Raw genomic sequence first — 72,089 nt, 5'->3', positions numbered from 1 at the left:
CCTGATAATTATCAACTGCGACTGAACCCGAGTAATCGGGTAAGGTTGCAAATGATATTAGGACAGAGGGAAGCTGCTTGTGTGGGCAGGTAAGCTTCCCTATTCTCAGGAACTTCACTGGTAAACATAAGCTACGTCCGAATGATTTTGGAAACGAAATTAAAAGCTTTTAAAAGCTTGTGATGTATATTTATACTAGTATGAAAATGAACTTGTATACTTTCTCATATGGAAATCATTTTAATGAATATTTTAATATAACTGAATTCATATTGTCACACACTGTAAATAATTTATTCCGTCTTACTGAGATGTGTCTCGCCCAAATTATCTAAACTTTTCAGGGAACAGAGACAAACTAGGTGATAGGGCTCCAAGATAGTGTGGAGCAAATACCCTAATATACAGGGTAAGTGTTGGACTAGGGAGGTGTAATTTTCCTTGGGTTGTGTTGTTTTGGGTATGATAGAAATGTATATGTTTATGTATAATGATACTCTGGGTATTGTACTCTGAATAGTTTGTATTTTATGACTTCCACTGTTAGGTTAATATAAATGAAATGCCTGTTTACCCGGTGCCCAATGCGGGTCGGGTCATGTGATTGGTATCAGAGGTGTTGACGTGACCGATATGATGTGTATGATTTATTTTTTATTGATGATAAAAAAAATTGGTACGAAAATCGAGGCATCACAGTTTGGTATCAGAGCCTAGGTTGCTAGGTTCTGCAAACTTTAGTAGACAACGAAATACAATACCAGCGTATAGGAATGGATTTCGAGGAAAATAGGAGACTGGTATATTGAAATGTGAGTTAGTGATTGTTAGAGGATGAGGTGAGAATTTAGGATTCTTTCTTACAGCCTAGAGACAGGAGTATCGGGATTGTTTCAAAGTTTTTCCTAGGGTGACGATTTCAGGAAAATCATGTATACTACAGTTGGGTTTTGTTTCTGAGTGGTAGGACTGAATTTTAAATGGGAATTAAGGATGTGGAGATAAATGGTCGTAGAAGAGTAATTTATGAGTTATAACAGTGTATTGATTACGTGATAGTAAATGATTTCTAATACCGATTGTTCCCTTTGTAGGATGGATTCGAGGAATAGTAACACGAGTGTGGGAGGTGATGGAGCAGGACCTTCCAATATGGGTGGTGGAGACCTTGACGTAGTATTGCATAGCATCACCTAGCAGGTGATGGCTGAGATGGTTAAGAGCTCGGGGGAGCGGATGTAACGCCCCAACCTGGGTCTGCCAGGGAGCACTATGTCTCTCCTCCTTCACTTGGACCAGACAATAGGAGGTGGGCCTTATCGGACTAATGACTAGCCCTACAAATCAACACGTGTCCTTTTCAGTATGTTTTGTCCTCACTCACACACTTCCTGAGAAAACTTCCCAAGAGGTCACCCATCCCAATATTGCTCCAAGTCAAGTACGCTTAAACGTGGAGTTCTTATGGGAAAGCTCCCGAAAAGAAAGGTGCACCTTGTTGATATGGTAGTAAAATTTAATCTTTTAAGTCTTTTCATCTATAGGGTATCACATTAATGTAAAGACTCGAAAAATTAAAATGATTAAAATAATTAGAAAATAAATAAATAAAATAACAGATAAATAAATAAAAGGAATGGCGTGGGAAAAAGAAAAAAAAATTAAAATTAAAGAAATTAAATTAAATTAAGATGAATTAAATAATTAAATAATTAGTTATTAAATTAAATATTTTTACATTGGATTTAAAAAAAAAACTAATTAGAATGATATATATAAGTAAGTTATTATAATATATATATATATATATATATATATATATATTTAAGGGTTCGGGGTGTTACAGATGGTATTAGAGAAATATCCAGCCGGAAGTGTGATTAATTTCACATCGCCTGGATATGGAAATGTTAGAGCACTAGGTTAGAGATGATTTATACCAGAGTATAGGAAATAGTTAGGATAAGGATGCTAAATTGATGGGTTAGGTTAGGTGTTGAGAAGTAGGTATGGTGTAGGGAAGTATAAGATTTTGTCTTATAGCTTGGAGGCGGAAATCCCTTGGCGGACTTCTGTGATTTTTTGATTCATTCGAAAGTTTCTGAAAATCACGGTAAATCCATCGACGGTGATGTTTCTTAGCCGTGAGACTGATCCTTAAATGGGGAACTTGGATGTGTATTGGATTTAAAGTATATAATTGTGTTGTTGAGATTATGGTATGGGATATGGTAAATCGTAGAATTGTGGGAATGAAAGATCGGGAAACAAATTTCGAGGACGAAATTTCTTAAGGAGGGGAGAATGTAAAGACCCGAAAAATTAAAATGATTAAAATAATTAGAAAATAAATAAATAAAATAACAGATAAATAAATGAAAGGAATGGCGTGAGAAAAAAAATAAAAAAAAGAAAATTAAAGAAATTAAATTAAATCAAGATGAATTAAATAATTAAATAATTAGTTATTAAATTAAATATTTTTACATTGGATTTAAAAAAAAAAAAGTTAATTAGAATGATATATATAAGTAAGTTATTATAATATATATATATATATATATATATGTATGTATGTATGTATAAAGTAATTGAAAGAAGAAGAAGAAAGAAGAAGGAGGAGAAGAACAGGTGGCCAACCCCCCCTGAATATATTTTTCATGCATTCGTCTCCGTCTCTCTCCTTCTTTCAATTTCTCGACGAGTTTGCGGCGAATCGGGAAACGGAAGGTGTCGTTGGATTCCTGACTCCGCCACCGACATTTTTACTGAAGCAGATTTGTCGTGGGAACGGCTTAGGCACTGCTCCTGGGGAAAGGTAATTTTTTCTTATTTTCTCAATTTTGCTTTAAATCTACTGTTAAATAGGCGATTGGGCACCACCACGTGGTCCTAGTCGCTATTGTCATCATTTTGACGTAAATAAATTTTCAATTAGGATTTTCTAAACCCTACTCCAAAGCAAGAGTGAGATTTGAGAAATTTGACAATTTGGGTATATTTGTGGGTATTACTATTTATTTAGGAATTATGGCCCTAGGAAATATTTAAATAATATTTTATTCAGGAATAATTTATTGGAGTTAGGAATTTTTTATTCAGGATCCGGATGAGCGCCACAGGTATTTTTCGGAGTCCTTGTTGGCGTAGTTCAAGAAACCAGGTAAGGGAAAAAATATATATTAAATCAAAATTTTTATGAATTTAATGGAAAAATAAATTGTGTTATATGTATGTATATATGTTTCAGTATGAGTAAAATGTCAACTGTTTAAATTATATTTTTTTTCGAGTTTAGGGCTGTTTATTAGATATGTATATGTGAAAATGAACTGATGAAAGTGGAAAAATATTTTCAGAGTATTTATGTAATAAATGAAAGGTATTTTTAGTATATAAACATTAAATGTTAGTTAGCTTATTTTACAGCCAGTGTATGAATTTTATTACTAAATTGTGTGGCATGAGTGAATAGAATGTTGTGGGAAATATATGTTAAATGTATGAGATGCAGGTTAAGTAAGTAATGCATTGTGAATAAAACATGACATGGACTATATTGCTTGTGTGTGTTAATGCAATCATGTAAACAGCTGAAATATGCTGGGTAAAATAGTTAAAAGTGGCTAGGTAAATGTGTAATAGCTGAAAGTGGTTAGGTAAATGTGTAACAGCTGAAATATGTTGGGTAAAACAGTTGAAAGTGGCTGGGTAAATGTATGACAGCTGAAAAATGTTGGGTAAAACAATTGAAAGATGCTGGGTATGAAATGAAAAGGGAAATGAATGAAATGGAAATGAAATGTGAAATGTGAACAATGTAAAATAGTAAAGAGTCACTTAAAGTGAAATGCAATGCAATGTTAAGCCATGAATATGAACAGATGTGTATGATTGAATAATAATAGAAAGAATGATGTATTATGATATTAAAAGTATGTATGTACGTAGAACATGTTACGATTGGGCGAGGCGTAGCTTTCGCTTGAGGGCTTGCTGAGTAAGGTGAGTGCACTAGTAGCTACAGATGTGGTAGTAGCCGCATAACGTACTAGGGTAGAGGGAACCTACTTGTATGGGTAGGTAGATTTCCCTATCCTTAGGGCCTTCGCCGATAAACTTTTGTATGAACTGTGTGAGTACGAGATCAATTTATCATTTGAGAACTTACTGAGTAAGGTGGGTGCCCTAGTATGTTTTAGCTGCGACCTTTGGGTTGCCTAAATATCATAGCAGAGGGTGCTACTTGTATGGGCAGGTAATCACCCCTATCCTCGGGTAATCTCGCGGGTTAAACATTTGCATGTGTTTGAATAGGATCAGAGAATGATTTCAAAATTTGTGTTAACAATTTTTAAATGTTAAATATTGTGTTGATTATAAACTCATGTTGGTCACACACTGTTTTAATATATTGTTTCTTCCCTTACTGAGATGTGTCTCACCCGAATATGAATTTATTTTTTTTTTTTCAGGATTTCCTCGAGATCGAGCTTTGAGAGCTCGAGATTTTTATAGCATTATTAGGAAATAGAAAAAGAAAATGGTATATTTCTATGTTAATTTTGGGGAATATAAATATTTATGTTTTATGCCTTTATGTTTTAAGGCTATTGAGTAAGGAATGATTGTGAAAATACTGAATTGTTTTGGGAGTTACGTAGATTTATGGAAATGCAGGTGATGGATGATTTAATATGGATTATAGTTAGAATTAGTAAACTCTAGTGTTATGTTATATGGAGATTATGATTATGTTTTCTGCTATGTATGTTATGGATTATGATTTATCAGGATATGATCAGGTATAACGCACCAGACCGGAATTTAAGGGTTTGGGGTGTTACAAATGGTATCAGAGCCAACACCTAGCCGGAAGTGTGATGAGATTCACATCGTCTGGGTTTGGAAATGTGGATTCGCAATGAGGACGTTGCGTTCTATAAGTGGGGGAGAATGTGATACCCCATGGATGAAAGACTTAAAAGATTAGATGTTACTACCCATATCAACAAGGTGCACCTTTCTTTTCGGGAGCTTTCCCATAAGAACTCCACAGTTAACCGTGTTTGCCTTGGAGCAATATTGGGATGGGTGACCTCCTGGGAAGTTTTCTCAAGAAGTGTGTGAGTGAGGACAAAATACACTGAAAAGGAAATGTGTTGATCTGTGGGGTCAGTCATTAGTCCGATAAGGCCCGCCCCCCTGTTGTCTGGTCCAGGTGGAGGAGGAGAGACGCAGTGCTCCCTGGCAGACCCAGGTTGGGGCGTTACAAATGGTATCAGAGCCAACACCCAGCCGGAAGTGTGATGAGATTCACATCGCCTGGGTTTGGAAATGTGGGTTCGCAACAAGAATGTTGCATTCTATAAGTGGGGGAGAATGTGATACCTCATGGATGAAAAGACTTAAAAGATTAGGTGTTACTACCCATATCACTAAGGTGCACCTTTCTTTTTGGGAGCTTTCCCATAAGAACTCCACCGTTAAGCGTGCTTGGCTTGGAGCAATATTGGGATGGGTGACCTCTTGGGAAGTTTTCTCAGGAAGTGTGTGAGTAAGGACAAAACACATGGAAAAGGACACGTGTTGATCTGTGGGGTCAGTCATTAGTCCGATAAGGCCCACCCCCTATTGTCTGGTCCAGGTGAAGGAGGAGAGACACAGTGCTCCCTGGTAGACCTGGGTTGGGGCGTTACAGCGGAGCTGCACGATCGAGCAATTCACGCATATGCGACCCCCATCTTTTGTTGAAGGAGCGAACCCACTAATAGTTGAGAATTGGGTCCATGACATAGAGGACATACTGGCAGTCCTCTCATGTACAGACGAGTAGAGGGTGTTATTTGCCACATTTAAATTGACTAGGGAAGCAAAGCGCTAGTGGAGGTCGATGAGATTATTGGAGGAGCAAAGGCCTGACCTTATGGCGATGATGTGGAGTCGCTTCAGGAAGATCTTCTTCGAGTGGTACTTGTAATGACCTGAAAAATAATGGTATTTAAATAATAAAGAGAGAGGGAAATGAAATCAGTAACAGAAGGAGGCAGTCGACGACATCATACTTTGGGAAAATACCCTAATAAATTTATCAGGGCCTCGTCGACGAATACAGGGGATTCGTCGATGAGGGTACAACAGGACCTCTTCGACAAGGGCGAGCTTCGTCGATGAGAAAATACTAAGAGGGGTTTTAAGCCATCTGAAATTCGTTGACGAGGAAGTAAGGTTCGTCGACGAAATTACTGAAGGACTCGTCAACGAAATTACTGAAGGACTCGTCAACAAGATGACGTGGCTCATTAACGAAGATTGCAGTATAAATAGTGTGTAGCTCGGATTTTTATACAGAAATTTCAGTCAAAACTCTCTCTCTCTCCTTTTCGGCTCCTCCTCCTTCTCTCTTCGATTTCGGCCCCGTTAGTTGCCGGATCGACGATCTGCGGCCACCACAACGCTCCTAGCTGAGTTCTCTCCAAGTCTGCTAGAACGGATCGTCGGTGGAACAAAGTTGGGATTCATCCCAAATCTAGGGTAAGGTTTTTTATTCGGAATTTGAGTTTCCAGCAGTTGTAAGAAATGTAATAGACGTAGAAATAGTAATGTTTTGTTTTGGGATTTATGATTTTCAGGGTGTTGAGTGGAGAACCCTGCGGGTGTTGGACCTATTATAGTATGGGGTTTTTAGCAGGAAACATGTAAGGGAAATATGCTATGCTAGGTTATTTGAATATGTTTTCAGTATAAAATTATAAATGTTTCACTAGAGTATTACTTACAGCAAAGACTTATACATTTTATCAAGTATGATTAATATGTTTTAAAATTACTACGTGGCTTGAGAATATAGATGTAGTATAGAAACATGCTTTACAGTATTTTTCAGATATGTGTTTTACAGAATATACCGACAGTGAATGTATTTTACAGCAATTACAGAAATACCATGATTATACAGTTTTACAGTACCATGACATACATATTTACAGTTAATTACAGAAACATAATTGATATAGATACAGTTTTCTACAGCGTCATGGTTTATACAGTTATTATAAAATCATGGTAAAATAGATAGTTGTATATATAGAGATGTATTATATAGTATCAGACCCTGTTGGACCATACAGTTACAGAGCACGGTACCGTAGCTACATACAGTATATAGAATGCAACCACCTATTCAGATAATACGTGGTATAAAGGTTGATCGCATAAAGCCCACGAGTGGACAGACTCCCCATCAGATATGGGTTGAGGAGGGCTGATCAGACTAGGGAGTATAGTGATTTATTCCTAGTTGGCCAGCCAGGGTAAATCCCACCTACGGGCCGCACAACCCTATCATGAGGGGTTAAATCATGACACATAGTTATCCACAGGGAAGTTTACAGTTATTATTATGTTTATACAGGTTTGCAGAAACAGAAAATATATAAATTAGCAGTATTTTGAATAGAAACCTAAAGTACAAAAATGTTAAGCAACAGGTAAACGATGAAGATTATATTACTTGTATTGTACTTTACAGATTCGGTGATACATGATTATATAGTAATAGATTTTCACAGTATTGTAACTCATTTGCCACACACTAGTAATAGCATATTTCGTCTTACTGAGCGTTGGCTCATCCCAATTACTTTAACATTTTTCAGGTGATCCAGGTGGGCGAGCAGATCAGGCTCATAGATAGAGGGGCCTCAGTATTGCACTGGTGTTAGAGTGAGTATTTTTGGGAGTATTTTGTGTAGCCCCAGCCAGTTGAGGATATTTCTAGGGAACAGTTATATATGTATATTTTGGAAAACAATTTAGCACTCTAGTATTGTATATAATTATATATGGTTATGTTTATTTGATTTCTGTTTCTCGCTGCTTAGGTTGATGGATGGGTTTAATCCAGTATGGCGTCAAAGCATTTTAAATATTATAGTATGAAAAAAAACCCATTTAAATAGCAGGTCATTATAGTACTTCCCCGCTACAGTTAGGAGTGTGAAGGCATCAAAGTTTCTGCATCTGACATAAAGGCCTATGACGGTGCAGCAGTATGCAGCGAGATTCATTGACCTGTCCCGATTTGCCCCGTATCTGGTGCTGGATGAGGAGAGGAAGGTGAGGAAGTTTGAGGAGGGCCTAAGGCAGAACCTATATGAGCAGGTGGTAGGCTTCCGGGCTAAGACCTTCTCAAAGATAGTAGATAGAACTGTAGTGATTAAGAGTAGCTTGCAGAGAAGTGCAGCAACACAGAGTTAGGGAAAGAGGCTCGTGCCTCCCGATTTTCAGGCAGGGTCCAGTCGAGTGTCATGAAAAAGATATGATAGTAGAGGGGGATGACGGCAAGGAGGAGGAGAACAAGCAGTATAGGGTAGACAGATGCCCCCTCCTTGTCTCAGATGCTACAAGAGACACCCGGGAGAGTGCCGAGTGAGAAAGGTTGCCTGTTATCGATGCTATCAGCTTGGATATATTGCGAGAAACTATTAGGTACCGCTAAAGATAGCAGCTGCTCCTCGACCATATAGAGGCAGCTATCAGGCACCTCGAGGCGGACAATAGAGGAATACTGCTTCGGCGCGAGTTTATGTCAAGTTGTGTGAGTTTGAACCTCAGCAGTTAGATATTAGTCTATCCGTTGCTAAGCTGACTGGGATTGTAGGGATATGCAGAAAGGTACTTAGGGACTGTCCAATGGTATTCGGGGGAGGTCTTTGTCAGCAAATATGGTGGTTTTAGATATGCATGGATTTGAGGTAATATTTGGGATAGACTGACTAGCTACCCACTATGCCAACATTGACTGTCATCAGAGAGAGGTAGTGTTCAGATCTTTAGAGGGACAGGAGTAGAGATTCGTGGGATCATGTGTGCGCACCCCACCTCAGTTACTTTTGTAGTGATCCTATAAAAAAAATTAATTAAAAAAATTAAAATTTAAATTAAAAAAATTAAAAAAATAATCAAAATTAAAATTTAAAATAAAAAATTAATTAAATTACTTAAATAATATAATATAATAATAATAATAATAATAATAATAATAATAATAATAATATAATATTATAATAATATATAGGATATGTATAAGGAAACAATCTTGAGATTGAAATCTCAGGATTGCAGAAAGAAGAAGACACAGAGAGGCATCTGAATCTTCTCCGTCACTCTCTTCCACTTTCCTCCATCTCGTCTCCGTTTTTCGATCGATCAAAAATTCGAAAATACCGTTGGGCTCTGCTCGCCGCCACCAACATTTCTACTGGGGCAAATTTGTCGTTGGAGCTGCGTAGGCATATCTCCTAGGGTAAGGCCAAATCTCAAACTTATCTCAATTTTTCTTATACTATAAGCCCCATTAACGAACGAAAATTTCTAGGAGACTCGTGGGGGGATTCTCTACAATCTAACTGGAGCGGATTTTTGAATTGGAGCTCCGGGGTACCAATCTTAAATCAGGGGTAAGTTTGATAATTTAGGCTTTCATTAGCCTATTTAGGGTATTCAAAACCTAGGGGAATTTTAGGAAAAGTCACTCTAAGAATTGTGACGAATAATATGGTGAAATTTGAATTTCAGGGCTCAAGGGTTTTGAACGCCGTGGGGCGTAGGCCAGAGATTTTATTGGGCTTTTCAGGAATCAGGTATGGGGATTAAATTAAGTCAGTAATTTTATAAATTTGAATCAATTTAATTGTTATGTTTATATAAATATATTTTTTTATTTTTTGATTTTGGAATTTAAAGGCTATTTTGAAAACCAACCGTTCGAAATGGATTTTACAAACTTAGGATATATGTTATGGTATTTTTGAATAAAACGAACGGTGGGAAGCTGGTTTGTTTATATGGATATGTTAAAATGTGAAAAAAATCATGTAGTAGATGATTAAATTTGTATGGATTATTGTATATCTGGATTTAGGATTTTGAAATACTGAATTGTTTGAGAAATATTGGAAATGCTTGTGAAAATACTGGAGTTGTTTATGAAATGTAGGTGTTTGAACTAATGGCTAGTGACCAGGTATTGTTTGATTGGTCAAGGGCCAGGATTATTATTTGACGGTCAAGAGCTGAGTTTTAATTGATAGTTATATGTCGAATTGTATTTTGTGGCTGGGGACCAGGTTTTTGGAATAATAGGAAATATATGTGAATTAATGTTTTAAATGATGATTTCTATAATCTAAATTGCATGATATGCCTTAGGAACCCTGGGGACCAATGTAATGTGAGCACGGTACCGTTGCTAGTTAGACCATGTGGATTCCCTGATAATTCATGAGAATATGAAAGTCTGCCCGCCCATACAAGTGGATTCCCTATTCTCTAGTGCATTAACTAGGACACTCACCTTTCTCAGTAAGCCCTCGGGTTAAGTATCCAGGTAATGTCTCCGAGAATAGGGAAGGTCACCCGCTCATACAAGTGGCTTCCCTCTGCTCTAGTATCCATAGATAATTAGTAGAGCACTTGCCTTCCTCGGCAAGCCCTCAGGCGAAGTATTCTACTTTACCATAAATACTTAAGTAATTACGGTTACATGCAACCAATGCTAATCATTTCACAAAGTTCCACATGTACTTACATATCACAATCAATCCACACAGGATTTACACATTCCACATTCTCACCCATAAAGGGTTTATATCCACGCAAAATATAATGTCGTCATGTAGGAATCTAATCCATATAAAATACACGTCCACATAGGACTATCAACCACATAGGTTATTACATAATCTTCTTAACCACACAGGTTACAACACATGCTTCTCAATCACACCCACACACACACACCACCCTGTTAATGGTAAATAGGAAAAACAAACTCCTCATACTAGTGCCAATATTTTACCCCCTAATATGAACGCCCATATAATGACCTCTTCATACCACTGCCAACGCTATATCGCAATTTACATGAACCATAAAATAATACACATCCTGTAACAACATAAAAAAAATAAAAAAATAATTAATTAATTAAAAAATTATTATTATTAATTAATTAATTACCATTAAGAAAATTAATTAAATTAAGAAATTTGAGGATTTTGGGTATATATATATATATATATATATATATGTATATATATAAAAGTAAAGTATGGATAAAGTAAAAAAAAAAAAAAAGACTTAGTCGTTAAGTCTCTGAACCAAGTAGGAAAAAAAGCTTAGTGTTTAGCTTTCTTTGGAAGCACCTGGAACAAAACAGAAGCAGGAAGTGGAAAGAAAAAAAAGAAAAAAAGAAAACTCCTCACGCGCAAAACAGTAGGGAAAGAAAGAAAGAAGAAAAAAAAAAATTCTCTCAGCTCACATTCTCCACTCCTCTTCTTTCTACGGTTTCACAGTGGATTCTCGACCAATTGGAAATCCAAAAATACCACTAGACTCAATTCTCCGCCACCGACATATCTACTGAAGTGGATTTATCGTAGGAGTAACGTGGGCATATCTCCTGGAGTAAGGCAAATTCTCATTCTTACCTTAATTTTTCTTAAATTTTAAGCCAAATTGACGATCAAACACCACCACGAGAATCTAGGGATGATTCTCTACAAATCTAGCGGAGCGGATTTCTCGTGGGATCGTTGTAGAAATAGCCTCAAAACTAGGAAAAATGGGTAATTTAGAAATTAATTGTTATTTAATTATTGTAAATTAGGAAAGGTTAAAATAATATTTTATTGGGGTTGATTTGATTGAATTAGGGTTCAGGTGAGCGCTGCGAGTATAATTTTGGGAGCCCTGTAGGCGTGGTTCAGGGAATTAGGTAAGGGGGAATAAAATTATATCAGTATTTTACTAAAGTGAATCGGTTATTTACAAGCGTATGAAATTTATTATTTATCTATATGATTTTTAGAACCGTCTGAGTACTAGAAAATGATGATTTTGTTTAACGTTTATATTTGAAATAATTGCATATGATATTAAATTTGTGTGACATGAGAGTAATTTTTCCTAATAAATTGAATATGAATTATTATGATATTTGGGTTTGCATGTGGGGGTGTTTGGAATGATTATAACATGATGAATGAATTGTTATGTTTGACTCTTGTGTGGGAAATGAATTGATCTGTTGAATTCCTATGTGGAAATGCATTGATGCGGCTGTGTGAATTAATTGGTGTGGTTATTCGTAAGCATCTCAATATAACGTTGACATGAGGAGGTTGTTATATTGCCTAGATACAAATCATGATATGACGTTGGTAGATTGAGGAGTTCGTCATATTGTCGTTTATATGGGGTAGGACATTGACAGGTCGAGGAGCTTGTTCTACTGATGTACTATGGGTAGGTCGTAGGGATTGGATACTGGTGAATAGTGGTGCCTGTGTGGGTCATGTTATATCCTGTGTGGATAATAGCGCCTGTGTGGGCCATGTTATGTACCCTGTGTGGGTAATGGTGCTTGTGTGGGCCACGTACTGACATGTACGCAGTTGCTCTGTGTGGGCCACGTACTGAGGACATTGGAAGATGAAGTATAGTTGCATGATTTCTGTGTGGATGTGTTGTGCGCATGTGAATTTTATTATAGTATAATAATAATAATGATATAGCATATTGTGAATGCATTTGTGTGCATACGGCGAGGTAAACATATCACTGGGGGCTTGCTAAGAAAAGCGAGTGCTCTCCTAGGTAGTTTCTTGGTATCAGTGCAAAGGGATGCTACTTGTATGGGTGGGTAGACATCCCAATCCTCAGAAACCTTCGCCTTTAAAATAATAAAGATGTGTGTACTGGCGGCAAGATAATACTTCACCTGAGGGCTTACTGAGAAAGGCGAGTGCTCTGGTAGGTAGTTTTTAGTACCAGAGCATAGGGAAGCTACTTGTATGGGCAGGTAATCTTCCCTATCCTTGGGGACTTTCGCCTGCATAAAAATTATGTACTTGTGCATATTGGATGTGTGTATGATATTAGATGTTGGGGATGTTATTAATGGTGCATTTTTTTAGTTGTTAATGATCTTATGTGAGAAGCAGTTTATTTTGATATGTAAATATTAAAACTCATTTGTCACACACTGTTATAATTTATTCTACCCTTACTGAGAAGTGTCTCACCCTAGTAGATTAACAACTTTTCAGGTTCTTCTGGAGATCGGGTTTGAAGGCCTAGGCTAGGACTATTTTTGCTGGTTTCTTTTTGGGGTATTGTGAGATACTGATATATGTATAAATATATTTGTACGGGATTATGTTTTAAATGCTGGTTGTGGATATGGATATATGGATGTTGTAGTGTTCGTTTTTGGGTTGTTATATAGAACTCTGCTATTTATTTGAGGTTATTTATTTATATTCAGCTACGTGTAAGATAATTATGATATCAGATATATATATATGATTGGAACACGTGGCACCCGGGCCCCACTTGGCGGGTTTCGGGGCGTTACACATCCAGTACAGGTAAACACATCAACACATTTCCATTCACAATATTTAATCATCCAAACATCATCACAACCAAACAGAATTTGCAACCCAAAGAGTATTCACAATCACACAATAAATCATAATTCCGCAGTACTCGAAGCATTTAATTATCAAAGTTATTTTTATGCCACACGATTTTTCCCAATATAATATATAATCAAAAACAGTATTTTCAATACGTGCACTATTCATATAATTATACCTAAATATATAGAATTTTATACCCAAAATTTAGCCGATTTAAAAGTTATAAAGTATTTCCCCTCACCTATTCCTCAAGTTCCCGCCTAAACCGAACAGAAAATGAGACCCTGTAATCCCAAAATTTCTAACTCACGCAAATCTAAAAAAAAAAAAACTCATTTAATGCTTCGTAGGCTCCATATAATTATATTTAACAAGAAAACTCCAAAATATCTCACTTACCCTGATTTTGGGATGGTACCCCAAAACCCCAAATCAACGATCATCTCCCGCAGCTTTGCAGAGAATGATCCTACAAATCGTGTGATGGTTCCGGATCGTCAAATCGGGCTGAATCCAACCCAGAATCAAAGAGAGAAGGCAGAGGGGCCATTTTTCTAGAGAGAGAGAGAGGCTACATGCAATATATTCTCACTGAGAATGAAAGGAATCACTATTTATAGGCAGGGACTCGTCAATGAGGCATGTGGATTCGTCGACAATCCCATGAAGAACACTCGTCGATGAGACCGTGAGTTCGTTGACGAGTTTCAGAATATCTCAAACCCTTTTGGTAATTCCTCATCGATGAGACAATGCCCTCGTCAACGGGCCAAGGAAGAACACTTGTCGATGAGACCAGTTGGTTCCTCGACGAGTTCTCGCTAACACCCTTTTAAATATTCCTTTTTCTTCCCTTTTCTCTTTCCTTTCCTTTTCTTTTATTATTTTTATTAATTAAATTTTTCGGGTCGTTACATTGCTACTAGAAGGCTATCAGGGATTCTTGGCCTATGTGAAGGCAGTATTAGAAGGGGAGCTGACGGTAGAGGATATCCCAATTATTCCTCGAGGATTTGTCCGGACTACCTCCTGATCGTGAGGTAGAGTTTGTTATTGATTTGGTTTCGAGGACAAACCGATTTCAAAGGTGCCGCATAGAATGATATTGGCAGAGCTGAAAGAATTGAAGAAACAATTACAAGAACTATTAGATAAGGGGTTTATTTGGCCTAGTGTGTCGCCTTGAGGAGCGCCAATTTTATTTGTGAGGAAGAAGGATGGGTCGATGAGGTTGTGCATCAACTACAGGGAAATAAATAAAGTAACTATCAAGAATAAATACCCGCTCCCTCATATCGATGATTTGTTTGATCAGTTACAGGGGATGCAGATATTCTCAAAGATAGACTTATGCTCCGGGTGCCATCAGGTGAAAGTCAGGGTCGAAGATGTTCCAAAGACGACATTTAGAACACGATATAGCCACTATGAATTTCTAGTTATATTGTTTAGTTTGACAAATGCTCCTGCAGTGTTTATGGATTTGATGAATAGGGTCTTTTACTAGTATTTGGATCAGTTTATGGTAGTATTTATTGATGATATATTGGTGTATTTGAAGAGCCCAGTGGACCATGAGGAACATCTGAGAATAGTGCTTCAGGTGCTAAAAGAAAATAAGTTGTATGCGAAGCTCAAGAAGTGCGATTTCTGGCTGGAACGGGTTACATTCCTTGGACACGTTATATCCAAGGGTGGTATTTCTGTTGATCCGAGTAAGATTGAGGTTGTATTAGACTGGGTACGATCGAAGAATGAGCATAAGATTAGGAGTTTTTTTGGGATTGATTGGGTACTACTGCAGGTTTGTTGAGGGCTTCTCTAAACTATAGGGCCCATTGACCAGGAAGGGAATGAAGTTTGAGTGGTTTGACGAATGTGAACAGAGCTTCTAGGAGTTGAAGCAGTGACTCATCACTGCGCCTATGTTGACGATTCCTTTAGGACAAGAGAGATTCGTGTCTATGCGCCGAAGATTTGGAGACACTATCTTTATGGGGGTAGGTGTGAGATTTTCACGGACCATAAAAGTTTAAAATACTTTTTCACGCAGAAGGAGTTAAACATGAGGTAGAGGAGATGGCTGGAGCTGATAAAGGATTACGACTGCACTATCAACTACCATACGGGAAATGCTAATGTGGTCGTTGATGCTTTGAGCTAGAAATTAGTGGATTCATCTATATCTACAGTAGAGATCCAGTATCCGATCCATATGGATCTAGAGAGGCTCGGTGTGGAGCTGGTAAAGGGCCATCGCCAGACATTCATTGCTAACCTGGTTTTGCAGCCAACTCTACACGTGAGAATTAAAGTAACTTAGAGGAATGATGCAGAACTAGTAGAGCTTATGGAGAAGGTACATGATGGTCAGGAGACAGAGTTCAGCATCTCAGATGATGGAGCCTTGAGGTTTCGTACCAGACTGTGCATTCCTGCCGACCCCGAGATCAAGAGGGTTATTTTGGAGGAAGCACATCGGTCTTTGTATACTATACATCCATGTAGCACTAAAATGTATAGGGATCTTCGAGAGTCTTTCTGGTGGAGCAATATGAAGAGAGAGATAGCCCATTATGTGGATCAGTGTTTGACATGCCAATAGGTAAAAACTGAGCTTCAAAGACCAGTGGGATCATTGCAGCCACTCCGCATTCCTGAGTGGAAGTGGGAGCATATAGCGATGGATTTCATCACAGGGTTACCGCCGGCTTTGCATGGACAGAACACTATTTGGTTAGTGGTGGATCGACTAACGAAGACTGCCCACTTTTTGCCTATCAAAGTTAACTACTCAATGGACAGATTGGCTGAGTTATATGTCCATGAGATAGTATGCTCCATGGCATTATGCTCCATTGCGTCTTAGTGTCCATAGTTTCAGACAGAGACTCATGGTTCACATCTCTTTTTTGGAGGAGTTTGCAAGGGGTCATGGGTTCTCAGTTGTCGTTCAGCACAACTTTTCATCCTCAGACAGATGGGCAGACAGAGAGGATGATACAGATTCTGGAGGATATGCTGCGAGCATGTGTACTGGACTTTGGAGGTCGTTGGATGTAGTATTTGCCACTGGTTGAGTTAGCGTATAACAACAGCTACCAGGCCAGCACTGGGATGGCACCATATGAGGTATTATATGAGAGGAGGTGCCAATCCCCGTTATACTGGGAGGAGATTGGGGAAAGACTGATTTTGGGGTCAGAGCTGATACAACAGACTCCCGATAAAATCAGACTCATCAGAGACAGGATCAGAACAACATAGAGCTAGTAGAAGATTTATATAGATACTCGTTGGTGAAAATTGGAGTTTGACGCAGGAGATCACGTATTCCTAGAGGTGGCACCGTTGAAGGGAGTTATAAGGTTCAAGAGGAAGGGTAAGTTGAGCCCTAGGTATATTGGACCATTAGAGATTCCTGAAAGAGTGGGTCTGATTGCCTATAGGTTGGCATTGCCACCAGTCCTATCTAGGATCCATGAGGTATTCTATGTTTCTATGCTAAGGAAATACGTCTTAGATCCTTCCCATGTGATCAATTTTAAAGCACTGAAGCTGGGTGATACCTTAGCTTATAAGGAGGTGTTAGTGCAGATTTTAGACTGGAAGGAAAAAAGAGTTACGCACGAAGAAGATTCCACTGGTAAAAGTTTTATGGCACAATCATGTCATTGAGGAGACTTATTGGGAATTAGAGGATCAGATGTGCCAAAGATATCCATATTTATTCAGCGGAGTTCATAGTTGAGCTAGTTAGAGAAAAGGTAAATAATGATGTATGTATTTTGATTTGTGTAGTGTAGTGTGAGATGGATAGAATTTTTAGTTTTGGGATATGAATGGCTCTGAGAGAATTTTGAATAGTTGTAATCTCCCAGAACCCTCTTTGTAACCACGGTGTTCCTCCGCTATAAGTGAGGATAATTAATAAAATTGGGGTGTGTTTCTTTAAGGATGAAAATGCGATGAATAATAAATTTTGAGGACAAAATTTTATAAGGAGTGGATAATGTAATAACCACAAAAATTGGTTATACAAGATTAGTGGAGTGATTTCAAAAAAAATTAAATAAATAAATAAATAAATTATTATTAATTAAATAATAATATAATATACATTAGATATATATATATATATATATAAGTAAAAGTATATAATATTGTATTATTATAATATAATATATTTAACTTACGAAACTTCCTGAAGGAAATCCCTCAAGAAGCATCTAAGCTTCAGAATTACAGAGAATGAGGCAGAACGCCCCCCTAGTGATCTCTCCATCTCACTTTCGTTCTCTCCCCCACTCTCTTCAATTTCTCAACTGATATTCGCCCGATCGAAAATCAGAAAATGCTGCTGGACTCCATTCTCCGCCACCAACATTTCTATGGAGCGGATTTCTCGTAGGAGCAGCGTAAGCATATCTCCTGGGATAAGCTAAATTCTCATTCTTACCTCAACTTTTCGTAAATCTTAAGCCTAATTAACGATCAAACACCACCACGAGAATCTAGGAATGATTCTTTACAAGTCTAACGGAGCGGAGTTCTCGTGGAGTCGTCGTAGGCATAACCCCAAAATTAGGATAAGGGGGTTATTAATGGGCTAATTATTATTTAATTGATATATATTTAGAAATGTTAGAATATTAGGCATTTTGAGGTTGAAGTAAGGTTTTTGGAATTTAAGGTTCGGGTAAGCGCCGCGGGTGTAATTTCGAGACCCTGCAGGCATAATTTAGGAAACCAGATAAGGGTGTTTAATATTAGTTTAAATGTTAATTTGGAGTATATGGAGTCTAGAGAAGGTTATATGGGTATTATTTTGGGAAATGAGTTAATTAATCTAGGGAAAACGTGAATTTCAGGATTTGAGTTTCGGACGCCGAGGGCCTAGGATCAGGGTTTTAACAAAACTCTCAGTAAGCCAAGTAAGGAGAATAAATTATAACAATATTTTTTATATTATTGACTGAATAAATATGTGAAAAATGAAGTTATGATATTTTTCCCTATGAAATTAGTATATTATGAATATTAGATGAAAATTGTGTGGCTTATGATGTATATTGAAAAATGTGAAATTTGATGATGAGTATTTTCTAAGAAAATGATGAAATGAGAACTATTGATATGTTTGTAGGAAATGATGAAAATGATATATATATACATGTATAGAAATGATTTTTATGAAAATGGAAAAGTATGAATAATGATTTGAGTATGTTGAGAAGTATTGAAAAGCATGAAATAAGTTATATGCTAGCATGAGAATGAAATGAATGTGAAATGAGGTATATGTGTATTATTATGAAATAAATTTTGAAATGTGAACTCTGAGATATGTATATTAGAAAATGAATATGAAAATGGGAATAAAGCAATGTAAATTCTATAATATAAATATTGAAATGTGAACATTGCAAAGTGTGAAAGCTGCAATGGGATCATTAAATACTGGGAAATGTGAACATTGCAAAGTGCGAAAGTTGCAATGGGATCATTGAAATACGATTGATAAAATGCCGATACCACCTTAATGATTGTGGGTATGTGGTAATGATAACCTTGATGGATGGATATGGAAACCCTAATGATGGGTTGTGATATTGAGCACGGTACCGTTGCTAGTGGTTTTAGTGCAACCACAAGGACTCGTGAAGCGTGCGGTGTGACAATCGACTGAGCTGTATAGTAGAGTTGTTGTGCCCCTTGAGTTCGGATCAGAGCTATAGGGTGGCCAGTTGTATTACAGATACTGGATATGTGATATGATATTTTGATCTAATCGAGTGCCAACTACGATTAGATCCAGCCTTCAGGCCGCACAACCCTGACCATGGGGGGAAGCATGGCGTAGTGAATATCCTCAGGGCAACCTTGAGTTACAGACAGGAGTATATTGGTTATCAGGGACACTCATGAGCTATCTAGAAAATGGAAATGCAATGAAAATGGAAATGAAATGAAAGTGGAAATGCAATGAAAGAAAATGAGGGAAGAAATAGTGTGAGTTAATAATATAAATAAATGGGGCGAAGTAAAACTCTCTGCCTGAGGGCTTACTGACTAAGGTGAGTGCCCTAATAATTATCAGCTCTAGCTGAACCTGAGTAATCAGGTAAGGTTGCAAATGATATCAGGGCAGAGGGAAGCTATTTGTATGGGCGGGTAAGCTTCCCTATTCTCAGGAACTTCGCTGGTAAACATGAGTTGTGTACGAATGATTTTGGAAACAAAATTAAAAACTTTAAAAGCTTGTGATGTATATCTATACGAGTATGAAAATGAACTTATATACTTTCTCAAATGGAAATCATTTTAATGAGTATTTTGATATAACTGAACTTATATTGCCACACACTTTAAATAATTTATTCCGTCTTACTGAGGTGTGTCTCACCCAAATTATCTAAACTTTTTAGGGAACAGAGACAGATCGGGTGATAGGGCTCCGAGATAGTGTGTAGCGGATACCCTGATATACAGGGTGAGTGTTGGACTAGGGAGGTGTAATTTTCCTAGGGTTGTGTTGTTTTGGGTATGATAGAAATGTATATGTTTATGTATAATGATACTCTGGGTATTGTATTTTGAATAGTTTGTATTTTATGACTTCCGCTGTTAGGTTAATATAAAGGAAATTCCTGTTTACCGGTACCCAATGCGGGTCGGGTCATGTGGCTGGTATTAGAGGTGTTTACGTGGCCGATGTGATGTGTATGATTTAATTTTTATTGATGATAAAAAAAATTGGTACAAAAATCGTGGCATCACAGCTCTGATACCACTTGTTAGCACAGAAGGAGTCCATGGGTGGGCTTGAGTCACCTGGGTGAGCACCAATTTGACCCAAAAGCTTAAGCCTATTAGGTCTTGGGCCCAACCATATATATAAGTATCCCTCATCCACCTAATTTTTCCAATGTTAGACAAACTCACAAGTGGAATTGGCCTTTGCATCTCCATTGTCCATGACACCAACATCACTAAAATTTTCCCTCAACTACTTGATGGACTCCACATTATATTATGTTAAACTCCTATTTTCACAATATATGTACCCACATATAGGGGTGGCAAAACGGGTGAATGGTTAGGTTTGAGTAGGTTATAAATGGGTCGGGATTAAATGGGTTCGGGTTCGGATTGACCCATTTATTAACGAGTGATTAATATGTAAACTCAAACCCGCCTGTTTAACAAACGAGTTACCTTTTTAAAATATAATTTATTTTATTTTATTTTATTTTAAACATGACATATATATATATTTTTTTAAAAGCACTATAGTCAAGTCAAGTTAATAATTAACAATCCATCCCCTAGTGGCCTAGTTTGAAACTCAGGTACGGGTTGTGGGTTGTGGCCTTGCTGTATGTACAGAGGGTTTGTGGTGGCGAGCGTGGAGGGAGAGGGGAAATGCATCAAGCCGAAGGTGGTGGTGAGTGTGTACCATGTGAACTACATGGAGGACATAGTGGCGTTCATGGCGTTGGTGGCGGTGGCAGAATGTAATAAGCCCAAAAATGGTTATGCAAGATTAGTTGGGCGATTTTAAAGAAAAAATAATTAAATTTTTAATTACATAATTAAATAATTGATTAAATTAATTTAAATAAATAAATAAATAATATTAATTAAATAATATAATATATTAATATAATATAATATAATATAATATAAACTATAATATATATATATATAACAAAAGCAGCTGGAATAACTTACAGAGAAGCTGCACAGAGCCCCCCCCTTCTGAGTCTCTCTTGCTCACCTCCATCTCTCTCCCACTTCCTTCAATTTCTCGACTGATTTTCTCCCGATCGAAAATCAGAAAATCCCACTGGACTCCATTTTTCATCATCGTTATTTCTATCGGAGCGGATTGGTTGTAGGAGCGGCATAGGCATATCTCCTAGGGTAAGTTAAATTCCCACTCTTACCTCAATTTCTTGTAAATCTTAAGTATAATTGACGATCGAACACCACCACGAGAATTTAGAGATAATTCTTTACAAGTCTAGCAGAGCAGATTTCTCGTGGGATCGTTGTAGGCATAACCCTAAAATTGGGATAAGGGGGTTATTAAGGGGCTAATTATTATTTAATTAATGTAGATTTAGAGATGTTAGAATACTGGGCATTCAAAGATTAAATTTGGGTTATTGAATTTAGGGTCCGAGTGAGTGCCGCGGGTGTAATTTCGGGACCCTGCAGGCATAGTTTAGAAAATCAAGTAAGGGTTGTCGCGACGTCCCGACGCGCGTGTGCCCCGAAGTGGCGAAATAAAAATTGTTTTAGGTTTTCAAAAAAAAAATTGTGTAATGGAGTCGTCACTAACCTTTTAGTGTGGTTAGAACACTTAATTACTACCCCGTTATGGGTAGAATGGGTCTACGTTACCAGAGCTGGGGTCGGGAGTTTGGTTACGCGAGGGGAAGGTATGAGCACCCCCTACGTGCCTGTTCTTACAAACGGTACCTAATTAATTATGAAATCATCCCTAAGTAAATTTAAAAAGCCTTTTAGGTTACTCATTTTGTGAATTTACAAATATACATGCAAAATAAATAAATAAATAAATAAATCATACAAAAATATACATACTATATATATTCCCTCAGAACTAAAGGTACGTGAAACTCAAAAGCCTATACCCCCTTTTTGAAATCATAGGGACAAAATTGAAAATACTTAATAACAAAAATATAGTGATACTAAAATAATAACAAGCTAATACAAATACTAAAAATAACACAAACAAATATAAGTATACTTTAAAATAGAATAATGATAGTAATAGTGATAGTAATAATAATGACGGTGACAATTACAATGATATTCTAATAATATTAATAATGATATACAAATAATATACTTATGTTTCTAATAATTAATACATAAACCATGTAATACTATTACTGATAATAATGTACAAATAATATAATACTAATACTAATACCATCCATATAATAACCATATTTTAATATTTCCACAAATAATGTACTAACATTACCGGTAATTATGTACAAATAGTGTAATTTTAGTGCTAACACAATACCTATAATAATAATACCAATAATAACATGCAAGCAACTGAACATTAATACTAATAAGATCTATGTGACAAGGATACTAATATTATCAATATAATAATAATATTAATAATAATATCTCAGCAATATAATAATATTACGAATAAGGGTATACAATCAGCGTACTAATAATATGATTAATAATAACATACAAGCAATATGAAAATCCTAGGCTAAAACATAAATCAATTAATACCAGCACCAAAAATATGAACTTGGAGATGAATTTTTTTAAAACAAATATGACAATATTAAAAATTCTATAATGATACAATATTTGTGATTAATTTTACAAACATTATAAGAGCATCAGTTATATGCTAAGCAGGAAATGTAGGTTCTGAACAACTAATACGAAATTTTTGAATCATGTCATAATCAAAGGATAGTTATCTATTGATTCTTCTAAGGTTATGTCGGTATTGGATCTTTGGAAAATTGGAGATGAAAATAGAAGTTGTTGAGTGTTGGTGCTGAAGCAAGGTGTATTAAGACAAAATGTAGAATCCATCAATTTATGTTAGTTACCAGTTCTAATAGAGTTGTTTAAAAGATTAACTCAAAACTTGTTAGGTTAACGATGAATTTTACTTGGGGTTGTATTTAACAAATTTCGATGATGAAATTTTTATAAGGAGGGGAGAATGTAACGCCCCAAAAAATGATATGCTTTGGAGTGTAAAAAATATATATATATATATAATTTAATTAATTAATTATTAATTATATAATATAATATAATAATATATTATTATAATATAATATAGTATAATAATATAAAATTATATATATAAGAGTCACCTGAGGCTTCCTTAAGCCTTAAGATTCACAATTCCAGAGAGATCTCTCTCTCCTTAAGCATCTCTCTCTCTCTCTCCTTTCTCTCTCCTTCGTTCCTCCTTCCCTTTTTCCTCAATTTCTTCTCCAATACTCGGCTGATTGAAAAATGGAAGATACTTTTGAGTTCCATTCTCCTCCACTGACATTTTAACCGAAGTGGACTTGTCGTAGGAGTGTCGTAGGCACCATTCCTGGGGTAAGATAACATCTCTCTTTTTCATCAATTTTTCCTTAAATCTCTTGCCAAATCGACGATCAGACACCACCATGGGGTCCTAGCTCCGATCCTTATCATGTTGGCCAGAGCAGATTTTTAATTTGGGTTTCCTACGCACCACTCCAAGGCTAGGGTAGGATAGTGGAATTATATCTGTTAATTATTGTTAATGTTTAATTGGCTATTGGGAGTGTGTGGGTCTAGAAAATATTAAAATAATTATTATTCATGGAGTTGAGTTGATTAATCTGGGGAAAATGTGAATTTCAGGGTTTTGGGTGTTAAGCGCCGCAAGCGTAGAATTTGGATATTTTAGCGAGATTTCGGTAAGTTAGGTAAGGAGAATAAATTATTGTTGTTATTTTTAAAATTACTAGTTGAGGAAATATGTGAAAATGAAATTATGATATTTTGCCTGAAATTATTATGTTACGAATCTCAGATAAAATTGTGTAGCATATGATTTATATTGAGTTGCAATGTTTTGGGATTTGAAATTTGGGAAATGATGAAAAGTGATAAATATTTATGAGTATTTTCTAAGAAATAATGAAATGTGAAACATAGATATGTTAACTGGAAAATGATGGAATAGGGTGTACATATATATGGAAATGTTTTCTACGATAAATGAGGAAATATGAAATGATGGTATGTGTTATAGAAAAATGAAGAGAATATTGAAATGTGATATATACTATTATGAGATGAGATATGAATTCTGAAATGTGAATATTGAATTGTGAATATTGAAATATGGATATGAAAATGTGAATATTGCAATGTGAATACTGAAATGTGAACACTGAAATGTGAATATTGCAATGTGAATACTGAAACGTGAATACAAAATGTGAATAATGAAATGTGGAAATGAGAACCCTGATGGAAGGTTGTTAATATAGAGCACGATACCATTGCTAGCGAGGTGTTAGCGCAACCACACAGTCTCGTGGAGAGTGTGGCGTGACAGTCGATTAGCCCTTCGGAGAGATGTTGACTGCCTCTAGGTCCGGAATAGGTTGCAGTGGGCCAATCGTACTACAGACAGACAGGTAGAGTTCTTATTTTGATCTAACCGGTTAGGTCAACCGCAGTTTAGATCCAGCCTTCGAGTTGCACAACCTTGACCATGGGGGGAAGCATGGCGTGGAGAATATCCTCAGGGCAGCCATGAGTTACAGATGACACATGGATTGGTTACTAAGGACACTCATGAGTTAGAAGTGAAATGGAATTGAGAAATGAAAGAGCGTGTGTTTAATAACATAAATATTTTGGGCGAAATAAAACTCTTCGCCCAAGGGCTTACTGAGTAAGGTGAGTGCCCTGATAAGTATCAATTACAGCCTCACCCGAGTTAATCGGGTAAGGTTACAAACAATATCAGAGCAAAGGGGAGCTACATGTATGGGTGTGTAATCTCCCCTATCCTCGGGAACTTTCGCTGGTAACTATGGGTTGCGTGTGAATGAGTTTGAAAAATGGAATTAAAGCTTATAAAAGCTTATGTATTATATCTATATGATTATGAGTATAATTGGTATATTTTCTCAGATGGTATTATCACTAAAATGAGTATATTATGAAAGAAGGAAAATCATACTGCTACACACTGTAAATAATTTATTCCGTCTTACTAAGATTTGTCTCACCCAAGTATCTAAATATTTTAGAGAACCATGAAATACCAGGAGATAGAGCTCCGAGAAAGAGGGGAGCTGGTACCCTGATAGACAGGGTGAGTGTTTTGAGTTAGGGATGTATGATTTTCCTAAAGTTCTTGGTTGATTTTGGGAATGTGTTAGATATATATATATGGATGGTTAGAACTCTGGTTATTTGTATTCTGAATGGTTATAAATATTGACTTCCACTGTTAGGGCTGTTGTGTTGTATGATTGTTTACCCGGCACCCTCTTCAGGTAGGGTTATGTTTGAATGGTATCAGAGTTTTTGATGTGGCCGTTGTTTTATTAATATTTATTATTTATTGGAGAAAAAAAATGGTATGAAATTGGGGTGTCACATAAGCTTTAAAGATTTAAAACTTAATGGATATCACGATGAAATTACAAATGAAGGCAGTAAAGAATTCCTTTATATTACTTTTATTGTTTCTGGAATGAAACAAAGTTTAGATAAACTGTCAACTTTATCTTCTAGATTGTATTATACAAAGATTAAAACAATTAAATCATATAATGTCTTGCATCAAAACTGCAATGACTCAAAGTTATTTACACTCTGGCATGATCGTCCTGGACATCCTGGAGATGTAATGATGCAAAGAATCATTAAGAATTCACATGGTCATCAACTAAAGAACTAGAAGATTCTTTTATCAAATGATTTCATGTGTACTGCTTGCTCTTAAGGGAAACTAATTGTCAAACCATTTGTTTCAAAAGTAAGTCTTGAATCTTCCAATTTCTTATAGAGAATTCATGGTGATATATGTTGACCAATACATCCACCGTTTGGACCATTTAGATATTTCATGGTCTTAATTGATGCATCTACTAGAGAGTCACATATTTCTCTACTTTTAACTTGTAATATTACATTTGCTAGACTTCTTTTTCAACTGATTAGATTACAAGCTCATTTTCCCGATTATCCAATTAAATCAATTCGTTTGGATAATGTTGGTGAATTTACATCCCAAACTTTTGATGACTATTGCATGTCACTTGGAATAGATGTTGAACATCCCATTGCTCATACCTATACATAAAATGGTTTAGTTAATCTTTTATTAAGAGACTTCAACTCATTGCTAGACCTATGATTATAAGAACCAAATTGCCTTTATCTGTTTGGGGACATGCTATTCTTCATACTGCATATTTAGTTCGTATAAGGCCAACTGCTTACAATAATTTTTCACCCATGCAATTAGTTTTTGGGCAACAACCTGATATTTCTTATTTAAGAAAATTTGGTTGTGCAGTATATGTTCCTATTGCCCCTTCTCAAAGGACTAAAATGGGTCCTCAAGTAAGCTTGGTATCTATGTTGGTTTTGATTCCCTTTCTATTATTAGATATCTTGAACCTTTAACGTGTGATTTGTTTAAACCACAGTTTCAAGATTGTCATTTTGATGAAACAGTATTCCTTACATTAGGGGAAGCAAAATCAGTGCCTGAAGCACAACATGAAATCACATGGAATGTCATGAGTTTATCTCATTTAAATTCTCGCAAAAATCAAAGGGAACTTGAAGTTCAGAAAATTATATATTTGTAAGAGATTGCAAATTAATTACCATATTCTTTTGCAAATACCAATGACATATTAAAATCTTATATAGCTGCTACAAATATTCCAGCACGTATTGATGTCCCTGAAGGACAACAGCCGACTAATGAACCTAAACTGCAAGTTAAGCATGGAGGGTCTATTGGTGCAAACAATAAAACTCCCAAAAAGAGAAAATTGAAATCAGTAAACACTCTAGAAGAGGTTACAGTGGTGGATAATCCATTCAACATTCACAAACTCATTTCTCCTGAAAATGAAATCCCTATTATGGAACCTCTTAAAGAGGAACCTTCTAAAGAGGAATCTCCTGTAGAGAAAACTCCTGAAGAGACATACATTGACAAGAGACAGGTACTTGGAAATAATATAAAGATCTCAATTCATCACACAAGAGAAATATGAGATAAAAATAAAGTTGGTTGTCAACAACACATTTGTATATGTAGTAACTACTAACATTACCATAAGTAATGAGGATCGTGAACCTAAATCTATTAATGAATGTCGATATAGAAGTGATTGACCAAAATGGAAAGAGGCTATTACATCAGAATTAAACTCTCTATCAAAAAGATAAGTTTTTGGACCTATAGTCCAAACACCAGAAGATGTCCAACCCGTTGGATATAAATGGGTATTTGTGCGCAAGTGAAATGAAAATAATGAAATTAGTATAAATCAAGGCTTGTGGCACAAGGTTTCTGGCAGAAATCCAGAATTAATTATGAGGAGACATATTCTCCTGTAATGGATGAAATCACTTTCATATTCGTAATTGAGCTAGCAGTCGCTGAACGACTGAACATGTGTCTTATGGACGTAGTAACATCATACCTATATGGATCGTTGGATAATGAAATTTCAATGAAAATTCCTAAAGGATTTAAATTATCTGAAGCAAAACCTAGAAATTTATATTCAATTAAACTCCAACGTTCTTTATATGGATTAAAGCAATCTGGACGCATGTGGTACGATTGATTAAGTGAGTACCTTATGAAAGAATGATTCATAAATAATCCAATTTATCCATGCATTTTTATTAAAATATCAGAATCCAGATTTGCTATAATTGTTGTTTATGTTGATGATTTGAATTTAGTTTGAATTCCTTAAGAGCTCATTAAAACTGCTAATTATATATTGCGGAATTTGAGATGAAAGATTTAGGAAAGACAAAATATTGTCTTGGCCTACAGATTGAACATGTAAATGGTGGAATTCTTGTTCATCAATCTAAATATATCGAAAAAATATTAAGGCAATTTTATATGGACAAAGTTCAACCTTTGGGATCTCCAATGATGGTGTGATCACTTTATGTTAAGAAGGAACCATTTCGACATCATGATGAGGGGGAAGAATTACTTGGTCCTGAAGTACAATATTTAAGTTTTATCGGCTCTCTAATGTATCTAGCCAATTGTACAAGATCCGACATTACATTTGCTGTAAATCTACTAGTAAGATATAACTCTGCTCCTACTCGACGACACTAAAATGGAATTAAGCACATTCTATGCTATTTGAGAGGTACATATGATTTGGGTCTATTATACTCATTTGATTCCAAATCTCAACTAGTAGAATATGCATATGTTGGATATCTTTTTGATCCTCATTGTAGAGACCCGAAAATTATAATAGTTAAATAATAGAGAGAAAGGGAAAATTAAAAAAAAAAAAGGTCAAAGCAGGGTTCGTCGACGAATGCCCTGATTTCGTTGACGAACTCCTTGTAGGATTCATGGATGAGTCTCAGTGTTTCATCGATGAAGAAATACCAAGAGGGGGTAATTCAGACCTATTGGTTCATCAACGAGCCATTTACCTTCATCGACGAACTCCCTTCTTCGTTTCGTTGACGAGGCCACGTGTAATGACCCGGAATTTAAATAATTAGAAAATATAATGAATAAAGTGGAGTAAAAGAAAATAAGGGATAAAGGAAGAATTATTAAGGAAAAGCAGGCCTCGTCGACGAATGTCCTATATTCGCCAACGAGTGTCCTTCTAAGCTCGTCGACGAAGTCTGCTTCTCGTCAACGAAGAAATCTCGAGAGAGAGTTTTGGAAACCCTGAAATTTGTCGATGAAGTATCCTCATCAACGAAGACTCTATAGCACTTTGTTGACGAATCGACGTGTCTTGTCGACGAAGCCCTGCCTATAAATTGAAATTCTTTCATTTTTCAGTGTGAAAACTCAGCCAATTCTCCACTCTCTCTCTGGAAAACGACCTCCCAGCCTTCTCTTTTCGATTTCAGGCAGATTTGACCTGGTTTGACGATCCGGAGCAGCCACGAGGTTCATCGGATCATTCTCTTCAAGGCTGTAGGGGCTGATCGTTGGGTTGAGGGGTTTGGGAAACATCCCAAAATCAAGGTAAGTGAGTTATTTTGGGTTTTCCTTAACGAATAATGTTGTATGGAGCCTAGGAAGTAGTAAATAAGCATTTTTCTTAAGATTTGAGTTAATTGGAATTTATTTTAATTAAGTTAGGATTTTTGGATTCAGGGCCCAAGTGAACGCTGTGGGAATTAGCTCGGAGATCCTACAGGCGTAGTTGAAAGTCAGGTAAGGGGGAAATTTATGTATTAAATCAGGTTTTCATGAATTAAAATGGATTATGTGCTATTTATGTATATATGTTTATATGTGGGTTTAAAATGCCAGCCATGAAATTATGTTTTTTGAGCCTAAGAATGTTTATATAGTCATGTATATGTGAAAATGAATGTATGGAAGAGGAAAGGAATTTTTCTAAGAAATTAATTAAGAAATGAAATGTATTTTCAATATATCAATGTTAACTATGGGTTGGCTTATTTTGTGAGGTATGTATATGAATTTTACTGCTAAAACTGTGTGGCATGAGATTTTGTGCAAATATATGTTAGATATATGAGATGCAGGTTAAGTAAGTAAAGCTTATGAATAAAATGTGATATGGACGATGATGATTGTGTATGTTAAATGCAACCATGTAAATGTAAGACAGCTGAAAGACAGTCATATTAGCATATTGTAGCGCATTTCTATGTGGAAACTAACTGATGATGGCTAAAGACTAGCTGTACTACGAAGTAATGAAATAAAATGTTATGCAATGAAATGACAATGGAATGACAATGCAATGAAAAGAAATGTGAAACGTGAACAATACGAATGGGAAAGAGTCACTTAAAGTGAAACGAAATGCAAAGTTAAGTTATGAACAGGAATGAATGTGTATGAATGTATAATAACAGAAAAGAATGATGTATTACGATATTAGAAGTATGTATGTACGTAGAACATGTTACGATTGGGCAAGGCGAACTCTTCGCCTGAGGGCTTGCTAAGGAAGGCGAGTGCACTAGTAGCTTCAGATGTGGCAGTAGCTGTATAACGTACTAGGGCAGAGGGAACCTATTTGTATGGGCGGGTAGATTTCCCTATCCTTAGGGCCTTTGCCGGTAAACTATTGTTGAATGCGTGAGTACGAGATTAATCTAACACTTAAGGGCTTACTAAGGTAAGTGCCTTGGTATGCTTTAGCTGTGACCTTTGGGTTACTTACGTATTAGAGTAGAGGAGTGCTACTTGTATGGGTGGGTAATCACCCTTATTCTTGAGTAATCTCGTGGGTAAACTTTGCATGTGATTGTTTAGGTTCAGAAAACGATTTCAATGTTATATGATGATTTGCAAATGAAATAAAATATCTACACACCTCATGTTAGCCACACACTGTTTTAATATGTATGTTTCTTCCCTTACTGAGATGTGTCTCACCTGAATATGAATGTTTCTTTTCAGGTCATCCTCAAAGTCGGGCTTAGGAGCTCGAGTGTATTTTAGCATTTTGGGAACTTTATAAGAAAGGGTATACGTTAATCATATTTTAGGGATGTATATATTTTATTTTTGATGTCATTATGTTTTAAGGATGTTGTGAGAGAAATGGTTACAAACATACTGAAATGTTTCAGAGATGTTTATATAGACGGAAATGCAGGTGATGGTTAAATTTTATGGATTTCTAGTTAGGATATAGTAAACTATGGTATATTATGGTATTATGGAATGTCGGTGTTATGGTATATGTTATATGGAAATGATGTTTATATTTTTCCGCTATGTATGTATGTTAATGATTTATGATTTAATAGGGTAATATCAGGTATAATGCACCGGACCCGGGTTTAGGGGTTTGGGGCGTTACACCACGTGTCTCATCGACGCAGCCACGTGGCAACAAATTAGCTCAAAAATCATAATTTGATGAAATTTAGTTGCTTTTTTTTTTTTTTTCTCTCTCTTTATAAATTTCGGTGCCTCTGCCTTTTCTTAAGATTTCCGGCTCTGTCTCTCCCCAGTTTGACAATCAGAAGCTACCACGATGATTCTGGGGAGATTCTCTACTACTTAGCCGAAGCAGAATTTTGATTTGAGAAGTTTGGGTACCATCCCAAAATCAGGGTAAGTGGGTTATTTAAGGTATATTTGGTTAGTAGGCTTTTCTAAGCCTAGATTTTGTATTAAATATTGATATACTAGTGGTTGGGATGATTAAACTAGGGTGTTACGATTTCAGGGTTTTCAAACACTGCATGTATGGGTTAAGGATCCCAATAGGTGTTATCTCAAGAACCTAAGTAAAATGATAAATAGACTATATTTGAGGAAAATGTGAGTATGAAGATTATACTGGATGTTAGTTGGTTGACAGGGAAATATATATATATATATATATATATATATATATATATATATATATACAATTTCAGGATTTTGGAATTATAAACGCCGTGGGCGTGAGTTAGGAATTAGCAGATGAGCTTAGTTTGTCAGGTAAGAGAAATATGCTATGCTAGTAAATTCAAAAATTTTATCAGTAAATTATAGTATTTGATTATGAGATACAGAGTATAAATTATATAGTAATACAAATTTCAGTATATGAGTTCTATTTATTAATTGTGTGGCTTGAGTCAGTATTTGTTCAGTACAATTTTATATAGTTTTTAGAATATCATGATCTACAATATTTATGCACAGAAATATGTTTTACGAGATTTATAGAATCATGATTAACAGTATATATGCACAGACATATATTTTATAGTATTCATAGAATACTGTGATTTCCAGAATTACAAAACCATAACACTCAAATGTTATAGTTTATTCAGTACAGATATTACAGATCATACAGATAAGATATTACAAATATTTTAGCTCAGATAATTCAGTATATTCAGATCAGTTTTACAGTGTTATGGTTATTTTGGAATCGTGATGAAACAGTAAGATATATATAGAGAATAGTATTATACAGTATCAGACCCTAATGAATTAGTTCAGTCAGTAGAGCACGGTACCGTAGCTATTTCAGATCAGAGTGCAACCACATATCTCAGATAGTATGTGGATTTCAGTCAACTGTGCCTTTGAGGGATTACAGGCTCCCCAGAAGTTGGGTTGAGGTGGTCGGTTTGACGAGCGAGATGTCAGTTACCGTGCCTTTGAAGGGATTGTAGAGTGGCGGGTCTGATGATGATAGAGTTTCAGTTGACTTATCTTGGTAGGCCAACCAGTGTTAAGTCCTGCCTACGGGCTGCACAACCGTGTCATGAGAGGTTAAATCATGACATACAGTTTTCCAAGAAAGTTTCACAGTTTTATATATATATATATATATATATATATAGATTTACGGAAATCAACAGATTTACCTATAGATTATAAAAGTATGATTAAATAGTAAGTTCAGAAACAACTGTATTTTAAACCACATAAGTGTGAGTTGCACAGTATTATATTTTACCTGTTATCTTAGTTCAGTTATATGTTAGTTTATAGTTTATATAAACTCAGATGCCACACACTGGCAATAGCATATTTCTTCTTACTAAGAGTTGTCTCATCCCAGTAATTTAACATTTTTCAGGTGATCAAACTAGACGAGCAAATCAGGCTCGGAGATAGAGAGATCATTTACACTGCCCTGTCTGTAGGGTAAGTGTTTTTAGGGGGAACATATTTTTGGAGTAACATTAAGGGTTTTTGTTGGTAGATGTTGCTGGGAAGATGTGTAGCTATGTATATATGTTTTGGGGATAGTACTAAATTCTGGTATTGTAATAATGGTTGGATAGTTTTATGTTTTTCACTGCATAGGTATTTTCCAATAGTCATTACAGGGGTATGAGAGTAAAAGGATTATCAATCGATATAAACATATTTGGAAAAAAATGGTATGAATTTTGAGATCGTTACACTCATAATGTTAATTTTAAACTGGATATGTATTTCTTTACAGAAAAACTGATATATCTTGGAAATCAGTAAAGCAGATGATTATAACAACATCTTCTAATCATTCTGAAATACTAGCTATCCTTGAAATTAGTAGAAAATGCGCGTGGCTCAGATCAATGATTTCTCATATCCAAGCAAATTGTGGTCTTCAATCAATCAAGGATATTCCAACAATTGTATATGAAGACAACACTACATGTATAGTTCAACTAAGATGAAGATACATGAAGGGTGACAGAACAAAGCATATCTCTCCAAAATTCTTCTATACACATGAACTCGAGAAGAATGGTGATATAGATGTTCTACAGATCCGATCAAGTGATAATCTAGCAGATTTGTACACTAAAACTTTGCCTACTATAATGTTCAAGAAATTGGTTCATCTCATCCGAACGAGACATCGTAAAGATCTTAATAGAAAGAGTTAATATATGAGTTGTTGGCTTTGGTACAATCCCAAAAGGGGAGTGAATTGGAAATTTAAAAATCCTTCCTAGGTTTAGCTAATCCAGCAGACAGTATTTTACAAACCTAGGGTCTTTCTATGTATTCACAATTCCAGACAAATATTCAAATAATAAACATAAACATACAGGTGTAGAAAGTAAATTGCAGAAAATAAAATCAACACTAGATATGTTATCGGGGTTCAGCCAATGTTGCCTACGTCCCCACCTCTAGCTCACAAGCCCGATGATTCCACTAATGCTCACTTAACGGGTGGAGCGGCACCAGCTACAATTAGGTCAATTCACGGGGCTGACCTTAACCTACACCTTATCAGGATGGTGCACCTAACTTTCCTAATCGGTTCTAAGTCAATCTGGGACTATTCAATAGGGCTAGCCTCCCTCTTCAGGCTCATGCTTAGAATACAACAAATGTATAAAAATTTACATACACGAAATGCTTCTTACACTAAGCAGGTATGTACTACAATACGCATAGTATAATCAATGCACTATCGAAAGATAGGATATGATAAGTTCAGTGTAGTCTTAATGTCTACTATTAAAGATTAATGCAAATATGACAATCAGTTCGTAAGAGTGTATGTGAAAGGATCTTTGTGTCAAAATAATAGTTTCAATCACAATGCAGCAACAAAGATCACAAGCACACTTCAAATATCTCAACAAATATTTTTCTCAAAATAAACCATAAGAGATATTCAAAAAATGGTTTGTAAAATAGTATTTATCTTCAAGCACACTTCAAATACCTTCAACAAATATTTTTCTCAAAATAAACCACACAAGATATTTGAAATCGATTTGTAAAATAGTATTTCACAAACAAAACGCAATATGAACTCTTGAGTATTGCAATGAATATGCAAAACTCAAAAGCTCTAAAAAGTTTTCCTATGAAAGGCTTATTTACGAAGCCCCTTAGAAAAACTAGAAGCTTACTCTCAAAGAAAAATTAATCTTAATCAAAACGAGCAAGTGAAAGTTTAAGTTTGGTGAGATGAACACAAGAACACTCTTACAAAGAAGTATTTGCAATATGAATGAGTAAGAGGAGTAGTATATGGCTTGAATATGAGATTTTGGCTTTTTGAAAATCAGAGGATATTTGCTAATTATAATTGCTAATCCCATCCTAGTTTTTGCAAATGAGGGGGTATTATAGACTTCCCTAAAATTACAACCGTTTAGGATATATTGGTCATTTTAGAAAAAGTTTAAGTGAGGTTAATAAAAATAACAACGTTTTTAATCTCGATAAAATCCGCCAACCCGAGAGCACCGATCGACCGTACATAAGGTTCAGTTGACCGAGAGTCTGGGTTCGATCGATCGTGGACAAATTGAACTGAGAATATGGTCGACCATTTTGAAGGTTTGAAGGCGATTTTCCAAATTCGTGCGGTTCGGTCGACCAGGAGGTTGGGCTTCTCTAGAGGATATTTGGTCGACTAAAGTGTTGAAGTTCATTTTATGGTCGATCGACTGAGGGGTCAACTTTTGGCCCTAGGGAGGTTTGGTTGACCAAGCTATATAAGCTTGGCTAGGCTCGGTCGACTGTACGGTTGGGAGAACCCCACGTGTTAGTTCAGTCGACCATAACATTGCTTTACATTTCTGGTCGGTCAATCGAAGGGTCAACTTGTTGACCCTATGGGGGTTTGGTCGACCGAAAATCTTAGTGTTACTAAGTTTGGTCGACTGAACATGCCATCCTTGGGCATTTCTATAGTGACCTAGAGAATAATGGTACTTAAATAATAAAGGGGGAGGAAAATAGAAATAGAAATAGAAGGAGGCAGTAGACTTCGTAGACGAAAGCTTCGCGTTCGTCGACGACGTTGCACTTTGGTTGTAATAATCCAGGAATTTAATCAAGGACTCGTCGACGAATACATGAGATTCGTCGACGAGGATAACAAAGGGTCTCGTCGACGTGGGTATGTTTTGTCGACGAGAAGATATCGAGGGGATATTTTTGGGCCTTTGAATTTCATCGACGAAGGGGAGAGTTCGTCAACGAATTGTCTATTGACCTCGTTGACGAGGTGACATGGCTCGTCGACGAAGGCCGTAGTATAAATAGTGTTAAACTTAGTTTTACCGCAGAAATTTTACCCGGAATCTCTCTTTCTTCTCCCCTACGACTCCTTCTCTCTCTCTCATTGATTTCGGCCCCATCGACCTTCAGATTAACGATCTGAGGTCACCACGACGCTCTTGAGAAAGTTCTCCCTAAGTCTGCCAGAGCGGATCGTCGGTGGGATGAAGTTGGATTTCATCCCAGATTCAGGGTAAGACCTTCTTGTTAAAATTAGGCTTTCAGCAGTTGTAGGAAATGCAGTAGATGTAGGAATAGTAACATTTTGCTCTGGGATATATGGTTTTCAGGGTGTTGAGTGGGAAACCCTGCTGGTGTAGGACTCGATACAGTAGGGGATTTTAGTAGGAATCAGGTAAGGGAAATATGCTATGCTAGGCAAACCTACTATGATTTAGTATAAATTATATGTTTTCAGCAAATTATTATTTAGATTATTTATGCGATTTCAAAACCTGATAATATTAATATTCAATGGTGTGACATGAGTTTATTATTAGCCAGTACAAGACTTCCATAATTTTTAGAATACCATGATTTTCTGCACACACAGAAACTCGTATTTTACAGTATTTCTCACAATATTATGATATAGCCAGTTCAAAACCATAACGTTTAGTTTATTTAGTTAATCAGAAAATTCAGTTATTTTGTTATGCAGACTTACCAGATATCCAGTTATTACAGTTTATTCAGCTCAGTATATGTAATATTATGGTTATTTCAGCTGTTACAAAATCATGGTAAAAATAGTATTTTAGAAATATCACTTACGTATATAGTATCAGACCTTGATGGACCATATTCAGCAGCAGAGCACGGTACCGTAGCTATATTCAGTTCAGAGTGCAACCCCTATTCAAATAATATGTGGTATTCAAAAGTTGATAGTGCCTATGTTGTGGATAGGCTCCCCATCAGATATGGGTTGAGGGGGTCGATCTGGACTGTCGGAGTTCAATTGACTTACCCTAGTCGGCCAGGTAGGTTAGGTCCCACCTTCGAGTCGCACAACCTTATCATTAAGGGTTAATTCATGACTTCAGTTATCCATCTAGGGAATTTTCACAGTTATTATTTATATATATCATGATCAGATTTACAGACGACAATTATACTTATAAGTATTATTAGTATTATGAATAGAACATTCTGAATAATCAGATTATGTTAAGTTACTTAAGCATGTTTAATATGATAACAGGTATTCAGGTTTTTATCAGTTTTGTTATATATAGTATCTTATTTTAGATTAGATTTTCCAAATATACGACTCACTTGCTATACCCTAATAATAGCATATTTCGTCTTACTGAGCGTCGTCTCATCCCATTAAATTGACATTTTTCAGGTGATCCAGTTAGGTGAGTAGATCAGGCTCGCGGGCAGAGGGGCTTCAGTCCTGCCCTATCAGTAGAGTGAGTATTTGTGGGAGATTGATTTTTGTATATTTCTAGTATTAAGTGAGGGTGTTTATGAGGTACAATTGTTGTTGGAGTGTCAAGGCTTAAAACAAATCCAGCCGTCCATTCCGTTTTAGATCCAATGGCTACTGCTGTGTTTTTTATTATTTATGGGGGCATGGATGTAATTACCACTTACTATTGTAAATATAATAGTATGCAGGAGAGGCTGGAAAAGTAGGCTTGCTTTAGTTTTCTGTTTTTTCGCAGCTTGAGACACGGAAGGGGCAGAAGAGGTTTTCTTCTTCTCCTGTTTGCAGCTCCAGAACCTAGAAAGAGAGACGCCGCTCCATCTTCTTCGACAGCCAGCCGCAAGTTCTTTCTAGCAGCAGGAGACCTCCCAGCCGAGAGAGCACCTGCAGAACCGAGAGGCTTCAGCAGTGGAGCGGGAGAGTGAGGCCGCACGAAAGAAGGAACCGGCAGGAGGAGGTGCGGCGCTGGGTGTCTCCGACCTCCAGCGGAGGTTCACGAACAGGTAAAGGAGGTAATGCACGGATCTAGCTTCTTGGGAGGAATTTCTTGTAGGGAAATTTAGGAAGGAATATAAGGAGAAATCTAGGGTTCTTCGCAGGAGCGAAGAAGGGATTTCTTGGATTATTCTTAGGCTGATTTCTAAAAGAAATTGGAAAGCCAAGAAGGGGTAAATCTGTGTATGTATATTTATTCCCACTAGATTTAATATAGTATCTTAGAGGTGAGTTTCTGCCATGGATGTAGGCCAATTTTTGGGCCGAACCACGTAAATGCGTTCTTGTGGATTGTGACTGTGTGATTGGCATGCTTATGTTTTGCTGAATATTGTTTGGTGAACATATATTTTTCTTGATCAGACTTAGCACACATACACGCATAAAAATAAACAGGTTTACGTTTAGGTGTTATTGTAGCTGATTTGGAATTAATTAAAATCTGAAAAATAGAATTAGCAATCAGCTGAAATTACACGCAACAAGTGGTATCAGAGCCTGGCTATGTGATGGGGACCGCTAGGTTTGAAATAGAAAAATTTACCGGCAAGAATGACTTTGGTTTATGGAGGATTAAGATGCGTGCCATCTTGGTACAGCAGGGACTTGAGGAGGCTCTTCTTGGAGAAAAGAAGGGAGCATCCACTTCACAAGAGGGGAAACAAGATTTTCCCTCCACCGACAAAATGAAGCCCGAAATTCTTCAAAAGGCACATAGTGCCATTATCTTGTCCTTAGGAGACAAAGTGCTTAGGGAAGTTGCCAATGAGGATACGGCAGCTGGAGTGTGGTCAAAACTAGAGAGTTTGTACATGACAAAATCCCTAGCAAATAGACTCCATAAGAAGACTAGACTCTACACCTTTAGAATGACCCCTGGAACATCGATTGATGAACATTTAGATGAATTTAATAAAATTCTTTTGGATCTTGCTAATATTGATATTAGTATAGATGAAGAAGACCAGGCAACTCTTTTATTGAGTTCTCTTGATTCCACATATGACCATATTAAAGAAACTATGATGTATGGGAGAGAGAGGCTGACTTTAGAAGATGTGCAAGCCGTTTTGCACTCTAGGGAATTGCACACTAAGTTTGAGTCTAAATCAGGGTCAGGGGAAGGGTTAAATGTGAGAGGTAGGTCTGAAAAGAGGAATAAGAAAGGAAAAGACAAGAGGTCTAGATCAAAGTCTAAGAGTAAGGCACTAAAATGTTTTACATGTCACAAGGAAGGACATTTTAGGAGGGACTGCCCTGAGAGGAAAAATGGTGCAAATGTCACCACCTCTGAATCAAAGGGTAAGGCAGCTGTAGTTTTAGATGGGTATGATAGTGCGGAAGTGTTGAATGTCTCGGATAGAGATTCGGGAAAAGAATGGATACTAGACTCAGGATGTACCTTCCACATGTGTCCATTGAAAAACTGGTTTGAGTCCTTTACATGCTTAGAAGGAGGTCATGTTATCCTAGGAAACAATAGGTCATGTAAAATACAGGGTATTGGGACTGTGAGACTTCTAATGCATGATGGGATGGAAAGAGTGTTAAGAGATGTGAGGTACATACCTGAGCTGAAGAGAAATTTGATTTCTCTTGGTATCTTAGATAAGACAGGGTACACGTTTAAGTCTGAAGGAGGTAGCCTAAGAGTTTGTAGAGGTTCACTGGTAGTGATGAAAGGGGTGCTAAAGAATGGGTTGTATGCCTTGGTAGGAAAGACAGTGATTGGTGAAGCTTCACCTATCAATCACAGGGTAGAAAATCAAGTTTCCTTGTGGCATAGGAGGCTAGGACATGTTAGCCAACTGGGCCTAAAGGAGCTAGAGAAACAGGGGCTTCTTGGAGATAGGAAACTTGAGGAATTGTCATTCTGTGAGGAGTGTGTCTTGGGAAAGTCTACTAGGGTTAGTTTTAAGAAGTCCACTCACACCATGAAACAGACTCTTGATTACATACATTCAGACTTGTGGGGGCCAGCTATGGTTAGTTCTCATGGTGGTTCTAGGTATTTTCTGTCAATTGTAGATGACTTTTCTAGGAAAGTATGAGTTTATATTCTAAAACATAAAAGTGATACTTTTGAAAAGTTTAAAGAATGGAAAACCTTAGTAGAAAATCAAGTTGGCAGAAAAGTTAAAACACTGAGAACAGACAATGGATTAGAGTACTTGTCAAATGAATTTTCTGAATTTTGTAAAGCTGAGGGCATAGCTAGACATAGGACTGTTAGGGATACTCCCCAACAGAATGGATTAGCTGAAAGGATGAATAGGACTATTTTGGAAAGGGTAAGATGCATGTTAGCCACTTCAGGTCTGCCCAAGACCTTTTGGGCAGAGGCGGTGACCACTGCTGTATACCTTATTAATAGGTGTCCTTCCACAGCCTTACATTACAAAACCCCTCAAGAAATTTGGTCGGGTAAGCCTGCTGATCATCATGGTTTAAAAGTTTTTGGGTGCGTAGCCTATGCCCACATTAGAACTGATAAATTAGAGCCTAGGGCTATTAAATGTATTTTTGTGGGATACCCAGAGGGGGTTAAAGGCTATAAGCTCTGGGTTGTTGAACCTGGAAAACAAAAATGTATTATTAGCAGGGATGTAGTTTTTAATGAAACTACAATGGGGGGAAAACCAGAAAATTCAGATGAAAGTGTTAGACACTCTGATACCAGTGACCCGCAGCTTGAGGTGGAGCAACCCTCCACTTCACATAGCCATTTAGAAACAGATGCTGCAGTTTTTGAGGAGCAAAACTCAAAAACGGAAACCTCTGATTTAAGTAAAACTTACCTTCTAGCACGGGATAGGGAGAGGAGGGTCATAAGACCTCCTCAAAGGTATGGGGAAGCTGATATGACAGCGTTTGCTCTTTCTGTTGCTGAAACAGAAATTGAGGTGGAGCCTAGGACTTTTAGAGAGGCCATGGATAGTAAAGAGGCTGAAAAATGGATTCTTGCAATGCAAGAAGAAATGAAGTCTCTAAACAAGAATGAGACATGGGTGATGGTATCTAGACCAGAAAAACAAAAACTCATAGGATCCAAGTGGATCTTTAAGAGGAAAGAGGGAATCCCCGGAGTTGAACCACCTAGGTATAAAGCTAGGTTAGTGGCTAAGGGATTTACTCAAAGGGAAGGGGTAGACTATAATGAAATATTTTCCCCTGTTGTGAGGCATAGTTCTATTAGAATTCTATTATCCTTTGTTGCTGTACATGACTTGCATTTGGAACAACTTGATGTTAAAACTGCTTTCTTGCATGGTACTTTGGAAGAAATAATTTATATGCAACCTCCTGAGGGCTTTGATACGGAAGTGAATAAAAATCATGTATGTTTATTAAAGAAATCTTTATATGGGTTGAAACAGTCACCTAGACAATGGTATAAACGATTTGATTCTTACATGCTTCAAAATGATTTCTGTAGGAGCAATTATGATGGTTGTGTTTATTTTAAACCATGTGATAAATGTCATATATATTTGCTATTATATGTTGATGACATGTTGGTTGCTTGTCAAGACATGGATATGTTAAATCAAGTTAAGTGTATGCTCAAATCTGAATTTGAAATGAAAGACTTAGGACCTGTTAAAAGAATACTTGGTATGGAAATAACTAGAGAAAGGAATAAAAAGCTTATCTATTTGTCCCAAAAGTCTTATATTTCAAAAGTGTTAAAAAGATTTGGAATGAGTCATGTTAAATCTACTTCTATTCCTATTGCACAGCATGTTAAGTTGTCTAGCAAACAGTCTCCTGAAACTGAAGATGAATCACTGTTTATGAATAGAATACCTTATGCTAGTATGGTTGGTAGTGTAATGTATGCTATGGTATGTTCTAGACCTGATCTATCTTATGCTGTAAGTCAAGTGAGTAGATTTATGAGCAAACCTGGAAAACCACATTGGCATGCTTTGAAACAAATTTTTCAATACTTGTCTGGAACAAAACAGCAAGGATTAATATTTGGTAAAAAGGATATGCATTGTGAAATAGGGTTAAAAGGATATGTAGATTCTGACTATGCTGGAAATCTAGATACTAGGAAATCTTTGTCTGGTATGGTCTTTTGTTTTTTAGGTAGTGCTATTAGTTGGAAATCTCACATGCAGTCGGTGGTAGCCTTGTCTACCACGGAGGCTGAATATATTGCCATGACTGAAGCCTTTAAGGAGGCTATATGGATAAAAGGACTATGCCTAGAGTTAGGAATGTATAGTGGAGCCGTTACAATTTATTGTGACAATCAAAGCACTATTCATTTGGCTAGGAATCATGTTTATCATGATAGGTCCAAACATATAGATGTTAGGTTGCATTTTGTGAGAGATATTATTTCTAGTGGAGAAATAGAAGTAAGAAAAATTCCAACGGAATACAATCCTTCGGATATGATGACTAAAGCAGTACCTAAATCCAAGTTTGAACATTGTTCGAACTTGGTTAACCTTGGAAGTTTCTAGTGTCTGTTTTTGCAGGAACCACCATAGGAGATGCTAAAGAGGTGCAAGGGTTACAAGCTTGCCAAGGTGGAGAATTGTTGGAGTGTCAAGGCTTAAAACAAATCCAGCCGTCCATTCCGTTTTAGATCCAATGGCTACTGCTGTGTTTTTTATTATTTATGGGGGCATGGATGTAATTACCACTTACTATTGTAAATATAATAGTATGCAGGAGAGGCTGGAAAAGTAGGCTTGCTTTAGTTTTCTGTTTTTTCGCAGCTTGAGACACGGAAGGGGCAGAAGAGGTTTTCTTCTTCTCCTGTTTGCAGCTCCAGAACCTAGAAAGAGAGACGCCGCTCCATCTTCTTCGACAGCCAGCCGCAAGTTCTTTCTAGCAGCAGGAGACCTCCCAGCCTAGAAAGCACCTGCAGAACCGAGAGGCTTCAGCAGTGGAGCGGGAGAGTGAGGCCGCACGAAAGAAGGAACCGGCAGGAGGAGGTGCGGCGCTGGGTGTCTCTGACCTCCAGCGGAGGTTCGCGAACAGGTAAAGGAGGTAATGCACGGATCTAGCTTCTTGGGAGGAATTTCTTGTAGGGAAATTTAGGAAGGAATATAAGGAGAAATCTAGGGTTCTTCGCAGGAGCGAAGAAGGGATTTCTTGGATTATTCTTAGGCTGATTTCTAAAAGAAATTGGAAAGCCAAGAAGGGGTAAATCTGTGTATGTATATTTATTCCCACTAGATTTAATATAGTATCTTAGAGGTGAGTTTCTGCCGTGGATGTAGGCCAATTTTTGGGCCGAACCACGTAAATGCGTTCTTGTGGATTGTGACTGTGTGATTGGCATGCTTATGTTTTGCTGAATATTGTTTGGTGAACATATATTTTTCTTGATCAGATTTAGCACACATACACGCATAAAAATAAACAGGTTTACGTTTAGGTGTTATTGTGGCTGATTTGGAATTAATTAAAATCTGAAAAATAGAATTAGCAATCAGCTGAAATTACACGTAACAATTGTATATGTATATTTTGGGAAACATCTTAACACTCTGGTATCATGTAATTACGTGCTTATGGTTATATGGATACAACTTCCTGCTGCCAAGGTTGATAATTATATATATATATATCTAAAGGTATCCTAAATATGGAATTTCATAGTATTTATTATTGGAAAGCCATAAAATATTAATAAAATATAGCAGGTCGTTACAATTTCGGTCTTTTTCCCTTTATTAAATTGTCCCTATTTATATGATGTTTATTTTCAAGACTATGAGAGACATTTTTATGCAATATTTATGGTCCTAAAGACAATCTATGGTCTTTGTAAGTTAACCCCAAAAATCTGGCTTCGATCGACCGAAGGGGATCCCTAAGGTTATTCAATAATCCTTTGAGCTTATCTATCCTATCATTCATGTAATGCATTGATTATTACAAACAATTTCCTATTTACTATTACAGACCCGAATAAAACTTGAATTAAATTACAACAAATACAAGGTCTGAGTCATTATTTTCTTCAAACTCATGTGCGTGCACCATATAATATTTTTGATTGGTACTGCACACAAACTCATTAACCATTAAATACTAGAATATTTGTTATAATCAAAACGGGATATAACCTATAAGGTCAACATGAGTGACATCTAAGGGAGAGTGTTATGAAAATCATAAGGGTTTAATAGCCGTCACCCTTCATTTTTCCACCCCAATAAATGCTTTACTATTCTTATTACCCTATAGTAGGACATCCACTCCCTTTCATTTGGATCATACACATTACATATTTGTATACATATTTGCATGCTTGAAGTAAGTAGACATATAGAAAGAAAAGAGATAGAGAAAAAAGATATATCTTGTATAGGCCGATTCTGAAATTTTGTATTAGATCGATTTCAAATCATCATATAATTTCTTCTAAAATAGTAAAATTATTTATCATATATAACGGAATGGTCAAATCACATAGCTTTCTATCTCATCTCTATTTATTTTCCGTAATTCTTCTTTTTTCGTCTGGTTTCTTGAATTCTTACACTTAAGTTACGCCCAATTATTTTCAGCCTGCCGGACGTCAAGTGCTCGCTCAATTTATAGTTCGTTTTATCATCGTCCTCCCGTGTTTTTCTTGCTCGCGGGAAATGATTGTTTGAGATACAATGAGGAAACGGACTCTGGGGGCATGGGGGGTGGCGATCTTTTGTTTCCTGGTGCTTATGATTGTGACTCCAGCCATTCCTCAGTCCGAAGAATACCACGATTTCGCTGACAAGCGCGAGTTCTTCGGTAAATTTACTGAGTCTTCATAATTCTGATCTTAATTCTACGATTCATTGGAAGTTGCATCAATAGTTTTTTTTTTTTTTAAAATTAATTAATCAAGTATGTGTTTTCCTATCCGCAGCTCTTCATGTAGGACGAACAACTTATTTACGTGTAAAACTATTAAAATCCCTAAAACCATTGAAGTTGGCCTTAAAATAAATTTTCATGTAAGGAAATACACCCATTTGAATTCGCCAATAAATTCCCAAAGCATAGAAACTCTGTTCTCACTTCCAGGGGCATTTTTTTTTCTTTTAAAAAATAGGGCGGAATGGATACGTTTGTCCTCTCAATTGAAGGCTTTAAAAAATTAAGTTAGTTGGCAAATGAGTAGTAATTAAAATACTGGAATATTTTGTAAGCTGGTGCTTGGGACCCTGTGCATTTTCTCAAATACACCGGATTCTACTCAGTCAAGTCACAATACTATACAAACATTCTAAAAAATTTATAAAAACACAGTTACTTGACCTGATATTGAAAACTTGTTGGAAATTATTGGGCAATTTTTTCAACAAGTTGAACAAAGTTGAACAGAGTAGAACTATCTCCGGGAGATATCGAAGTCTTGTTGGACAGGCACTCTGTTCTCACCCTAAGCGTAGGAACTCTAACCCTAGAAGATACTGAAAACTTGTTGGAAAGTTGAGCTATCCCACAGTCACTTGACCTGATCTATCTTTCACAACAAGTATTGCGAGCCGGTTTCTTGATGAGAACAAGTCACTAGGATGCAATCATTCATATCTTGATATATATCAAAGGTGCACATGGGAGAGGTCTCTTATTAGTATTAAGGCCACACTTATGTTTAGGGATATATTGATGTAGATTGGGCTAGGTCACCTTCCGAGAAAGTTCCACATCCAGACATTGTGTCTTTGTTGGTGGTAATTTGGTATCTTGGAAAGGTATGAAACAACTATGATTGCCCTGTAGAGTGTTGAGCTAGAGTATGGGGCCATGACCCACACTATATGTGAGCTTATTTGGCTAAAGAACACATTAAAAGAACTTACTTTTCCACATTCATGGCCTTTGGGATTGACATGTGATGATCAAGTTGTTATTCATATCGCCTCCGACCTAGTCTTTCTTGAACGGATGAAAAACCTTGAAGTTAAATGTCACTTTGTTTGAGGAGGAACTTGTGCAAAAATTTGTTACAACAATTCATTTGAAGTTTGAATTCCAACTTACTCTTTATTCACTAAAGCCTTGAAGGGTGCTTGGGTTAAATCCATTTGTAACAAGCTAGGAGCATATGATATCTATGCTCCAGCAGGAGAGGGAGTGTAATTAGTAAGTGTAGTTGTTTTGTATTGCTGCTGTGTGTTATTGCTATGTTAGTCAATGTGAGTTAATGCATGAGTTAGTAAGGGCAATATAGTCCTTGCCATGTACTTGGCATATATTATAAATAGAGGAAGAGGCCTATAATTGTAATTAGGTGTTCCAATTTACCAAATTCTTTATCAGGTAATTGAGCATGTTATCAGAGCTATGGTTGCCAAGAGGTCCTAGGTTCTAGTCTTGTTGCTTGTGTTTAATGTGAGTTTGTTAAAAACATTTGTGCTCCCAATATGAGTGTTTTTCATTGTTGGTTTATCTATCCACGTGCAATCGGGCTGCACAAGGTAATGTTAAGGCTTGATATACATTGTTGGCCCACAATCTAACAACTTAAACTTTTAGGTAAAGTGGTAATCTAATAGAAGCAAGTTTAGATTGCATGAAAGTCCATTGTTATGCATCTAGAGACACTTGGAAGAGATATATTCGTGATTATATGCGAGAAGAATCAGATTTGGAATTGATGGGTGAAAGTGTCATTATTGGCTATTTGATGGATCCTTCAAAGTGTGTTCTCGATTTGGACTCGTTTGACTACCTTCTTTCGGAGCAAAAGGTTTGGTGGATTCAAGTATCTTGTGGTGATCAGACCAACTCGAGCAGGAAAATTTCTGCAAATGGGTTTGGTATCTAGGGATAAGGGCTATTCTATTTTCATTCCTGAGGGTTTGTAAGGTCATAGCTGGAGATTATTTGCTGAGGATTAAGGAATTACAAGGGATTTTAGGGTAGAAAGGGTCGATCATCTTAGGTTTGAAAGGGCAATCAACCAAAATGTTAGAAGGATGCTTTGATTGGGTTAAATAATTGAGAAAGGATGATAACTTGCTGTTTTTTGTTTTGTGTAGTGGAAAAATGGCTTCTTCCAGGGATCAGATTCTAGGGTTGGCTGTGAAGATTAGCACAGGTTTAGGTGTTCCAAAGGCAGAAAAGATGAGATGATGGCACTAGAGATTTTAGGGTAAACTGGTTTGCTGGGTAGAAGTGAGGAGATGGGCTATCTAGGCTCAGGTATGGATGGGCGGTATCAGTCTTGGTTAGTTAGAGATGGTCCAGGTGTATGGGTGATCTTGGATTTGGGCTGTGTACAAAATTCAAACATGAAAGGCCCAAGCATGTAGCAGGTATGGGAAAGGAAAGCCTATTTTTAGTTGTGACGTTCAACAACCAATAACTCCTCCTGAGTTGCAGCAACAAGGGTCTAGTCTTGGTTCTTGAGTAGCAGCAAAGATCCGGTCCAGCTTGTGGTTAGGTGATATGTGCGATTGCAACTCAGAGGATAGGTCTTCTTGTGGGAAGAACAGTGAGCGCATGGAATCTTCAAATAGATCTCCAAATGATGGTATATCTGTTTTCTGAGGTTCAGTGTGGAATCAGAGGAGCCACAGTCAGAGTCAACAGCAGCCAGATTCCACTCGTAAGTCCATTAATATGTGTGACAAGGAGTGGAAAGTAGGTGTGGGAAAGTTTTGGGGTGGTTGAGGAATCAGGTATGTTCTGAAGTTTATAATTGGAGGGGGCATATTCAAGTGGGTGCTAAGATGTGAAAATTGTTTGAAAAGAGATGAATTAATTCTGATGTGCGCCCATTTTTTTTTTTAAGAGAGGAATAACGATCATAGCTTTTTTATTGGGGAGAGTTTGATGGAGGTGAAAATTATATAAGATGAGCAGGCTGGAGAGGGGTTGAAAAAAAACTAGGTTGATGCTTCTGATGATGACAATAACTGTAATATTGAGTTTGAATGCGACATGGATTGTTACCGGACAAACTTTCCAAAGAATTTGGTGATGACTCAGTGTTTTGGGTGATAATTCTATTTCATAGAATGATGGAATAGGTGAGGGCTGTGACATGTTTGAGCAGAGTGAGGCCGGCATTTTCCCATTAACTGACCTAGAGGGGAATAAAGTCCTTTAAAATGGCGGTGTAAAGGGCAATATAAAGGACAACAGGAATTAGCTAATTTGCTGTGCTCTATTAACTATGATGGGAAGGAATTAAAAAGGGGTTTCCTTAGGTAGCATTTGTTAGGTCTTTTTGGATGGTTTGAGCAGTACCATTTGGTTATTTTTTTTTAAGTAATTCTTGTCATCTATCGTTTGTATTCTGTGCCTCTCTTAACATATCTTGTTTTGAACATTTTATCCAAAAAAAAGAAAAAAGAAGAAGAAGAGGCCCAGTGCAGAATTTGAGTACAAGGCCATGTCTCATACTACTTGATTTAGTTAATGAATATGTCGAAAGAACATGGGTTTCAACAAGCTTATAGAGTTGATTTGTGATAATCAAGTAGCTGTTCATATTGCCTCAAACTTGGTTTTTCAAAAGGAATACTATATTTTTTGTTATATTGTAAAGGAAGTTGCAAAAACATTGTAAGTTTATTTCAATTTAATAAAAAAATAATTAAAAAATCTTGTACGGCCTACTAAAGATATTTCAAGGTTTATAATGATGGGAGTGAGGTTGTATCATGATGGGAGCAAGATTCTAGTATGGTTGGAGCAAATTTCTGTGTGAGAAGCGCAGAAATGAGGTTCTGCATTGGCCTACTAAAAGTATTGTGAGGCTTATAAGCAATAGAGCAAGGTTGTGTCATAATGGGAGTGGAATTTGGTCATGGTTGGAGTGAGGTTTTGTGTGCTAAGTGCAAAATAGAGGTTCTAAGATGGAATGCCACCTGATTAGAAGAATCTTGTAACCAAGGGTATCTCCTGCCAGCCTCTGTAGTTAAACTAATAATACCACATCATTCAAAGAATGGAATCATTGCCCCCTTCACCATCTTCATTTCTATGGTGCAACACAAATGCATGCACGCACACATATAAACTAGTCCAAGAGTAATTACGACTTTCTTTTTTGGTATGCTACAATCATGACAACTTCTTTTTCTGATTTGGCACTCTTAGAACTCTCTTATCACTTTTTATCCATGCTTTCATTCGTTAGCTTAGATTTTTTTTGGGAGTCAATGCGCAATGATGTACTATAATATCCTCACTCTCAATTCCTGATTCTTAATCTTATTATACCCTAATCCCTCCTCCAGTTACTCATAAATTCTGTTAATCCTCTCCTCCCTACTAGTCATTCCCTTTGCCCCTTTCTTGAGTTGCTCTTATTTCTCACATGAATTACATGAGCCATTGAGTCCATTCTTTGTTGCATCAAGGATGAAGATGCAGCTAGACCCTGCTTGTTACCCAAATGAAGTTGGGCCTTGAGTGACTTGACCCATTTATATTTGATCTCTCTATTTTTGTTCCTCGAGCTTAACCCTCAATAGATTGCCACCATGGGCTAAAAGGGAAGACCCATTCTTTTAGCATTCAATCCTTTTGTTTTAAAATTTGAATTTTGATTCATTAATGATATGGGCCCAAAAAAAATGGTCTATATCCCCCCCTTCCCGTTCCACTTCCTTATTAGTGTGGAAAAAAAAAAGCCATGGACAGCATCCTTCTCAATTCATCCTTGAAAAAATTGTAATTTTTTCATTATTTCTATCAATCAACCACAAATTGCATGTCTTGGCCATGCATCCCTATCTCATTTTCTTTTACATATTCTTGTCATGATTCAAATTAACTGAATCACAATCCTTACATCTTTCTTTCCCCTTTGATTCTTCCCTTTAATCCATCGGCAGGGTGCTCTTGGAGCACAGCCTTTTAATGCCCACATGAAACACTACTAATTCAATCCCTCCAAACCATTCAGAATGAGTTTTGACTGTAGAGCACCCTTGGTCTTACATTTCCACAAAATTTTGGAAATTTCTGCTTTCCATCACCTTCAAAATTGAAATGGCAGTCAATTTTCACCTGCAAAATTTTCGTCAAAGTTACCACAAATCATCCGATAATTATTGAAATCTTGAAACTTATACGAAAATTTTCGAAATTCTGGCTATGGAACATAATTTTCTTTAAATTGAAATTTGAGATTCAAAACTCAAATTGAAAATTTTGTCTCAATGATATTATCTCTTTATTGAAAATTGAAAATAAAGATTATTACTAGAATGATATAAATATAGCTTGTACGCTTTTGAAATTTTAAGCAAAATTGAACTTAGATATTAGCCATTACATTTTATTCGACCTTTTACATAAAAACTAGTTGTATTTGCATAATAACTAATATAACTGATTTATGAATTTATTTATATTAACCGAGTATGAATATGTTTAATATGGTTACTATGTTATAAATATTGCACCTTATACGCCACATATCTGTCACTGATGAATATTATTTATATTATTTTAATTCTAAATCTGGCATTATTCTGTTTATTAACGGTTTCTAAAGCTTCATTAAAAAAATTCTATGCTCTACTTCTAATTTCCATAATTTTTTTGAAATCAGGAATTGAAATTGAAGTTGAAATCTTTGACCTTTTGCCTTGAAAATTTAGTTGAAAAATTGAAATTTATGACCTTGCTTTCTTGGAATCTTTTCTGGCTAAGAAATTGCCCATAACCATCACCTCTTAATAAAAACACATTGTTAAAGGCTTGAAGATTTTACCTGCAGGTTTTCTCCTTTGATACCAGCATCTATCCAACTATAAACCAAGCATGTCACCTCATCTTTTGCTAAGCTGATTGTATGTGATCTCTAACTACATCTCTAAAATGGTTGAATGATCAATCTTGAATGAAAAAAATGAACAATTTTGTGTTAATTATGATAATGCCATGCTCCATAAGGCAACAGTATAATTTGGTGCAGATCACAGCTAACTGTTGCTTTGCATGGGAACCCTATTGATTCTGTAGTAAAAGTTTTGATGAATCAGCAACATATAACATCAAAATTTTCCTTTATATGCTACAGGTACTTCATTGGGTGTTCTCCTATATGTATAATTTATAGTCTAAATTATTTAAGTAAGTGCATATCCACTTAAGATTTTAGGCATAAATAAGGTACTCTACATTTAAATTCAATAAAAATATATGTTGAAATAATATCAAAGAATAAATTGCTTAAACTTTCTCAGGCTTAGACATATTTTGGATGTGGTCAATCCTACTTGTTCCTACTTAGTCAAAATCATTTGTAAAAACACTTTACCAAATACTTAAAAATGATTTTATGCTATTATATAATAAGTTCTTGATCATTTTGTTTAAGTTATTTCTCGGAAAATTATATATTATTAATAATTCATTTATTTAATTTTTTAATTTTAATTATTTTTTTCAATAGTTAAAAAAACCGTTTCCTAACTATTGTTATTGTTTTTAAAATATAAAAATGGTCATAAAGCATGTGCTCCAACATCTTGGAGCACCTCTTGCCTCATGAAGGGTAAAACACTTCATCTCATGTTTAGTTTTTTAGACCCACCAATCGATTGCAATTCTTCTGTTTTTTGAGATTGTAATGCGCTTGAATTTACTTTTCTTTTATCCTGAACAGAACCTCATAAATTTTGTTTTGTTACTCTCTTATGTTTCATACTTACTGCCAACTTGCTTATTCTTACTTTTCAGGCATACCTAACATGCTGAATGTGGTTTCAAATTTCCCATTCCTTGTTCTTGGTGTCGTAGGACTTGTACTTTGTCATTATGGGAACTATTTTAGGCTGAGGTGATGATGCATTCACTTACCAATTATTGATGAGTCATGTTCAAGAAGATTTTTTTTTTTTTTTCATTTTTTGTATGCTTACTGATGATGTTACCTTTAAATATTTGCACCAAAAGCTTGCAAGGTGAGGTTTGGGGTTGGACGTGTTTCTTCATTGGTGTGGCTCTTGTAGGTTTTGGATCATCGTACTATCATCTCAAGCCAAATGATGCTCGTCTTGTGTGGGATCGCTTACCGGTGAGCTTGTTAATGCAATGGTAGAGTATTATTTCAGAGAAAGCGTATACCTTCTCAATGGTTGCAGTAGTTCATTATTTTGACATTTGTGATGCTTGTACTTAATATAGATGACTATTGCATTCACGTCAATTATTGCTATCTTTGTAATTGAGAGAATTGACGAGCAAAAGGGAACAGTTTCCATCATCCCTCTACTCATGGCTGGTGTAATAAGCATTTTGTATTGGAGGTATGCATGCTACTTCCTATTTTATTTCCTTATAATAGTTGTTTAATATTGAGCTGTAACAAGTAACGAGGTTGTGGTAGAGTTTGTCAAAGTTTATGAAATGTCCCAATGGTTTAGAATTTATGGACTGAAAGCGGATTAGAATGAGATATAGCTGAAGCTTAAATAATCCAAGAAAAAAAATTATGATCCTTTGAATAATCATGCAAACAGTTAAGAAATTATGATGCTGTAAATAATAATAAGAACAGTAACTGGAACAATATCTGGGGCTATTCTTTGAGATTTGATGATGGGTTGGTGTCTGCTGGAAAATGATCGAAGAGGTTTGGAATTAGTTATGAGTTTGTTTTTTTTTTTTTTTGATAGAAAAAGAAATTTCATTAATAGGGGAAAGAATTTACAAGGAGGGAGAATAAAATATCTCTGAAGAAAATCTGGTTCAAACCAGAAAAAAGAACTAAAACAACCAAAAAGAGAGAATCATCGAACGAGCCAGTTCCTCCAATCCCTATGTAAATCCTGGAAACTAGCTTCCCTACCCAACACACCACAAAGAAGCCATGTACTGAATCTTTTCTCACAACAGTGGCCAATTTAGCTTCTTCCTGTTGGCCCAAGTGGCAACTCCAAAAAAAAAAAGGGGGGGGGGTGTGTGGCAAATTGGGTTCAACAAAATTAGATGCTCGATACAAAAATTGAACGCAAATTAAGCAAACAAGCATATCACACAATATTAAAGCAAATTAAAGAGAGATGGGAAGAAAAATTTGCAGACTCTTTTATAGTGGTTTGGCTATCCCCACCTACGTCAAGTCTTTGAAGGGCTCGTCTTGAGGTTCCACTATTTCCTTGTTTTAATGGAGACCAAGGAACTAATTACACCCTTTGTTTTTCGGAGACTAAGGCAACTATATGCTACCCCTTGTTTTTTGAAAACCAAGGAAACCAAAAACATAAAACTCACAAAAAAAAAAAAAAAAAAAAAATCCTCATAAGGAAGATTTACAATTTCAAGGTCACAAACTAAACTCTCAAAGAATAATCAATTGAGGCTCAAGAGTTTTCTATCAAAGATTGACAATATAGAGCACAAAGAGAGAATAAGAGAGAATTGAAAGCAAGAGCACTTGGATATTCAATATGGATATCTTATGTAGCGTTTTTAAGGTTTAGGAGTGTATATATATAGAGTTTGGATTAAAATTAGCCATTTTATGCTTATTGGAGCCTTTTGGCTTGTCAGATCGGTTGATTGCTTACAGGTTTTGGCTGAAAGCAACCCAAGAGGGAGGGGGGGGGGGTGAATTGGGCTTATAAAATTAAATTATTTTGATAGAAAAAATTTAAAAAAAAAATGAAGCAATTAGGCTAAATATGCAAATATGAAAGCAAATTAAAGAGAGAAGGGATAGAGAAATGCAAACGCTTTTGTAGTGGTTTGGCTATCCCCACCTATGTCCACTCTTTCAAGACCAACTATCTTGAGGTTCCACTAATTCCCTTTAATGGTGGCAAGGACACCAATTACACCCTTTGTTTTATGGAGACCAAGGAACCAATTTACAACCCTTGTTTTCTATGGAGATAGGACAACCAAATACAATCCTTGTTTTAATGGAGATCAAGGAACCAATACAGGAAAACTTGCAAACACAAATTCCTCACAAGGAAAGATTTACAATTGAATACTCAAAATAAGCTCTTAAGAAATAAACAAATGAAACTCAAGTCTCAAGAGTCTTCTCTCAAAGATGGACAAATGAAGCACAAAGAGAGATTAAGAAAGAATAGAGCAAAAGCACTTAGATATTCAGTATGGATAGCTTCTCTAACTTTCTCAAGGCTTAGGAGGGCATATATATAAAGTTTGGATAAGACTAGCTATTTTCTATCCGTTGGAGCCTTTTGTCTTGTTAGACTGTTTGACCATTTATAGGATTCAATTGATTGTTTGCTAGTCGTTAGAGAGGGAAAACTTACCATTATACGCAAAACCTACCAGATTGGTTGACCGACTGCAGGGGCTGGTCGACCGCCCCTGGCATAAAGGCCGCACTTTGGTCTACTTATGTTCCCATTTTTCAATTTTATCTTAATAATGCTAGGCCTTATATTTTCGTATGATTTTACACTTTAAAATACATTACAATTGAGAGAGAAATACTACAAATAAATGAATTAAAGTCTTCAAAAACTTCTCTCAAATCTTCAACTTTAATGACTTTAATCCTGTAGAAGAAAAACTTAAGCACAAAGTCATTAGTTCACAATAGTTTGTTATCATCAAAACCAGGTTAATGAAAACTTGGGGTCAACAACAGGGTCTTGTTGACCACTTACTAGCCATTAGAGACAAGAAGAAGACCGTTGCAGGCAAGAGTTGCTAGTCTAGTCAACCACCTTCAGGGGTTGGTCAATTGCCTCTGGCCTCTGCCTAGGCCGGTCAACCAGTGTAAGCTCTTATGTGCTATGCCTTATGTATTCTCATGATTATGCAAGTTGAAGTACAATACAAATGAGAGAAAAACACTACAAATAAATCAAATAGAGTATTCATTTTCTTCTCTCATTTCTTCAACTTTCTTCAACTTTAAAGACTTGAATCTTGTAGAAAACAACTTAAGCACAAAGTCATTAGTCCATTTGTTATCATCAAAACCAGGTTAATGAAACCTTGGGGCTAACAATTTGCCCCTTTTTAATGTTGACAAACTATTTGCAAAAATGGAAACAGTTTTAAAATATTTAAATCACAAACAAGATTATGGACCAAAATAAAATGGGATGAGGCTAAAGATGTTAACATTTAAGCACAAAGTTTCAATTTTATCAAGAAGTTCATAAAAAATGTGCCAATATGCTCCACATAAAAAATTTTGCATGGTCAAGATTATGACAATTGATGATACCAAATTTAATACATGGTCATATACAACAACAACAACAACAAAACCAAGCCTTAGTCCCACTAAGTGGGGTCGGCTATATGAATCATTTTCCGCCAATTTATGCGATCATGGACCATTTCTTTTGATAGATTCAAGGATATTAAATCATTACTATCTCCTCCCAAGTTATTTTAGGTCTACCCCTACCCCTTCTACTGCCCCCCATAGTAACTAAGTCACTCTTCCTCACAGGTGCACTATAAAGCCTACATCGCAAGTGTCCATACCATCTGAGTCATCCCTCCCTTATCTTATCCTCTATAGGAGCTACACCTAACTTACCACGAATATGTTCATTTCTTAATTTATCTTTCAATGTTATACCACTCATCCATCTAAGCATTCTCATCTCGGCTAATACATGGTCATATATATATAAAAAAAAAAAAAATTCATACCAATTGTTGTCAGTCATAAGTTAAATAAAATTAATACCAATTAACTTAAAAACAAACTTTCCATGCTTGAAAATTTTTCCTCCTTCGACAGTATCAAAAGGAAAAGATGGGGCTATGAATTTTGCAAAGTAGTCCACAATTTGACACTCAAGTTTGAACCAGGATGTTCTATTTTCAAAAAGTTCATACTTCCATAATTTTCAAGAGACCATGATTTTCAAAATGCTGCAATTTTCACAATAGTCATATCGTTCAAGGTTTGCAACAATTTATTCACAATCATTTTCAAAATGGTGCTCATGTTTTCAAATTGATTTTTCTTTACTCATGCTTGCATCCCCTTGGTAAAAATCAAAAGGTTTTTAGGGGGTCGGGGATCTCAAATTCTTAAAACCATTTAAAATGATGTTTCAATATGCTCAAATATTCATAACAAGATGTTCAATATTCCATAAGTTCAGTAATCTCAATATTATGCTCAAATTTAATAAACTCAAAATCCATAAAATATTCAATATGCTCAAGAGATCATCGTTCAAATATTTTTCACATCAACAAAATATTCTATAATTTCAATCATGGTAAGATATTTAATTTGTGTTCAATTTTCACATCGTCATATTCATTTAAGCATGCTCTCCCTAAACCAATGCATGTATACTCAAGATTTAACTAAGATTTTCACAAAAAGCATTTTAACATAAGAGAGTTTCAAACATGCGCAATCATTCAAAATATTCATTTTTCATCAAAAACCAAAACAAATAAACATTTCACACATTTTGTCATTGTATTTCCAAAGAGATTTCATAAAATTTCATCTCAAGATTTAACTAAGCTTTCAAACTTTCATTTTCCTTTGGAAAAACTCATTTTCCTTTGCCAAAAATTTAAATTTTCTCGAGTTATTTGTATTTAGAACCAATCTTTGAAGATCATTATGCATTTCAATTAAAGCATTGTATAACTCATTATAATAGGGTTGCTTATTTTGAAGGAAATTTACCTCCTCTTTCTCCTTTGCCTCTTCTTTATCTTCTGTGGCTATGAGAAAACGAGTTGATATTTCTTCTTCTTCCTTGTCCTTTGTCTCCATTTTCAAACATGTCACATTGATGAACAACCAAGTTAACATTTTCATTACATGTATCATCATATAACATTTCAAGAGAATACCAAATTTTCTTTGTCGTATCACAAGTAGATATTTGATCAAATTCATTACAATCTAAGGCACAAAACAAGGTGTTCATTGTCTTAGCATTCATTGTGTGCAAAAGCCTTTCATTTTTATCCCACATACTTTTAGGTTTAGGCTTTTTCACACTATTTTCCACCATTGTTGGATGAGTATATCTATTTTGGGTGATATCCCATATTTTGAAATGAAGAGTTTAAAGGAATATACTTATCCTAGTTTTCCAAAAAAATATAATCACTTCCATAAAGAAATGGTGGTCTAATGGTGAAAAACCCCTCACAGATAGGATTAAAAATGTTGATTGCCATGTATCCTCTCAAAGACGTTTAAGTGCAAAAAATTTTAAAAGAAGTGCGCTAGCTTTGATACCAATTGTTAGCCCAAGTGGCAACTTAGGGAGTGGGCCGGGGGGGGGGGGGTGTGTGAATTGGGTTTAATAAGAACTAAATGCTTGATAAAAAAATTTAAAGCAAATTAAGCAAACAAGCGAATCACACAATATCAAAGCAATTAAAAGAGAGAGAGGAAAATAAATTTGCAAACTCTTTTATAGTGGTTTGGCTATCCCTGCCTATGTCCACTCTCAAGGCTAACCACCTTCAAGTTCCACTATTCCCTTGTTTCAATGGAGACCAAGGAACCAATTACACCCTTTGTTTTTTGGAAACAAGGCAACCATATACAACCCTTTGTTTATTGGAGACCAAGGAAACCAAAGACAACAAAGCTTACAAAAACAAATTCCTCACAAGGAAGATTTACAATTCAAGCTGACAAACTAAACTTTCAAAGAATAATCAATTGAGACTTTAAGAGTTTTCTCCCAAAGATTGACAATGTAGAACACAAAAAGAGAATAAGAGAGAACTAAAAGCAAGAGCACTTGGATATTCAGTATGGGTATCTTCTCTTACATTCTTAAGGTTTAGGAGGGCATATATATAGAATTTGGATTAAAACTAGCCCCTTTTTTCCTGTTGGAGCCTTTTGGTTTGTCACATCGGTCGACCGCTTACACCCATTGCTCAGTGATAAAGGTGGTAGGGGTGCAGAGACAGTCAGGAGGTTTGCTTAGAAGTAGCCATCCTTGAAAGAGTGTGTAATAGCTCACTGATCGAGTGCTCTTACGCCGAAGATGAATGGGGCTAAGCGATTTGCTCAAGCCGTGGGATGTAAAAATGCATCGGTTTGGTTAACCGCTTACCTAGTCGTTAAAGACAAGAAGAAGACTGTTACAGGTAAGAGCTTCTAGACCGGTCGACCGCCTTCAGGGGCTAGTTGACCGCCTCTGGTCTCTACCTAGGCCAGTCGACGGCCCTAGCCCAAGTTCAGTGTTTAGTCTTCCAGTTGCTCTCCTTTGCCGGTTTAAACTTTTATGTGCTTGCCTTATGTATTCTCATAATATTACGAGTTGAAGTACAATACAAAAGAGAGAAAAACATTGGAAATAAATAAAAAAAGTCTTCATTTTATTCTCTTAATTCTTCAACTTTTCTTCAACTTTAATGGCTTAAATCCTGTAGAAAACAACTTAAGCACGAAACCATTAGTCCACAATAGTTTGTTATCATAAAACCAAGGTTAATGAAACCTTGGGGCTAACACTTCCCAGAAAATATTCGTGCATTATGCTGTAACCATATACCACATAAGACTGCAAAAAAGCCACTCGTCCACAGGGCTGCCCTTATACTTCCTTCTTTCGAAGCTAACGAATGAGATGACCAATAAAGTGTTCCATTGAATAGGGGAAAACCCAACTCTCTTCCATAATACCAAACAGTTTTTTCCATATCCTCCATGCAAATCACAAGGCAAAAAGAGGTGGGATGGTGTCTCGGAATTCCTATAACAAAGCACACAAACGTCTGGAGTGCAGCAAGTTATTGGTATTAATTTTGTTAAGAACAACCAACCAAGTAAAAGATTTTGTTTTGGGGGGAACTTTGACCTTCCAAATAATAGGATAGAGAGGAAAAGAAGAGTTGGAATAGGTCAAGAATTCATGTAATGAATGGCAAGTAATCAACCTCGATTGATTTAGAGACCAAGAACGAACATCTCTTCCCAAAGATAGGTTGCAAAATTATTCAATAAGAATAACAAGGAAGACAATTCCACAATCTTTATATTGTTTAGAGGTCTCCTGGATGGAGATTCCAAGAAACCAAAGGACTACTCAAATTGTCAACACAAAAAGAAATAACTGTATTTGGATCAGAGCACAATCTAAAAAGACGAGGAAAACAACAACAACAACAAAAAAACCAAGCTTTAGTCCCACTAAGTGGGGTCGACTATATGAATCCTTTTCCGCTAATTTATGCAATCATGGACCATTTCTTTTAATAGATTCAAGGATATTAAATCTTTACTCACTATCTCCTCCCAAGTTATTTTAGGTCTACCCCTACCCCTTCTTCTGCCCCCCACAGTAACTAAGTCACTCTTCCTCACAGGTGCATTATGTGGCCTATGTTGTAAGTGTCCATACCATCTGAGTCGTCCTCCCCTTATCTTATCTTTTATAGGAGTTACACCTAACTTACCACGGATATGTTTATTCCATAATTTATCTTTCAATGTTATACCACTCATCCATCTAAGCACAACTTTTACTTTTTGGATATTATGTTTCTTTGTCGCCCAACATTCTGATCCATATAGCATAGTTGGTCTTATGGCCCGTCCTATAAAACTTCCCTTTCAATTTTAAGGGTATTCTACGATCACATAGCACATTTGAAGCACTTCTCCATTTTACCCAACCTGCTTTAACTCTATGCATTAGGTATTTGGTGTATTCTCAAGAGGGGGGGGTTGAATTGGGTATTTAAAAATTCTTCCTAGGTTCAACTAATCTGACAACAGTAATACTCAACCTAGGGTTTGTCTATATACACATAAACCCAAATGCGTAGATAAATGTAAGATACAAAAATTGAATCATACGCATCATTCACACAATAACATACACGTGTAGGAATATAAATTGCGGAAATATAAACAGACACACGATATGTTATTGGGGTTCGGCTAACTATGCTTACGTCCCCGCCTTTAGCTCGCAAGTCCATTTACAATCAAGTCAATTAGCGGGGCTGACCTCAATCTACACCTTACCAGGATGGTGCACCTAGCTTTCTTAACCGGGTTTAAGCCAATTTGGGACTATTTAGCAGGGTTAGTCTCCCTCTTTAGGCCCACGCCTGGAATACAACAAATGTGAAATACAATTTTTGGGTACACGAAAATATGCTTCTTACACTAAGCAGATATGTACCACTATGCTCAACTGAATAATGCACTCACATATGATAGGATATTAAGCTCAAGTGAGATTTAGTTAACTAATGTGTTTACTCTCAATAGGATGTATATCAAAGTGTGTATGTGAGAGTGAGACTTTTGATATCAAACTAATATGCTTCTTGTGTGCACAATCAAACAGTCTCTATAACCCTAAACAAGTATCACAAAAATATTTATTAAATGCAAAGCACAGTGGATAATAGGGTTTTAAGCTTGCTAAAGGTATTTTCATCAAAGCACAAATTAAGCTTATGAATCTTGCAATGAGGATGCAAGATCAAAAGCCACACAAGATTTTTTCCCAATCAAATATTTATGAATGAAATATTATGAGAAAAACCTTAAGCAACTCTCCAAAAATCAATACACAATTAAATAAAATGAGGGAGAGTTAAAGCTTGTAAGAATAATATGAAACACTAATCTCTCTCAAAATAAATGGAAAGATGAGTATGAGAAGAGATTTTGGCAATGAGTATGAAAAATATGAAAGTAGGAAAGATTTTTGCCCAATAAAATTTTCAGAAAATTTTGGCTAATCTAAAACCCTAATCTTGTATTAATTTTGCAAATGAGGGCTTATATATAGAATTTGGAAAAATTATAGCCGTTGGGCACGCTGGGCATTTAGAAAAAAGATTAAGTGAGTTTAATTAAAATTAACCCAGTTTAACTCTCGGTAAAAATTCAACAACCCGAGAGGCTCGGTAGATCGAACTTGAGGTTCAGTTGACCGTAGTGTCTAGTTCGGTCGATCGGGGAAAAATTGTACTGAAAGGATGGTCGACCGGACTAGCAGAGTTCAAGGGCGATTTTCCAAATCTATACGGTTCGGTCGACCAGGTCATTTTGAACTACAAGGTTCGGTCGACCGGGCGGTTGGCATTTCCCATGTGGGGGTTTGGTTGACTAGGGCGTTGCCCATATAATTCTGGTCAGTTGACCAGGTGGTCAACTTGTTGACCCTAGGAGGTTCGGTCGACCAGGTCTGCCTATATATATTTGGTCGGTCGACCGAGCAATCAACATGTTGACCCGGTGGGAGTTCGGTCGACCGAGGAACTCAGTGTAACTTAGTTCGGTCGACCGAACATGCTAATTTCAGCATTTTTCGGTCCTTTTTTTTAAAAATGTTTTTCCTATTCATACAATGATTAACTTAAATTTTAATAGGGCACATTTTTATGAAGTATAGGGAGTTCTAAGGTCAATTTAGGTCTTTTTGAGGATACCGAAAAAAATCGGTCGACCGAAGGGTAATCCCTAAGGTCCATCTATGGTTTTGAGCTTATAATACCTACCATGCATGCCATGCATTAATTATTACAGACCGATAGATTATTATTACAGACCAGAATAACAACTTAATTAAATTACAATGAATAAACATTCTGGGTCTTTGTCTTCTTTAAGCCCATGTGTGTGCACCATATGATACTTCTGATTGGTCCTGCACACAAATTCATCAACCATTAAATACTAGGGTATTTGTCATAATCAAAACGGGATATGACCTATAAGATCAACAACTGGCCTATAAAACTTCCCTTTCAATTTTAAGGGTATTCTACGATCACATAGCACACTTGAAGAACTTCTCCATTTTACCCAACTTACTTTAACTCTATGCATTACATCATCTTTAATTTCTCCTTCAGCTTGCATAATAGATCCAAGGTATCGAAATCTACAAGTGCTATTTATTCCTTCATCATCAAGTTTGACATTGTCTCTAATATTCCTCCTATCATTACTAAAATTTAGTGCGAGGAGTGAAAATAGTATTGTCGATGTTGGTTTCCATTTAGGTGCAACGTGGCCAGGATGGAATTGGTGGGGGTGGGTTTTTTGGGGGGGGGGGGGGGGGATAAGAATGTAATAAAGTGGAGTTGCCACTTGATATTTTGGGGAAGGGAAAAAGCAAAGAAAATCCTAATTGATCTACAGAACACAAGATGGGTTCGAAGTCTAGTTATGTATAAGGAAGGTGTTAGGTACCTTACAGTATCCGTTCTAAGAATACTTGCTGTCGTCGATCGAATGTTTGTTATAAGAAGCTAAATTTGAAAAGAAATGAAAAAAATGGAAGATTGGAATGTTCTCTTTGTGCGCCCAAACCAAATACCGATGATGGTGTGGTTTCAGGACAAAAGAGGTGGCCTATAGGGCCTTTTTTGTTAGCTTGAAGGCCTTTAATAGAAATGATTTAAAGAGAGGATGAAAGGGTACATTTCCCTTGATCGCCCAAATTGAACATCAATGATGGTGTGATCTAGGACGAAAGGGACAACCCGTTGTTGTTATTCTTTGTAGCCTTAAGGCTTTGAAAAAGAAAGGATAATAAGGGAAAGAAAAGATGGCCTCTGAATCTAGAAAAATGGCAAGATTTTATTTTTCAAACTTGAATTTGGGATTTAAAATAAAAGGGAAAGATTGAATGAATTTAGAATGAGATTCTAAAAATTGAAACTCAAAATTGAAAAAGGAAATTTGAAAGATGGGTTTTGGGGATTTAAAATAAAGAGGGAAATGGACAAGATTTTTTAAAGAAAATTTGAATTAGGCAATTTGAAAATAAGAAGGAAAATTAGGGCATCATCATTGGCCAGATAAAAAGAAAAGAGAGATCAAGAGATGGAAACACCAATAAAAGAAGCCTTATTTGCGTGAATTATAAACCATAGAAAAAGAATCTAAGCACTTTTTGATCTTTTATATTTTTTCCATATCTTTTTAGATTTTTTCTGAATTTTTCTACATTTTTGGGATTTTTAGATTTTGCATTTTTTGGATTTTCTGGCAATAAAAAAAAATGAAAAAAAGAAAAAAAACCTAAACCATCATCATGTTGCTAATAATAATAATAATAATAATAATAATAATAATAATAATAATAATAATACTAAAATTTATGACGATCCTAAAAATAATCTAAAACATTTAAAGAAAGAACTACTATTATATATTTTAAATTTTTTTTTTTTTGAAATTTTAAGCATTTTTTGTTGATTTTTTAATATTTTTTATTAATAAAACAAATTATTAAACAAAGGAAAAAGAAATCATTAAATTTTTTTTTCTAGAAATTATCAATTTTATGAATTTTTGGATTTTGATTTCATTTAAAAAAAAAACGAATAAATAAATTGATTTGGTGGTTTACCTTTGAGGAGAAGTCCCTTTTGCACAAAATTATTAAAAGTAAATTTGGTATGAAGTTATTTTGCAGGTTTATTCTCTTTATCCCTTGTACCAAATTTGTTGTGGGTAATGGCTTTCACATTTGTTTTTGGGAAGACATTTGGGTGGGTGTTTTTGCATTTTTCATTTCTTTCTTCCTTGTTGCACAATGGAGTTATTTGCTCTTATTTGATTTCTAATGAGGATGAGCTCTCTTGGGATTTTCCTTTTCACAGGTCTCTTAATGATAGGGAGGTGGTGGAGTTTTTTTTTTGGGTGTTTGTTGGAGGGTTGTACATCCTTCCAACAGCAAGGACTTTCGGTCATGGGTTTTAGATTCATCTGTGGATTATTTTCGTAAATCTTTCTTTGAGAATTTGATCCATGAAATCATATCTTTTCTGCTTCAACGTGTTATTTGGAAGGCCAAATTTCCCTCTAAGATTAAGGTTTTTATTTGGTTGGTTGTTCTTAATAGAGTTGACACTAACAATATGCTGTCGAGGCCTTCTATAGCTTTATCTCCAAATGTGTATACTCTTTTGTGTTGATAGTTAAGAGTCTGCTTCTTGCCTTCTCTTGCAGTGCTCTTTTTTTGGAGGATTTAGAATAAGATTTTACTTTATTTTTAGAGGTCTGGGTTTGCCTGGAATTGGTGGAGGATTTGTTTTACAGGATTTGGTAGGAGTAGAGATGGTTGGCTTTGTGCAGGTGTGGGTTTTGTGCTGTTTTGGCGGTATATGGTCAGAGTGGAATGCTCTGGGATAGGATTCAGCATTTGGCTTTGTTATGGGCTTTTGCAGCTAGCTGCTTTAGAGGGTTGTGTTTTCCGGATTTACAGCGTTATGGCTGGCCGTGTTATTTTGATTTAAATTTTTTCTTCTTTATCTCTTCTCCTCATAGGAGGACTTCTTATGCTCATTTTTTCATGTTCTTCATCCTTCAATGAAAGAAACCTTTTTTTTTTTTTCCTATAATAGAATAAATCACTGATGACTTAAGCTTTTATAATGCTTTATCTCATTTGTAGAACTTGATGTGCAGTTGTGTATGTCATCCCAAACAGGAACATGGACTGGGACAATGTGGCCCCTGTGCGATTGCATTTAATCATTTTCTTTAAAACAAAAAAATTATTTTTTCTTAAAATTCTGCCCATTCTCTTGCACACGTATTTTCATGAATTACATTCCTAGGTTAGGTTTGTTGTAAATCTGAAATAGTCTAAATGGGTTAGTGAAGAAATAATGAACTTAGGGTTAAAGTAAGAAAAAGTAGTGAGGAGTAGAGGAGCAATTGGCTGGAAGAAAGAATTGTATATTTGTTCTCTCTCCAGACCCAGACCTTTTTTGTCTAATAAAATACGTATGACAAATAATACCCCCAGTACACACACAATAAGCACAAAATAACCTATGGAACTTTAACACTCCCACTCAAGGTGGAGGTGCATAAATATCATCTACCCCAGCTTGTTACAACAGTTAGAAAGCAGGTTTAAATAATGCCTTTTTGTGAATACATCTAGCTGATCAGTAGATTCTACGAATGAAGTGCTCATGGCTTTGCATCCCTCACAAAATGACAGTAAACTTCATTATGCTTCGTCCTTGTGAGACAAAGTATTGCAAGGAATACAAATGGCAGCTTCTTTATCACAAATCATATCCATAGGCTTTGTCATTGAGAAACCCATCTCTGACTAAGAGAACCAACTTGCTGATTCTATGAGCTCCTGCTTCAGCATAGATTTCTTTAGTGTAGCATGTTTCTTGTTATGCCAGGTACAAGATTTCATACCACAAACTGACAAAAGTACCATATCCAGTTGTGGTCTATCAATGTTGAACAACTGGATAAATTTGCTCTAGATTATCCAACAATTTCACTTATTTTATTGCACATATATACCAAAACTTTTCTAGAACAGCTCTCGAGACACAGGAGAATCCTACAAATAGCATCCCTACATGCCTACTTGGGATTCTTCATAACTGGTTTGCCACCTTTAAATCAAAGGATGCTTAAGTTCTAGTGACAGTCAGAAAAGTCCTTTTGCCACCCAATTTTTCACATTGATGATATTCTTTAAAATCAGGTTTAGCATCTTTAGACAACTTTGTGTTGGGATCCACAGAAATATCAAAGGGTTTAGCTCCTAACATACTAGTCTCATTTAGCGAGTTCAAGAAATATTATTGCTTTCCAAGTTTAAACCTATCTTATATTATACAATCTCTATACACGAAGAGTGCCCAAGTCTTTGGTAAGAAATTCTTTTTGAGGCCAACACTTACCATGTGCAATCTCGGTTTTTGCTTAGGTCACAGTGATAATGACATCATCAAAATAAACTACCACTGCTAAGGTCACAGTGATGATGATATCATCAAAATAAACTACCAAAAGTAACATATTTGTCTTCTTTTTGCAGGCCAAAACAGAATGATCGGAGTTGCTCTGTGTAAAGCCAAAAGTGGAAACCACCATTCTAAATTTGTCAAACCAGGCTCTACGAGACTGGTTAAGGATAATAAATGAAATGAATTAATGAAAACTGTTTACAAGTTCAAACACTATTGAACAAGGTGGTTTGTGGCTTTTGGAACGAGGAGGTCAAGAAGTCTGATTGGATGGTGGCACAAAAAAGGTGAAAAAAGGGTCAGTGGGAACTAGAGGGAATTAGAAAATTTGTGTTCAATTAATAATGTCGGGAAGGGTTTTAGAAGGGGTTCTCTAAGTAGCTTTTAGTAGGTTTTTCTTGTAGTTTGCCTTTATTTTTTAAATAGTTTTTCTGTTTTGAGGGCGTCCAATCCTTCTAGAACTTGTATTCTCTTTTTCTTTTCTCTTAGTATAATTCTTTTTAAAAAAAAATAAAAAAGTGAAAAATGAACAAATAAAATAAATGGCCTTATGCAACTTACACACTTTGCCACACTCAATTTATTAACAGACCCTTGGGGTTGCTCCATGTACTTGTTTTCATGCACATCCCAACATGAGAAGGCATTCTTGATTTTGAACTGGCATAAGGGCCAACCAAAATTAAAACAATACAGAATTCAGTTGAGGAATGGGAGAAGTCTCAAAAGAATCAATACCATTGGGCATAGCCCTTGGCCACCAAGTTTTAGTCTTTGAATAGGGCCGCAGGAATGTATCCAACGATGTACACCAGTCCAAAACATTTCTACTAAATTTTCACTTAGGATGGCACAGGATGCCTCATGCAAAAATACTAAATCTGATTTTGGATAAATTCAAGGGTATTATTAGATAAAAAAATTTGAGCACCACTGCCAAATTTTTATTTTTATTTTTTTGCTTTGGATAACATTGGGTGAGTGCATAAAAAAAATTCAAACCTATCTTTTAACAAATTATCCAGCATAATCATCGGCAAAGGACACAAAATGACCCATCAAGTTCTTAACTGTAGATGGACCTTAGATATATGAATGAACGAGAGTAAACAATAGCCTACTATGAGACTCAACTTTGACGTAAGGAAGACATAAGATTCTTCCCTAGTTGACTCACCGAACAAGGAATAGACTTGAAAATATGAAAGATTTGTTGCAACTTATGAAGAGATGGATGATCCAAATGAGCATGCCACTGATCCAAAGAAACTCCATTCGAGGAAAATGAAGAGGCCAAATGGTAGGAGCTGGAGCTATTACCATCACCACGATCGAAATAATATGGTCCATTCTTCTCACACTGTCATCTTCTTCATTTGGAGGTCCTGAATAATACAATGAGATGGAAAGAAAGTTATGATGCTTTGTTATTTGACTATTAGATAACGAGTTCAAAAGTTAGGCTCATATAATACCGATGAGATAGGTGTAGAAGGAAAAGAGGGAATATCGCTGTAACTAGAAAGCCGTAATTGAAATTGAGCCATCAATGAGTGTAACATTGGGTTGTAAAAAATACTGTTTCTCAAACTAAATCTGGTCTAGCTGTCATACAGCATAAGGCACAAGAATATAACAAGGTTGTTATATTCCTCTTGGGACACAATGAATGATGTGCTCATCCCTCTAGTATAATGGCTAATTGTGCTAGAAGATCCACCGTCGAATCACCCTTTGCAAAGACTTGTAGCCTTGGCTTCCCATGGAGACCCCAACAACAACAAACATTATGGTTTTCCTTCATGCAATGCGGCAAACACGGTTATTGCTGTGGTGAGCACCTCATACTGAACCACCACCTCTTCTACGGATTATCGCCAAGCCTCCGGCTCATCCTCCACTATTACCTTTGCAAAGAGGGAGTCCCAAGCGTGCTTGAACTCTCTCTGAAGAAGCTAGAGAATAGAAGTGAGGCTCGTCCTTGGTGATTTGTTGGATTCTGCAATATGTGTCATTGATAAGCCGTATGGGTTCACCCACAAGAATTTGATCACATATTTGTTGATGCTTAGGAGTTAGGACTCAGCCTAGAGAGGGACTTAGCAGCTAGGAATTTTGCTCATTGCCTTATGATCTTCGTCACATTAGTACTAACAAGTCGCTAGATATTTAACTCCAGCCACATTTATCTGAGAGGTACCCAGTAATGGGCTTACTCTCTCAGTTAAACTTGATAAAATGTTGTGAGGATCATTCCTTATAGCCTTTGCAGTTGTGTGAAATACCACTTAGGTGGATTTCTTGGTTCCATGCCATTACAAAGCCATACAAGTAATGTGTTGTTCTCTTTCATCCAGTTCTCATACTCTTTGGTGTCAAGGTGAAGAATGAAGCAGATACTTTGAATTCCATTTTATATTTGATGTAGACTTTTGCTGCTTGAGACCACAAGAAGCAGTTGGAGGAGCTATTCAATTTAATGGCTGTGAGTTGCATGTTGCCAATATTCGCTGAAGCTTTCTTTGTAGATGCAGGAAAGCCCTCAATGCAGCAGGAACAGCACACAAGAGGCCACAGCACTGAATAAATCTGTTACAGTGCAATGCAGCACAGAACAACCCTTTGGAGGCATGCTAAGGCTTCTAGAAGCTGCCACAACTATACCAGCATCTACGACAACCTAGGAGGGAGCACAGGCATGAGAAAAATGCAAACAGCTAGCAAGGCCTTTGCAGAACAGTTACCACCCAAATTCAGTGACTACAGCAGCAAGACTGGGTTGTCTGGCAGGGAGAAATCCATGCTGGAACTCCAGAAGACCAGTCAAATTGCACAAACAGCAGTCAGGATTCAAAGATTAGCCCTGAAGGCCACAAATTGCAGCTTGATATCAACTGATTGCAGATGTGGGCAAAACTAGGAAAAAAGGAAGTTGATCACCTATCAGAATCCCCACAATAACAATATACAGGTGCAGGAAGGAAGAAAGTTAAGAAACCATTCCAAAACTCCACACGATGAAACACGTCACGACCCACCAAGGGACATCGACCAGCAGCAACTGTCTAATACTAACATCATTCGACTGCTTTCACATCAGCAACACCTTATGACCATGCACTTTATCCAATAATGGATGCACATGGCCTAATCAAGAAAACAAGCAGCCCCACATTTTTTAAATTAGAGAGCATCTGATTGAAGAGTCAATGGGGTCAGATACGGGAAACCCAAAAATGAAAATTTGCCAAAAAGCCAATTCAGATAAACAGTAGCGATGAACAGTTATTGTGAAGACTGAAGGGAATGAATTAACATTACTAGTAACAATGATGAACAGCAGCAATGAGCAGTGCTTGAAGAGTAGGAATGATGAACACTGAATTGAATTGTGATTGCAAACAGTTAAAGAAACTAAGAAAGGAGTTCAAGCATGAAGGATTGGAGCTTGTTCTGATGTGTTTTAATTCTGAAACAATTTAACTGGATTAATGAAGAAGAAATAATGAGCTTGGGTTTAAAGCATGAGAAAAAGGAGGAGAGAAGAGCCGTCAGCTGAAAGAGAGAATGGTATATTCTCTCTCTCTCTCTCTCCAAATCAGACCCTACTTGATTAATAAAATAAAAAATGACAAAAATACCCCCATATGCACACTGTAAGCACAAAAACAACAAACACCTCAAACAAGGTTTATTTCATTAGTGTTTCTGCACATGAACTGTGGATGGTGGTCTGCATGGAAGGTGATTGGGCTATGAGGTGTCTAGGAGATTTTTATTATAAATCGGCTTTTAATATTTGGCTAAATTGTCATCTAAAATTCTAAATACATTATCCTTGTCAAAATATTTGCTAGGTAAGAATAGGAACATTGCATGAAGGCTTTTGAAATTTTGTGCAACATTTAATTTATAGACAAACTACAGCATTTTATTCAGCCTTATGAGTTGTATTTGGAGATGAAATAATAATTAATTGAATTTTTTATTGAATTTATATTAATTTAAGATTTCTAAATGCACTTGTCATTTGACAGGTATTGCACCTTAATACTCCATGTCATTTTTCTTCATTTTATTTATGACATTCTGGGTCTAAAGCATGCATTATAATATTTCTTAAGAGTTTCTTTAATGTTATAAAATATTTCCATCTCTTACTACCAATCCCTATTATTTTTGAAGCCCCAGAGCTTCTGTTTGAAATTTAAACCTTGGTTTGCCGTCCAATGTCTGCTTTTAGAGACACTTGTGAGGCAGAATCTTCTCTTATTTATTGAGATTGCTTTTTGATTGTTGTTGTTTTCAGAAATTAGAGTAGATCCCCATCCTCCATAGGAAGGTGGGGTTAGGTTGTGACAGTATTGCGATTATATAGTAGTTGAGTGGGGGGGGGGGAGTGAAAGGCAGGTGGTAAAATGTGGATGAGTGATGGATCTTTTGATGACTTGTTCAAGGTGGATTGTCACTTTCCTGGCTATTTAAACCTTTTCTGTTCTTTCAAATAGTGGAGGTCTGCATGAGATGATTGGCCCTTTAACTGTCAACCATAAATGCCATTGTATTCTTCTGCAGGTTTTTTGATGACCTCCGCCCGTATGCAGTTGTCCAGTTTCTTCCTTGCATTGCAATTCCACTAATGGCTATCTTGTTGCCCCCTATGTACACTCATTCGACATATTGGCTTTGGGCAGCTGGTTTGTTTTTATGATTTGAACTTTCCTATGTTACTAAAATATTTTTACTCTGCATCATGCTGATTAAGTGTTATCCTCATTGATGCAGGATTTTATCTTTTGGCAAAGTTGGAAGAAGCAGAAGACAAAGTGATTTACAAGTGGACTCATCATATTGTTAGTGGACACACACTCAAACATTTGTGTGCTGCCATGATTCCTGTCTTCTTGTCTCTCATGCTTGCAAAGAGGACTATTGAAACAGAGAGGTATACTTTTTATTTTGAACATTGGCTTTTCCTTCTATCATGCTTTGCACCAGGGACTTTGGTGGTAGAAGCATAAGAATCTGATTCATATTTCAGAACATTATGATTAAGTTATTTGAATAACATTCAATATGCTCAATTTTTGTATTTAGGCATGCCTAGATAGAAGTAATCATCCGTAATGCAATCACCAGAATTATGTATGAGATTTCAGAAGGTCGCAGGCTATTGAGTTTTTTTTTTTTTTTTTTTTAATTTGATATTCTGAAGTTACTACCATGGTTTTTAAATGTCAGCATCAGATCTTATAACAAAGGTGGTTGTGCTTACCAATGGACGGATGGCTTTCTTTAATTTCTCTATGATTCTTGAATTACACTGGCAATTAGTTGCAGAATATTACATGCAAGGCATGAAAGTATTTTGGAAATCTACCCTATCCAAGTTGGTTAAACTTACTGTAGACATCTGGTTTGTTGAGATGACCTGTCTATAAGAGATCATCTCGAATGCCTTTTTTTTATTCCTCTATTGACACTGAACATTTGAAAATAAAGCTTTAATTGAACTTGGTGTTTTCTTATGCCATCATTGCTCAACATTGTGATGATTCTTGTTTATTTAAAGAGTATAAGTGGATTTTCCTTTGCAGAAAATACCAATCTTTGTTGATAGAAGATAAACTTGTTTGCACCCTTTTTATTAATCTCCCTGCAAAAGCAGAGAGACATTCTGTAGCCCGTGGCTGCACTTTTTTATTTATTATTTATTTTTATTTTTGAAAAGCTTTCAATACTAACCGTTTAGTGCAAGCCTTGATCCAATGGTAAAGGTGTTACACTCAAGTGTGAAAGTTGCAGATTCAAATCGCGGAAACAGCCTGTCTAAATGTGAAGGGCAGGCTGTGGTCGCATAACCTGCCTCCCCCGACTTCTCGTATTGCATGGGAGCTGGGGTGTCACATTTCAAAACTAATAGCTATGGCACACACATTATTCTGTTATTAGCTCCCTTCCCACCCCCTCTAATATGCAGTTTATGTGGTCCTTCAACGCAGGCAAAGCTTGCTCAGAACATGGCGGATTTCATGGGCCCAGGTTAAAGGTGATGAGGTCAAGGTAGAGACTTATACCTGTACAGAAGAAAATGTTCCAATTGTGGAAATACGCTAATGGATATGTAATCTGTAGTCACTGGCCTGATTGAGTGGAAAATATTGTAACCTTACCTACCAAAATAATAGAAACCTCGTAAATGCATTTTCCGGCACTTAGCACAAAAAATTAAAAATAATATGTACTTAATGTTTCATTATCAAGTGTTTATATAGCTTTAGTATGTAACTTGTTTGGTACACTAGAATAGAATGGGTTAATTGTGAAATAGAACGACGAATATATAGTATAAATAGAACGATGGCAGAGTGATTTTGTTTGGTTCTTAAATGTATAAATCCTGTAATTCCTGATTTCAGGCTGATTGCGCGCTGCAACATTATATATTGTCATTACAGAAATTCTGGCCAACAAACTTCAATCTTGCTTGAGTAGCTTTATTAGCCCTAATCAAATTGCCATTGTTAAGGGCAGGTCTATCCAAGACAAACTCCTTGCTTAATCTTTGCTGCATAACAATCATATCAGTAGAGGCCCTCCTCCTCTGGACATGAAAATAGACCAAAGGAAAACTTTTGATTCAGTAAATTGAAACTTTATTCTTTCTATTCTGGAAGCTATTCAAACTCCCACTATTTTTGTAGTTGGGTTAAAGAATGTCTTGTTATTC

The 72,089-nt window shown here is 36.2% G+C and overlaps 1 protein-coding gene across 1 annotated transcript; it reads left to right on the top strand.

The window, feature by feature from the left end:
• The first annotated feature begins 44,171 nt into the window (after window positions 1-44,171).
• Window positions 44,172-71,618, top strand: LOC131163761 (uncharacterized). Its single transcript, XM_058120497.1, has 7 exons — window positions 44,172-44,482; window positions 51,386-51,485; window positions 51,602-51,722; window positions 51,833-51,954; window positions 69,935-70,056; window positions 70,145-70,304; window positions 71,362-71,618. The coding sequence occupies exons 1-7, from the start codon at window positions 44,356-44,358 to the stop codon at window positions 71,474-71,476; spliced, it is 867 nt and encodes a 288-aa protein (XP_057976480.1). The 5' UTR covers window positions 44,172-44,355; the 3' UTR covers window positions 71,477-71,618.
• The last annotated feature ends 471 nt before the right edge of the window (window positions 71,619-72,089 follow it).

The sequence above is a fragment of the Malania oleifera genome, chromosome 9 (assembly GCF_029873635.1).
Source record: "Malania oleifera isolate guangnan ecotype guangnan chromosome 9, ASM2987363v1, whole genome shotgun sequence".
Lineage (NCBI taxonomy): Eukaryota > Viridiplantae > Streptophyta > Magnoliopsida > Santalales > Ximeniaceae > Malania > Malania oleifera.
Note: the sequence above shows the minus strand (reverse complement) of the source record. Positions and strands in the feature narration are given on the sequence as shown.

What these genes read in the sequence shown, in the direction of transcription:
- LOC131163761 (XM_058120497.1), top strand. Translation starts at nt 44,356, where the DNA reads ATGAGGAAACGGACTCTGGGGGCATGGGGGGTGGCGATCTTTTGTTTC. An exon ending in TTGTGTGGGATCGCTTACCG is followed by an intron (nt 51,723 to 51,832) that starts GTGAGCTTGTTA and finishes TACTTAATATAG; the next exon opens with ATGACTATTGCATTCACGTC. An exon ending in ATATTGGCTTTGGGCAGCTG is followed by an intron (nt 70,057 to 70,144) that starts GTTTGTTTTTAT and finishes TCATTGATGCAG; the next exon opens with GATTTTATCTTTTGGCAAAG.